Genomic DNA, 72,089 nt, shown 5'->3' with positions numbered 1-72,089 from the left:
TGAAGAGGGAGATTACGCCCACGACTGCACCCAAGTAACTGAGATGTACTCATGTACTAGGAAAGTTGAAGAAAACGCACTAGAGGGAGGTGAGCTTTTGTTTATTGATGGGTCATCAACTATTGATCAAGGAGACGGGATAAGGAGGACTGGGGCAGCAGTAGTACAAATGATGGAAGCGCCAGTGTGTGTGGCTATTAAGTGTGTACAATTACCACAGCATTACTCTGCTCAAGCGGCGGAACTGGTTGCACTCATATTGGCACTAAAGGAAAGTTTTGATAAAAAAGTTACTATATATTCCGACAGTGCATATGTTACATCCACTGTCCACTCAGGGCTATCAAAGTGGAGAAGAAGAGGGTTTAGGAGAGCTGACGGCACTCCAGTACAACATGCCCTCTTGTTGGCTGAACTAATTGAAGTAATAAACGATCCCCAAGAACTAGCCCTAGTAAAATGCACAGCACACACCAATGGAGAAGACTATATATCAAAAGGAAATGCAGCAGCAGACGCACATGCAAAATATGCTGCATATTTTGGTGAGATATGGAACCCCACAGACTCACAGAGAGGGAGAGGGAGGGGAATAGCGAGGGAGATGTTAATAAAAGAAGGGTACACCCATCTCCCAGCCACCCAGATTATGGAGTTACAAGCGGCTGCACCAATGGCCGAAAAAGAAGTATGGGTGAAAAGAGGATGCACAATGTCACCAACCGACGCACTATGGCGCCAGGGTGGCACTGGGAAAGTTGTAATACCATTGGCATTGTTAAATACCGCCTTGAACCAATTACATCACCCTGCCCATACAGGCAAAGAAATAATAGCAGCACGAATTAGAGAAGATTGGTTCTGTCCCGAGTTAACATCCCATGTGTCAAATTTTATCAGCAATTGCCTTACATGTCAACAGTTCACGGCCGGTCATACTTTAAAGGTGATAAGAGGTACCATACCCCGACCAGAAGGACCTTTTCGGCACCTCCACATTGACTATGTTGATATGATCAACATTTGTCAAGGCAATAGATACATGATAGTAGTAGTATGCCCATTTTCTAGGTGGATCGAAGCAGGGCCCTGTTCACACCCTGATGCGTTTAGAGCAGCCAAATTTATAGTAAGGGAGGTATTCCCCAGGTGGGGAGTGTGCGAGGTGTTAAGATCAGACAACGGACCCCATTTCGCAAATGAAATGTTCCAGCATATCACATCCCTACTGAACATTAAACACAAATTTGCATGTGCGTACCACCCACAGGCCAATGGTGTATGTGAACGCCTGAATGGCCTATTGAAGGAGGCAATTGCTAAAATACAGCAAACAACAAAGAAAAGTTGGTTGTATTGCCTTCCGTTAGCACTGTTCGAACTTAGAAACAGGCCAGGGTCCGACCACCACCTCACCCCACACGAGGTGGTTACTGGACGCCAAATGCGCCTTCCCCTAACACCAACGTCAAGGGCATTCACCGACCAAGAAAGTTCTGCGAATGTGTTAGGTGATGAAATGTATCAATATGTGTCTTCTTTGATTACTAGCGTTGTGTTTGTGTCTCAACAGCTCGAGCGCACACGGGGCGGGTCCACCAGCAACCAAGAAATAGACGAAAATACAGAATTGGGAAAGGAGAACTTGTGCCAACTTGCCAAAGGTGACCACGTACTACTTCGAAATTTTAATAGAAGGTGGAACCAGCAGAGGTTCACTGGCCCCCATTTAGTAGAGGACGTATCAACAAGAGCAGTAAAACTAAAGGATAAGCGTGCGTGGAACCACCTGCATGATGTAAAAATCTACAAACTGCAGACCCGCCCCAGCGCCAACGACAGGTCCATTGGAAAAACGCCAACAACATCCCCGGCAGCGGAAGAAAACACAACCACAGACAACGACCCAATTGTTCCCTCGGAGAGAATAACGGACGAAGAAGGGGGTGATCCCCACACTGCCCACCCCATGGTCACACGTTCAAAGAGTAAAACTGCTCCCGCCATCTGAGCAAACCCCCCCCCCATTGACTACTAAATACAATTGTAATAAAAACTAAGGACTTCGCTTGCACCAATACACATGTAAACACGTGAATGTTCTCTTTTCCTCTCGCACATACAGGAGCTGCGTAATATTGTATTGTTAAGAAAAGTTATCTAACAAATTCAGTGTGCAGGCGTAGATGGTGCTGCCAGACGATAGTTACCCAGAAGAATTGTCACACCAATTTGTATACGAAATAAAAAGGCCAACATACTTAAAAAAGAAAAGGGTACGTGTATACTACACGGCCTTCCTCCTGGCCATAGAAAATTACATGCCCCACCTCCGCCCATACTTGCCGGTCTTGAGAGACCGATCACTTAGAGTAGCGTGGGAGCAACTCTTCACCTGGGCACTGAATGACTATTTGATAGGGAGAGCTTAATGAAACAAAACTAACATTTAATAACAAGCACTTTTTGAGAATTTTTAGGCGGGCAACTTTAACGTCGCAAGAATACGCTGCCAGGACTGCAGCAAGGTAAGAGCAAAAATGTCGGTGAGGTTAGCATATGTAATAAAAATAATAGGGATTTTTATGATCACCGGAGTTTTGGCTGCCTCTGTATGGCAGTACAGCTATGCTATGAGTTTTTTTGCTGCACCCAAACCTAATGTACCCCACCTCCCTGCTGCAACAGGTGTTACGTCAGGTGGTAACAGTAACAATGAACAAAAGCGAAATAAAGTTAAACGCAGCACATACTCAGACAATAAAGGTATTGATAATTATGTACAAGATTCAGCACACGTCACAAACAACATATGGTACCAGCACATGACCCGCATTGGTAAGCAGACAACTGAGGATAGCTGTTACGTTTGCTCATTAATACCATACGCCATGAGCGCTTCACGAACATTTGTTGCCACAGAAATAGATGAAAAAACAGCACAGTGCATAATATATTTGGCCCTGTTCCAAACGAAAGGAAGATTCCAAGGAACAGTAGTGCACATGACATGGAAAACACGAGACTCATACCCATATGAAAACAACTTCCTCAAGACCTATCTGAGTTATCACAAGACCAGTTTACATGCTGAAGCATTCAGATACATAACAAGTGGCCCTGAAAAAGGAGAAACAAAGAAGGTAACACTGCAGTATCTACCATGTGATTGGTACGCCACGGAAGTTCCGGGTAAACAAGGATGCTGGGAGAGGCCATTACTGACGATAACAGGAAAGGTGTTCCTGGGTACCAGCTGGGAGATAGGAGTGGTTGGCAGCAACATGGTAACAAAAGAAACTATCTCAACCATCGAGACACACAATCATCGATGTTGGACGACATGGATCAAGTATGTACCAATGCTCACGTGGGTAGAAGAAGATGAAGACCCGATAACTATATTACCATTGACTGCGCCCAAAGTATGTTACCAGCATAAAGGAGAGGTGGACGTGGGATATAACACCAATTGTGCAAGTGTGATGGAGTTACCTGAGGGGGGAGCGGGAACAGCAGTAATAATGGACCATTATTGGGCCTGCGGAGAAAAGGCATATCATACACTGCCTCCCCTGTGGAGTGGTGTGTGCACAATGGTACACGTCAATGTACCATCACTAGTGGTACCTAAGAAGCATGTCGATGTGGCGAAATTTCCGAAAATGGATGAAGGAGACAGGAGAAGAAAGAGATCTGCACCACTCCAGAAGGAGCAAGAAAACAGGACAAACAGCAATGATACTGTCCTAAACAGGAGAAAAAGACAAGGAGAGCCATTAACAGGAAATTATCTGTGGGGAAGGTCGGAAACGGAACTAACATCAATACCGCCAGAACACAGACTATTCAGCAGAGCAGCAATGTTCTTCTCCTCAATAATACATCCGGGACTGCAGGCATACGCAAACGCAAAATGGCTGCAAATAACCAGATGGGAACTAATGATGACCATAAATTCGACAGTAAATGGGTTTAACGCAATTAAAGAGGAGCTGCGAGCTGTAAGGATGGTAGCACTACAGAACAGATATGTATTGGACCTTCTCACAGCAATGGAAGGAGGAGTTTGTGCAAAGATAGGACAATCATGCTGCACGTTCATACCTGCCAACGATGCCGACAATGGTACACTAACAGAAGCAGTTTCACAATTGGCCCAGATGCACTCCAAAATGATGGACGAAAGTAACGGCGTAAACAAGGATAAAAGCTGGTTTTCACTATTATGGTCATGGATGCCATCTTGGCTGTCAGACGGACTGAAAATAATAGTGGGATGTGCTATTTTGGCTGGAGCTGCACTGATAATAATTAGATTTTGGAAAGCCCGGAAGGCGCGCTCAACTGATGAGTTGCTGGAAATGGTGGGAATGCACCCCTTGATGCCAGCGGATGACGGCCAGCACACAGGTGTGATAATACACGAAAGGGAGAAGTTGCGCACCCAAATCATCGCCAATCATCTAGACCCACCATCAGTGAAGATCGAGAACCCAAGGAACCCTAGGAGCTACATAGGAAGATGGGTGTACTGTACTCCTGGAGGAACATGCGAATACATGTATTGGTCATTTGAAGATCACGTAAACCATTATGGACATCTCGGAGGGATAACCAAGATATGGAGAGTAAGAGGAGATAACGAGAAGGATATGTTTGTGGTCGACAAGTCGACCAGAGGGGGGACTGAAGTGGGAGAATGGAAAACCAGACTCCCGTCCTTCACCTCTCGCGCTTGGCCTAGAGGGTCGCGGCCCAGACACCCGCCACGAGAAGAGTTTGCCCGTTTACCAGATGACCAAATACCCTGGTACAGAAACATACGGATGTGTCCATCTGCCTGCCCAACAGCCCGCACTGGCCATGCCGACACCTGCGGCACGGACCAACTAGACTGAAATCTACACATCGTTAGAGATGCCATGACGACCTAGATAACGGGAAGCACCGCTGAACTATTATACACGCTGAACATTTCCACACCAATCTACACGAAGAACATACTCAGTGCTCTGACGTAGGCGACAGGCTTATTCACGGACGTGCATCTTTATTATTTTTACATAGGCTTTCAGAATGCAGAAACGCAAAACGCACCATGAGCTCATTTATAACGCTTGCTCACGCTTCTCTTGAAACCCGTTACCATCATGAGAGATATAATGGAAACACGATACTGGCCATGAAACTGTATGCCACTATAACCTAAAGCATCCATGCACTAAATGGATTACCCGTGCACCAGGCCCAAGTAGGCCTCAAGCAAGAGTTCCCGTGAACATTAACAAAGCAAAAGTCAGGTTGCTGAGCCTGCAGAAAGAACCCAGTGGAGCAACCAGCCAAGGTCGTAATGTTGCAAACCCACAGTCAAGAAACAATCTTCAAAGGCACGATGTTGCAACCTCGCACTCCACGTACCAATGTTAAAATCATATCTGCAAATTAAACCAGACATACAGTGGAAAAAAACAATATTAATTGTGCAGAATTATGCCTCAAACACGGTCCCTCCCCACGTGACCAAGCCGAACCTGACGAGATGCCAAAACCCAGGAGAGAAAAGGCGTCTGGGTACCTCGCTACGAGACTCAGGCCGACACACTTGAAAGGCTCAATGGACACCTGCTACAGTGGGAACGGTCAGTCTCCCACCTATGAATAAATCCTCACATTGCCTGCACGTACCCATATTGAAACACTGTTGCAACCACAGGTGCACCGTGTGCTGGGAACAACGGTGGTCCCAGGCTGGGGAGCTCACGGATGCACCAATCAGAACATGAGGTTCTTATCTCAGACGTCAGTAACGTTAGCCAATCCTCAGGGGTCTTCATGTAACAATTCTTATGTATCTAATTGTAGGGACAACCCAGATATACCACCTGACTACATCTTAACCACTAATATCATTCTCTATAGGCGTACTATACTAACCCCACCACTCGAGCAACCAATCAAGAGTGGCGATAGGTTCTTTTGGTAACTTTTTGGAATGACGCAAGTAGCGCGTCATAATGTAGTAAAAAGGGCCTGCGAGCCCCACTATTGTGTGTGTGTCAGGACGAACGCGTACGCTCCTTGACCCATCCCTGCCGTTTGCATAATAAACGACAGAAGTTGCCTTGCTCCTTGTGTGTGCCTCATACTCTGTCTCGATCCGAGATATACACGGGAGGAGTTGGGGCCTCCCTGCCCGGAGGTCTGCGGACGGCCCGGCCGACCCCGGCAGAATCCCCCCCGACACCGCGTACCTGCCAAACCATCCACCAGTCACACAGACGCAAACGTTCTACCATATGCTCACCTCAATCACACCACATCACAAACAACATCCAAGATAAAGTGCATGTGCGTTAGAAAATGTAAACATATAAGATGCTGGTAAATAAGTACCCAGCTATCTCCACCCTTTTATCCACAGTGCGCCACTTCTCTGTAACACGGGAAATTACATGAAGTTAACACCTACATTCAACGTAATACGACACAACCGATATTTAAAACAATCACAGAAAAATACATCGATTTTAAACTGCCAACTCGAGTTTCGGCCAATGTTGTGGGTAGTTTTCTTTTAAACACCCAAACTCTCTGCAAGCTTGAGCACGGTAAGGATATCTCAATGTAAGCTTCATACCGAGGAATGCAGTCTTATATCGAAAAAATATGATAAGTGGAAGATTTTGAATGAATTAATCTTAACCACTGACAGTACTCGAGACAACCTTACACACCACTGTTTTTAGCCCACCTACACCATTGAAGAAGTAGACAACCATATGCAAATTAGTCTGCCAATGGGTGCAGTCAGCCAGAACTGCCAGGCCATATCCCATCTTCATGGAATCACAAGCAACCTCAGACATGTTGCAGTATTGTTGAAGCTCATCAGTAAGGTCAGGCTTGGTTCCCTATTGCACAGTGTGATGAATTTGATAGTGTCATCACGGTTTTCCCAGCAGTAACATCCTCCCATGTGCCACGGGACAGCAGCCACTCTCTGATCCTGACCCTTGGGGTGGCTATATAAGGGAGGATTACATGGGCGGAGACAGCCTCTTGGGAGATGTCATGGCTTCATCAGGTGAGATATGGTACCCCCCATTTTCTCTTGAAAATAACACTCCCATATCTAATACCCTCATGTCCTATTGTTATACGCCCACACTTCCTCCCATGAAGAATATGGAGATCACCCTCTCCAGTTCCACCTACCATTCATCCAAGAATCATTCACCATTTAAGACTACTGAAACTGTCTATTCAAGTCTTCGAACCAAATCCAAAGCCTGGACTTCATATCCCAGGATGACCAAAGTAATGGGACAAAGAAGAGGAGGAATCGAGCAATGTAGAAGGAGGAAATTCCTAAGCACAGTGAGTATTCTAGTGTTCGCTCATACACACCTGTGCCTGGGAAGTTTAAAAGGCAACTGAAGCAGGACATTAATGCTGCTGTCGGGAGAGAGCTGCGCCTCTCCATGAGGTTGAGAGTACCGAAGGTCGATTTCCGACATGGTGGAGCCAGGTGGCTCGTCAGCAAAGAAAGAGAAGGATGTTGCGTGAGACGGTCACGCTGTAGGAACGCAAGGAGCCGGTGTGGGACTCCTGTGTGTTCATAGGTGACTAGAAGCAGCGCATTACTTACTGGAGCCCAGAGCAAAGCAGATGCTGCGAGTGGAAGCCACAAGACCTGAAGAAACATGGCAGAAGCAGTCACAAGAAGGAAGCGTACAAAGGCGCTTCTCCGGCTGACCGTGGGAGACCACAGGAATGCCAGTGAAAGCAGGTGAGTATTCCAGAGGCAGTGTGGACCTGGGGTATGTCGTCAGTCATGCTGAATGCAAGTGAATGAACATCAAACAAGTGAGAGAGAAATAAAGAAGGAACTTTACATTAAAAGGGAAAATGTATTGCAAATAAAACCCTTACAAACAGATAGATGTAAATTGTGCGAACATAGGAAAAACCAGTACCGGATAATATATCCAGAAGACATATTTGCAATCAAAGTGTGTGTGCGACTATGGAAAAGGGTAGTGAGCCCATGTGAATATAAGAAGCCCTGACAGGAGAGTATACCAGGCAACCATCACAAATATATGAATTTATGAAGACCTTTCAGGGGAGTATACCAGGCAACCGTCATAAGTATATGAGTATAAGAAGCACTGGCAGGAGAGTACACCAGGCAACTGTCAATAATGTTTGAATATACGAAGCCCTGGCAGGAGAGTATACCAGGAATCCAGAACTGTTTTGTTTAATAAAAGTGAAGAATTGTATTGTTCAACCAAGAGGTCCTGAGAAGGAACATCAGGACTGAGTAAAGAATTGTGCCGTTTGACAAAGAGGTCCTAAGAAGGAACGTCAGGACTATGAAAAAAGATTGTATGAACCAGGTGTTCAAGAGAGATACATCTGCAAAGTCAAGACAAGTTTGTACATCAATATTGTTGTGGGCCAAGAAAGGCACAAGGAACTGTTGAATGTGAAACTTCAGAGAACCAAGAGGAATCCAGGGGAAGGGAGCCATCCGTTCGAGCAAGAACTTATAGCCTTGCAGAACTTTTGTGTTGGAGCCATTTATTCTTCTTTTGTGAACACCCCAAACTTCTGAGGTTAAAGACATTTCCCATTTCACCATAGAGTTTAGTATTAGTGTGAGGGTCAGAATAGAACTTTGGACACCAGACGGTTTTCATTTTGGACATTCTGACACCAACAGATCCTTAGTTTTTGGTTCAGGGAGGGAAATTCCTCTTGGAGCAGGGTCCGAGAAGCATTTTCCCAACCCCTTTATTTTCAATAAAAGTCTTTAACCAAAAACATGTCTAACTTGTGTCTGAGTTTCATTCCTGACTCCTCACAACAGCAAGAAAGAGACCATGTCTGGGCATACCCTCTTTCATATAGGAATACACATTGTATTTAAAATGTGATGTGTGGTAGGCTTTGAATGGATCTTAACCAATGGCAGTGCTGTGGGCTTGCATGCCTGGTGACTCAAGCTGCACCTCACTTACAATGGCCAATGAGCTTGAATATGAATGGTGTTACTGGTGGTCACGCGCAGAAGGAATGTTAGCTAGCAGTTCAGGCTGGGTTGCCCCTTTTGGGCTGGGACCAAAACAGAATTTAATATAGTCTTTTGTCTTCTATAAACGCACGGCTAGCTGAGGGTTAGGACGGTTGGCCAGAGCAATGACTGGGGCAATTTTGCTCAAGTCACCCTGAGTGGGGCGGGTATGCCCAGATGTGGGTTGTGAGATTGCCGTGCCTAGAGACCAAAGCACACCTCACTGACAATGGCCAATGATCATGAAAAACGGCTGGTGTAGCTTGTAATTTCGTGGATAAGGGGTTTGTCCTAGCAGTTGGGGCTGGACTCTCCCTTTCAGAGTGGAACCAAACCTGGTTTACATATTGTCTTTCCAATTCTGTGATGGCTTAGCAGGCTGAAATATGATGACCTTGGGGGTAGGCCAGAGCCATTCCAGAGGTCATGATGCTTTGAAAACATTCCAGCCATCACCGTTCTGTTTTGCCTGCAGTAAATTATATAATGGGGACATGTTCTGTATGAGCAGTACCTTCAGAGGTTACTCTGGAAAGAAAGTCCCCGCTCCTCATGCGCTTGAAATTGTGAGGGGTGATACAGAGGTACCTTACAGGGTCCAGTTTAGCTAGAAGCGCAACACAGGAGCAAGCGGTTGACGATGCAATGCCTATTTCCATACCCTGAGTTCGGGCTTAGGCAGTGCCCACTTCAATGATCGCAGGCATTCTTACCCCTGCTCCAAGAAGATGTGGAGAACAGATATGTTGTTCAGATGGTCTTGATTAGCACCCTTCTTTCACTTTTGGTGGCCTTGCTGCAGATGGCTTTGCATTAAAAGGGTGAGGGTCATTAATGAGGCGGTGGGCAAAGCAGATGAGAAACTGGTCGTGTTGATGGGTACAGGTTGGAAGTACCTGGTTCCTGTGTGCCAATCTGCTTTCTTTGGGTTTGGCTGAGGGACTTGGGAATATGCTATCCATGGGGGAGCATCCATGATCTGATAAACTACAGTACTTTAGGTCTAGCTGCTGGTATCGGAGTGCACCCAAGCAGTATTCACAACCCTAATCTCTCCACTGACAGGGACTACTGTCCCCGGGGGCATTCATCCCACAGCACTTTGAGATCATACCAATGGTAAAAAAGGCGCTATAAAAATGCCCAATAACATAACATGTCGGAGAGTGTGATAGGGCTAACGAGGAGACCATAGTCGTGGCTTGATTAGTGTTGATGTGCTAACAACCAGACCTGGGTTGTCCATCCGTCTGGTATTTGTGAGAATAGTGTACCGTGGTAGGAGATCTCAGAGAGGAGGCAACTAGTCAGAGGAAGAGGGCCGTAGCCCTTACAAGGCAAAACAACTACCAACGCTGTACTCCTACCACTGGCCTCTTGCTGACAGGTCCTGTTTCATAATCTCACATTGCCACTGTCAATCCCTAACCCCCCCACTCATATTCATTCTCTCTCTCTCTCTCCCCCTCCTCCCCCCCCTCTTGTTTGCTCTCTCTCTCTCCCCCCTCCCTCTTGCTTTCTCTCTCTCTCTCTCTCCCTTCCCCTCCTTCTTGCTTGCTCTCTCTCCCCCCCTCCCTCTTGCTTGCTCTTTCTCTCTCTCTCTCCCCCTCCCTCTTGCTTGCTCTCTCTCTTCCCCTCCCTCTTGCTTGCTCTCTCTCTCTCTCTTTCTCTCCCCCCCTCCCTCTTGCTTGCTCTCTCTCTCTCATATATAGATACATTGGGCCTCATTATAGGTTTGCCGGTCCATTAGTAACAGCGCCAATCTGACCTGGCGGGCAGAGCAGCACCCACGAGCACAACTCGTCGGATGCACCGGCACCATTCATGAATGGTGCCCAGTCATCCAACCTCCCCATTCCCATTGATCCCTATTGGGCTCAAATGGGAATGGGGAGTAATGAATACCGGCACCCGGCAATGGGGACGAACCGGGTCGGCTGGGGTTGGAATGCCCCTGTACATCCCCATTGCCAGTAATTTCATGAGTTCAGCGGCAGCCATGTCGGTTTTACCGGCAAGGCTACCGCCAAACTCGTAATGAGGCCCATTGTACCCTATGTGCAACAAAAAAAAGCATCTGCGAATTGGCAGATGAGGGAAAGGGCCTGTCTGAAAAGTCCACTCACTACCATAAGCTACATGCTAAGGAGACAAGAGCGTCTGTTCCAGTGAACAGGTTACTTGAAATTTAAGGACCACAGGCTTCCCATTCACCTTCCTTATTATGTTTGTTTGCAGGCTGACAGAAACGCCTCAAACCTCACTCTAATAGGCACAGATGTTGTGCCCAGTGGCCAGCTGGGACTTTTGCCCCTCAGGAGGCAGTGCAAGGCCTTTGTCAGACAGTTCGGGCCGGGGCCACAATTCCATAGAATCTCGTGGAGATCTACCTGCTGCCTCCCACAAACCCTAAACTCTCCTCGGCCAAGGCACACAGTCACAGGCAGAAATGATATCCGGTACCGCACCCCCAATGTACAAGACTTACCAGGTTTTGAGGCTAGACCAGAAGGTCGGCTTCAGAGTGATTTAGCAAACCTGCAGGGGTTTTTTCATTAGGAAACTGGAGCAGAAAAGATGATAGGTGGCATGTGGAGTCCTGTGGGAGCCCCACGAATCTGAGCACACCATCCCTTGGTGGAAGGGAAGTGTGGTGGCTGTAGGAAGGTGAAGAGAAGCATGCAGGCAGGACAGAAAGAGTGCTTGGGTGGGGGGTATATTGGACATGCCCATTAACACTGGGGGATATGATGGGCAGCCCATTAGCACTTTGATCTCGAGTTTGCAGTCCCTCTGACCCCTTGATAGGTAAGGATCTCTGCCCGAGTTCCTTGCAAAGCTGTGTGCAGCAGCTAAATGATTACATCCAGGGAGAAAGCAGGCATGCAGGATTCCTACAAATTCAAGGGCTGCCCTTCCACAGGTATGCCTATGCACACATGACTGAGGAACATGCATTCATTTGCATCCAGACCAGCTGGATGCAATGGTAACTTATTGTAGGCAGCCGTATTTGGCTGGGCCATTGGGGGAGATTCAGTGTAATGGGGATTACCGGATGTTATAGTGGCCTCCGTTCTTTGGACTGTCCCTAAGTCTCTAGCTTTGCAAGTGACCAAGGGAGAAGGAAACGAGGACCTGGTGCCTGACTGTGAGATTGACAGGTCAGGGCTTCGGCTCATAAACATTTCATATTCCCTGACCCTATTCACATCTGCAGCACCATTAGCCTAGAAGGAAATCCACTGGCTCAATCAGCACCGAGATGATCATTATTCTGTGACCTCAGATGACCTCACCGGGAACCACCAATGAAAGGGCGAGTAGTTGCAGAAATGTAATGAGAATTTTAATGTGCGTGAAAATGAACATGATTTAAATTTGAGACTGAGGAGAACATTTCACACCAAAGCATTTTGCATCTCCCGCTCACCTGCAGAGTTGAATGCTTGTTACAGTCCGCGGACCCGCTGCCAGCGTGAAAAAAGACATTACCAATGTGCAGTCAGTGCGTCTGCTGGAATGCAATCTCCACCCCACCCCCATAAGGAAAGTCACTATTACGTCACTATTACTGCAAGGCCACTTGTCTTCCAGCATAATAAGGCTAGCTGGCTGCACCAATCGCAGCATGCGGCTCGACCAACCAGCAAAATCTCCAGATAGGTGGGAAATCCCAGTGCACCAATCGAAACGCCCCCCCCCTGCGGTGACGCACATGAACCTTCCCTCTCGCCGATACCCTTTATATAGTCACCTGGCCCAATATCGTGCCATTTTGAAGCCCATAACATCAGCTTGCGCATTTGTGCAGATGTTGGTAAGTTGCACTTCCGCGTGTGGTCAGGAGGTGAGCTGACCACCCATTGGTTTCGTTCTGCAACAGGTCCACTGCTGGAAGGGCAAAACTGTCTGTGCCTCGATGGGTCAAATCCAGATATTGTGCTTTTTGGAGGTGACAGGCAACAGCTCAGGGCCCTCTTTAACCTGTGATGATAATATCCCTTGATTCACTTCTGCAAACAGCCAGGCAATACACTGATGAGGCCCAACAAGGCTGAAACATGTGTATGGGGTTGCTGGTGGTACTCTTGTTCAGAGAGGAATTGCCATAGCATTTCGGTGCTGGACTAACCCATGTGAGCGGGACAAAGACTGATATGCAAATGGATATTTCCCATCTGTGAAAGGTACAGTGAGCAAAAGCGTGTGCTGGAACCTCTCATCTCAGAAGAGGTTATCATGCCATCACCCTGAGTTACCTGGGGGCAACCAGACGTGGACTCCCTGCTCACTCTGCTCAGAGAGGCACACCTTCACCTCACTGATGAGGCCCAACAAGGCTGAAGACATGTGTATGGGGTTGCTGTTGGTACTCTTGTTCAGAGAGGAATTGCCATAGCATTTCGGTGCTGGACTGCCCATGTGGGCGGGACAAAGACTGATATGCAAATGGTTATTTCCCATCTGTGAAAGGTACAGTGAGCAAAAAGCGTCTGCTGCGAACTCACCTCAGAACAGGTTATCATGCCATGTTCGTTCTGGAGAGGAGCGCCTGCTACCTTTTTTAAAATATGACGCCAATGCTTTGTCCACCTGTTGTCGTCCTTAGTTGCCAGCCAGTAGAGCAGTAGTCTTCAAACTTCTTTATTCTGATCCCCACCTTAAGTAAAAAAAAATATTGTTCCTGCCCCCCCCACAATCCATAATTGCCTATTTCTGCTATTAAATGCTTAACCTTTCCATTAAAAACAGTCACCATAAACCCCACCCGCACCCCTCCCTCGAAACCCTGGCATCCTCCCCCCTCCCCCCTAGGGAGGGCTAGCCCCACAATTTGAAGACCACTGCAGTAGAGGAAAATGGTCTCGAGAGAATCGGGCGGGTGGGGCCCAAAGGCGAAACGGCAACACGTCACAACACTGCCTCAACCACTGACTTCTTGTTCAGTGCACAACAGCTTTCCCACACAGGTGCATGATGTGTGCCCAGAAGGCACTCAAGACATCGCCCCTGATGCTGAGCTGTGGAGTGGGATACAGATGCCGGCCCCCACCAGAGAGAACTACTACAGGCCAAAGTCATGTCCATCATTCCACCGAGCCTCAAGCACCCACTGATGCTCAGACAATTGAAGTTTTCCTGGAGTTCAGGAAGGGCCTCCACATTGATCAGCACACGCCGCCGTGAGAACAGACCCTGCAAACACCATTCCACTGAGAACGGGTGAAACTGGTTGGGTAGGAAAACACTGACATGGTCCGTTGCCCAAGGGCCTGACATGGTTTAAGCAAAGTCTGACAGAGCTACCACACTCCCCTTAGCTCCAACCACTCCCCTTCCCACTCAAACCCCTAAGTTCTCACCCTCTATCCCTCACTGGCCACATCTACTCTGGCACTGGGGGGAGCACAGAAACACACTGGGATATATGTAATCCCTTAGCACAAAAAGGGGACTAATAATCCAAAATCGCACTAAGGTGATTTTTACAAGGCCTCTTACTGCCTGTGTTGCCCTCACAGATAAGGCTAACTATCCCTTATCAGGTGCCTTTACTGAGTCTGCAGTGGTCAGATATGTGCAATCGTATAGCCTAATTAGTGGGTGGTGTAACAGAAGCACATCTGAGACCTCAAAGGGTACAACAATTACATTTAAAAGCCTCTCTTGTGTATTTTTTAAAATTGTATTTTGCATGTATTGAGCACTTTACACCGTTGCTCTGAGGTCTTGACACAGGGGGAGTTCTGTCCCATTTTCTGTTCCCTCTCTGCTGTCAAAAACATATAATTATTTAAAAAGACAAAGACACAAAACAAAAAAGAAGAACTAATGAATATTCAATGAGGTATCCAAATTACTGCTAGCTATCCCCTTACCAATATGGATGACCGGTTTCAGCTGACTAATCAATCTCTTTTCTTGCTGCTTCCTTCAGGACAGTGATGAATCAGTAATGATTCCTCCCAGAAACCTGGCCTGGGACCCTTCTCATGTGGTCCCGGGAAGGGCAGACGCTTCCTGATCCTGACCCTGGGGGTCGTGTTCTGCAGGAGGATCACATAGGGGCGGACAGGCCAGGAAGACTGGGAAACTCCCCTATCTAGCTTTTCCCATAACCCCACACTTTGAATGGCTGTTTGCACAACAGAAGTCAGAAAGTCCGATTTTGTTGTTGGGGACTACAAGTCCCATAATCCCATAAGTACTGGGGCGAGGAAGAGGGCTGAAGAGTCATGCTGTAGTAGAAGTCGGGCAATTAAGCCTGATAGCCCACACCTGAGGGCAGCTGAGAGGCATAAAAGGCCCTCTCAGGTGCAGGCAATAGGGAGGAGTTGAAACTGTGGCTGGAGTGTATGCAGTAGTAGCAGAAGCAAAAGGAAGAAGGTACAGTGTTGGCAATCTAGGCAGAAGTGGGAGAACCAAAGGGACTCTAATGCAGCAGATATCACCTGCTTGTCCTGTGAGAGTCCTGTTCCCCCAAACTCTGAGGTGCAGAGGCTGTGCAGCGGAAGACCTGCAAGGAGGCTGCCTTTCCCCATGTGAGCCTAATTGCAGAGATTGTGCAGCAGAAAGCATGTCAGAGACTGTGGAGAGGAGCTACCTTGAAGCTGTGGGTCTCAAGAGCTAGAGGAGCTCCTTAATTTAGTGCCCACACCGGAAACTCCTTCAGCGAGGAATGGTGTGGGTCCCAAGTAAAGCCAGAAGTTGTAGAAGTTGTACAGCATGCGAGAAAGGAACACCAAAGCAACTGAGTTAAACCAGGCATTCTGATTCCTTGAGTGAGCATTGCCGGCAACAGTATCCAGCTAAATAATCACTCGCATATGAGTAGAAGTGATGTCAAGTTGATTGTTGAGTGTTAAACAAAGAAACACTTGAATTGTAGTGCTCGCATGTGATCAGGCATTCTCTCTTTCACTTGCATGAGAAGCAAGAACTACGAAAAGCCTTTGTTAAACTTAAAACCTTGCAAAGCACGTGAATAAGTGGTTGCATGTGCCTAATTAAGATTCTAGGCAGGAGAGTGACCTATGAAACTTTTTTTAAAGCAGTGAACAATTGCTAACAAAGAGAATGTCAAGTGTTTAAACATTGTTAATTGGAGTTGGAGAGAGCAAGCATTGCCCAAGCCAAAACTGAACAAGGTATTTTCCCAATTGAGACTGAAACTAACCCTTACCAAAGCCAGAGAACAGTCTAAACAGTACTGTGAGCCCAATAGCATCTCAGCATTGCCTAAAATACAAGTGTGCAAGCATTACCAGAAGCCAAGAGAGTGGCAACAAAGCTTTTGGATAATTATTCTGGATAACAGTTGGCAGAGGCATAAAGACAAGATTTGGGAAGGGAAACCTGCCACTTATAAACATTCTTTGAAGTTGATGCAACCTACATTGCCAAAGACCATAGAAGTAAGAGAGAAGTGTGTCCCAAAGGCAATTCTAGGTTTGTGTTGGTTACAGACAGACAAAAAGAGCAAACAGGCTGTCCCTCTGTTTAGAGGAAGAGTGCCTTGTCTTCTTGAAGGTGTTGAAGTACCCGAAAGTGAATATTGTCATAACCAAAACTGGTTTGAAGTCACAAAGTACTGAAGCTGTGGTGGTATTACAAAGTACTGAAGCTGTGTTGGTATATTTGGTTGTTAATAGATTTGAGACTTCAGTAGAACAAATGAATGTTGAATACTATGAGGCAAAGGGAGTAGGCCCTCATGCTAAACTCTTGTTGAAGTGCAAGTAGAAGTGCTGTAAAGTCATCCTAACAAAGATACCCCAGTGGCTCCTAATCTTGTCAAAAGAGACACACTAAGTGTTAACCAAGAACTGTGTTTCATTAACCTTTACAGAAGTTGTATTTCCTATGAACTGTGGTAATTCTACTTGGACAACTGGAAGTTGTGGCAAAGCATCGTGACTGGGAATGACATTGATGCTATTTTGGTGAAGTGGAAAATCTTATTACCAAGAGGAGAAGCTTTTCTATTATTGGAACTTTGGTTAACAAAACTTTACTTTGACATTGAAGACATCAAGAACTGAACCGAGACTGTATTACATGCATGGATGGCCTCGTTTCTTTTTTTGTTGAACATTGGAGCTGAATTGACCTTGAATCCTGGAGAAGGGGAGCTCACCCAAGTTAATAAGAGGTTATCACGAAAAAGTGAATGTCGTTGTTGATGTTATTTGAATTGCCAAATATTTTCTTTGTGTATTTGACGTTTAAGTGTGAAGGCCAGACATCCTGTGCTAGTGTTTTCCTTTAGTTTTGATGGGCAGGGAAATCCTCGTCAGAGTAGGGATAGTGAGGCCTTTAATAACATTTATAATTTAATAAATGGCATATTTTGAACAATCATTCCCTCACAGGACCCACGTATTGATGGATATATGCTACACAGAACTCCTAGTTGCTCCACGGATTCCCAAGGTAATTTCTTCAAAGTGTTTCATGCATACGCTGTTTATTCTCCATATTTTGACCTGCCGCTTATTTACTGCAGAGGGAAACATAATACATTACTTAAATTATAGTGAACCCTGTGAATCACACAATGCAAGGTATGAGTTATTAAAAAGGGTGAATAAACATTACTCACATGGTGGACTTTATATTCCCAACCACTTCAGGCACTGATTGTTGAGATAACTTATGTCAATCACCTGGAGAACAAAAACCACATACATATTGATGGGATCCCAACAGGAGATCTAAATAATACACATACATAACATCATGAGTTACAGTTCATTTATAACCCTATTATAGCAATGCTTACTTCTAAACAATTGTATACCAATTACAGTGTAACTAGGCAGACATAACTTAAAGAGGTAGTTCACTCAGAAATGTTATTGGCCCAATCGATTAGGCATCTATTTTTTGAGCACACATCGATCAATCTTAAAAAATGGTTGAATTCATCTTATCTTAGTTTTTCCCACTGTTACACATGCAAAAACGATGGGTTGGTTGCCGCCATCTTGTGCTAATCTTATCTGTTGACCCATCGCCCCATGTTCATATGCCCTTGCTGCAGTAATTCAGAACACCTGGCCTTAAAGCTGACATCACTAGACGCTCATGCCCCTTTTCACAACGCCAATGCAAGTCTCATGTCAATGTCCTCTGTGCGCAATCTGCCGGAACATCATGCCAGAAGGCTTTCATCTGGTGTCTCAGAGCTACGGGATCAGCATCACAGAAGGTATAAGGGAAAGCAATGTAGAGGGATGTGTGAGGCATCAGAAATGAGAGGTGGACGCAATGTTGTAATATTGGGTTGGATGAAAACCTCTCTGTCCCCATCTTAAAGTGAGTTTCCCAACCTAGCAAACTCAAATTAAAGATCAGTCTGTGTCAAGTCATCAAACTTATAAACAGTCCTTGTGTCCAAAACGGAAATTATCCTCACACTAGAATTAATCAACTAAGAGTGCAAGGAAATGTCTCTGACTTATGTTTGGCAAAAGTGTTCATAATCAAAATAAATAGACAAATCCAAAAGAAACAGTCTTTTCTAACGAGAAATCCTTGGATCCAGATGGTGGCTATCTTCCCCTGGATATTTAGGTAGGATGGCAAAGTGTCTCTTTCAAACAACAGTTTCTTGAGGATGGCAAAAGTGTCTTTTTCAAACAGTTCCTTGAGGATGACCCCAGGTCTGACCTGGAGGGAGGGATGGCACCCGCCCGCAGATTGGTAGTGTGCCGCTCCGGTAACAATGGTGCCGGTAGGCTTACCGGCACCGTTGTTACCGGACCGGCACACTTGTAATGAGGCCCAATGTCTTCTTTTCCCATTTCATTTAAGTGGAAACCTGGTATACTCTCCTGCCAGGAATCCCTTTCTGGGGTCTTGCGGATCCACTGATATACTTCATTGCTAGGTATCTCTCCCCCAAACGTTCACTGCCTGATGTGTTCCTTTCACCAGGACTTCTTGTTCATTTCACTAACATTTAGCACGGTTGTATTGCATTACTGTGTTTCTACTTTTATTTACTTGAGGTATTACTTGTTCCAACTTTCCCCATACTGACATGTCATATAAGGGGACTTGTACACGTTTTGCCGCTGTATTTATTTGCTTAACATTATTTTATTTAGGGTTATACTTGCTCCAACTTTCTCCACACTGATATATCATATATGGGGACTTGTTAAAGTTCTGCCTTTGTGATTTATTTGTTCAGTATTCAAATATTCTTATTTGGTTTATTGGTTTACATGCCTGTTGGTATGCCCTGGGGTCTCCAATGGCGCTGGCTATGTCGTTGCAATGAAGTGTACTCTCTGGGACTGCCTCCTTTGCTCTGCAGATCTTCCTCTGTCTCTCACAGTAGCTCCACGCTCACCCGCCGTCTTCTCTTCATGACCAGGACTGAAAAGTGCTGCTTTTTAATAAACCCCCATCTCCGGTAGCTCTGCTGCTGGTTCCCCGATGGTAAACCACCAGGGTCTGCAGCATCTCTCCTGGTCTTGCTCCATGCCTGTATGTTGCAAGTGCGGGCTACCATCTGGAATTGCCTGCTTTCTCAATCGCCAGCACAGTCCTTTCCTGTACGCTTCATTCTCCGGCTTTGCTCTGTTCCAGTGTGCAGATACCATCTTTAAATGTCCCATGCACTCTTGGATCATTAAATCAATTAGTCTGCATATTCAGTTTTGTGTTTATCTCAATCTGTTTCAACTCCTTATTCCTCTTCCCAGTATTTGAGGCTTTATGGGAGTTGGAGTCCACAGAATCTCTTTTTTATTTCTAAAGTGGTTTTGTTTAGAATTGTTACTTAGGAAAACATTAGAAATAGGAGATGTTCGGTGTGTGCTATGTGTGTGTGTGAGAGGTATGAATGGTATCTTGACTGAAATTATTTTTAGAAAGGGGTTTCTGAGTTTTACAATGAGGGGGATTTACCCAGTGACAACAAGCCATGAAGAACTTAGGAATTATAAGGCCTTCTTCTCCTGAAAGGGAAGTATACCTCGTCTCTCCTGATGGGGTCACCACCTTTCCCCGACAGCCTTCTCCTCCCATGTGATCCTCCCTCATAGTACCACCCGTAGGGTCAGAATCAGGTAGTGGCTGCCATCCTTTGGCCACACAGAAGGAGATTGTTGTCGGGGAATCAGTGAACTCCACAGGATTCATCACAGATGGTGGGAGGGTTTTTCTAGATTTTGGAAATTTCCTCCAGCCCCCTTCCCCTGATTGCAACATTGACCCATTTACACAAAAAGTTTAGGATCCGGGCCTGTTGTAAAACAACCAAACAAAGAAAACCAGAAGCCGCACACAGAGTTCCTCCATTTGAGAAAGGAAGTGGAGGCGCCCAGGGCCCTGTGAATCCATGTGGGGAGAGAATGCAGGGATCCGGGGAGAATCGGTGGTGAGAAAGTGGTTGGTTTTGGAGTGGCTGGTTGTGAATGGAAGATCAGATAGTGGCAAAGGATGAACAGATTTTTTTGCAAAATGTTCCCTGTACTCTCCCTGTGCTCTCAAGATGGAAGTGAGTGAGAGAGGAGCGGTTCATAAAGCCTAGATTCACCTTCGCGTGATACGCTGCAGTAGGATGAGACTGAACCTTATATATTATCAAATGATAAACAGCATTCTGATGCCCCTTCGGCTTGATACACACTTTGGAAAACATCAATTCTAAAATGAATATAAATCAAACACTCATGAAAAGTATGAGTGTTTATTGAATATTTTTTGCAATTACACTAGTGACATAGGAGTGGAAGTGTAAAAATTACATTTCAGATGATAGGCATTTTAACCTCTGTCACTTAAAATGATGCACTGCACCCATTTGGGCTGAGGGCTGCCCCAGCCCTCCACATTAGCCTACCGGCCTATCAGATAGTCAGAAGGAGCCCAGCTATGAGCTTTTCCACACTAACAGCCCTGCCCACTGCAACGTATTTTATTTTATTGTTTAAAGTGCAGATCTAGTTCGAGAGCAGTGGAGAGCTGTACAGACTGTGGGTAGCCAGCATTTGGGCTGACATCTTTTAACAGTAGCACAGTACTGTGAGGTCTCTGCGTCAGTATGTGTCTCTATTGGAATTAGTCCTTGTCAGGTGTTATTGAAAGAGTCATGTTTTGAGAGATTTTTAAAATTGGAAAATTGTATGGGCATTCCGAGCCGACACTGGGATCAAGTTTTAGAGGGTGGGTGCATGACAAGGGGAGGATTGTTTGTGGGTCCTATCTTTACGTACGAGTTGTGATTCAAGCCGGATTATCGTTTTGCTGCACAAGGAGCATGTGCCATCCGAAATGTAAAGCTTAGTCACCAGGTACGCTGGTGTGCTACCTGTGACTGCTTTGTAGATGATACATACAGTCGTGATCAGTATCCCTGTTTGGAGTGGAAGCCAATGTAGTTTGCTTAGGATGGGGGTAATTCGGTCAAATGTCCATGCTCCCGTAATAAGATGTGCTGCAGTGTGGTGGACTGCCTTTAGCGGAGCCAAGTGAGCAGCTGGGAGCCCTGTCAGGAGAGCATTTCCCCCTTCGATGTGCGAGACCGTTAGGGCCTGCACTGCGGTCCAGAATTCCTGCAGCAGGAAGAGTGTTCGATTTTTCAAAGGGAAGAGATTCTGGGCCAGGCTATTTGGGCCTTCTTGTCGATGTGTTTCTGGAAGGACAGATTGCTGTCAATGGTGAAGCCCAAGGATTTTGCTGAGTCTGAGAGTTGTGGATCAAATCCTTCTAGGTGCATATTAATGAGACATTGTTGGACATGTTGTTTAGTGGACAGATCGATTAAGACAAATTCAGTCTTGGATGGGTTTAGTTTGGGGTAGGCAGTCGAAGTCTAGAACTGAATGATGGCTAGTTAATCGCGGAGACGAAGGATGTCCTGCGTGCTATTTACTCTCATGTACAACTGAGTATTGTCTGCGTATTGGTGGATGGCTATAATGGTATCTTTGACGAGAGTACCCAGAGGCTCTATGTAAACATTAAAAGGATTGGTGAGAGGGTGGAACCTTGGAGGACTCTGCAGGAGACCTGTAATCAGAATGCAAAAAGTTCATCTGGACAGCCTGTTGCGTGCCTGAGCAGTAGGCGGTAAACCAATTCAGGACAGTGCCACAAAAGCCCATCCTGTAAGCAAGGAGGGAGGGAAGGATGTGGTGGTCGACGGTGTTGAATGCAGTCGAGAGGTTAAGGAGGACAAGGAGTCATGAGTTGCCCATATCCATGATTTGAGGAGCATCATCCACCACCTGGTTGGTGGCTGTCTCGATGCTACACTTCAAGATTTTGCCAATAAACAGGAGGTTCGTAATGGGCCTGTAGTTGGCCAGGTCATCTGGATCTAGAGTTGTTTTTTTCAAAAGAGGTTATATGAGACAAGTCTTGAGGGTGTCCGGGAATGATCCTTCTGCGAGGGAGGCATTGATGATGCTGAGGGGCGCATTGAGCACCGGACCCGTCAATTGTTTAATGATGGAGGCTGGAATGATATCCTCAGAGTAAGAAGTAGGTTTGAAGTAGGCAATCATTTTTAGGAGATCTGGGGAAAGAGGAGAGAATTTGGTCCAGAGGAGCAGTGTGTGTGTGCTGGGGTGCAGGGGATGCTAATGCTGTGAGAGGTTGATTCGATGGTCTCAGATTGTGTATTTTTCAATAACAAATGTCTTGATTCTGTTGCATTTTTTCTTGAGTTGCTGTCACCGCGGGGTCGGTGAGGGTTTGGTACAATGCTTTACTACTTCAAAGAGGACTTTGATCCTGTTAGAGGAGTGGTCTTCAAACTTTTTTGGTCTGGGCCGCCCTGAGCAAAATTTGGACAGACCGGGCCCCCCAAAAACAGCCAAATAGAGAGTATGTACAAATGGCTATGAAATATTGTGCGCCGTCACTGCACCCTACTCCTAGTATAGTCCCTGGGCTTCCCCACCTGCTCCCGTCACAGTCACTGGACTCCCTCATCCCACTCCTACCCAGTCTCTGGTCTCTCCCCACCCCATCATAGACCCTGGCCTCTCCCCACCCTGCTCCCACCACTATCCCAGTGCTCCCACCACATTGCCTGGGCTCCTCCCACCCCATTCCCAACACAGTCCGAGGGCCAATGGGAGCTGGTGAATTTTTTAAGTGGAGGGGCATAATTATTTCCCACAAAACTGCCACAGCGACCGAGTGCAGCGAGGGAGCCCGAATCAATCAATGGCGGTTCATGGGGGGTTTTCCGCCCATGAATTTCTTTCAATAATGGGTTAAAATGTTGCATTTTAGAGCATACTTTTAAAAAAATGGGTAAAAAGCCAAAACAGTTTGCAATTGGTGCTGGGGGCCAAGTGGGAAAGCATGGTATTTTTCACTGGACATCTATGATAGATATCCAGTAAGAAAAATACCATCCCTGTCACACACATCATTCATACGAGCACCCATTACCATACACTCACTCATAACACAAGCATAAACACATCCATACACATATTTAAATAAAAAAAGAAATTAACATAAACATACTTTCTGTAGGGGCCTGCACGTGGGTGCTGAAATGCCCCGCTCCAGGTTGCTCTGTCCGTATGTGCGAGGAGGCGCAGGAGCTCCCCCTCGTACTTACAAACATGCAGTGCACCAGCCAGCATTTCCAATGAGCTATGCAAGTGTGGTGAAGCAAAACGCACCCAGCGTTGCATGGCTCAGTGAGCATGTGAGGCTGGGGAACTGAACTGTCAAAAGGGAAACTGTGCCCCTCCATAATGGGTGAGTTGCCACTGGATGGATGCCCCCTCGCCCATTATGGATGAGCCGCCAGGCTTGGACTGGCCTATAGGGTAATAGGGCGATGCTTATACCAAAAATGCAAAATGCTAGTGCAGGCCAATCAAAATGGGCCACTTTTTTGGCCAATGTGGGCCAGTTTGATGAGTTACTTCACTATGCGGCTAGTAGTTTTGACCATTGTTGCTGAATAAATATTCTTTAAATAGCACAATTTGTTTAAATTTGAACAAAAACACCCCCTTGGGTACTATTCAAACAGTCTGTGACTAAAGGAATGAATATCCATTTGCAACTGCAGACCACTTTTTCATTGGTGCCTAAGACAGTTTTATGGTCCAGTCAGACCATGTGAGCCGCCCCTGCCCATTTCCTCCAATCTAAAAAAAAAAGATTTTTTGTTTTCACATTTGATGCTGGGCCCTCACACCTCCCCTGGGATGCGGCCCGCCCCCTGGGGGGGGCGCGCCCCACAGTTTGAAGTCCTCTGTGTTAGAGGTTGCCACAATGCTGTTTGAGTAGTAAGCAGCTTTGTCCTTGGTAATCATAATCCTACGGTTTGTGCGCAGAGATTTGAGGTTGGTGACATCTCCAGAGTCATGGTTTTGCGCAACTGTTTCTCTAGGGTTCTGATTCAGCATTTGTTGGAGGCTAGCTTGGGGGTGTACCATGGGGAGGATGGATTGGTCTTTGCCCGGCTGGATTTTAGGGGGGCATGGGTGTCCACCAGTTTCATAGCAGAGTTGCTGAATAATTCCAGGAGGCCAGAGGCATTCTCTGTGGTGGGGATGTCTACAAAGTTAACTTCTAGTTCATTGACCGATAATGTTTTGAATGACCGCCATTGAGTGAGGGGGCATTTAGCCTGACCTTTGTGAGCCGTAGTCCAGGGTGACTGATAATGGGATGGCAACGTGGTTAGAACAGTCAAGTGGGATAGGGTCTGCACAAGTGATGCAGGGGGGTGATGTATTGACTAATTCTAGGGGGTTGCCTTTGTTGTGCATGGGGTAGAGCACAATTTCCTTAAGGTCCATGGAAGCTGTCAGTGCGAAAAGCGTACTTCATGTTTGGTTGTCAGCCTGTGACTCGGGGACAGAGAAATACATTATTTGAATGTGTTAACTTGATAGAGGATAGTAAGTTGGAGATGTCCGCAATGAAAGAGTCACTCCTGGTGGTCTGTAAATGAGGTAGAAGGTGATGGATTCTCTTTGCGATAGAGAACCGGCAGGTGAGTGATTCAAATGAGCTTGTTCTGGGAGAGGGGATGATGGAGCATGGCCAATCGCTCCTGTGGATGATTGCCATTCTGTCTCCTGCCCTTTCTGGCCAGTCGGCATGTTGGATGCAGTAGCCTTGGGGTAAGAGGACATCAAAAACATGATGGGGCAAGGGCACTATTGATGAGGTTTGCTAGGGTAGCTTGCCGGGGCTGCCCAGGGCACTTGGCCATTCGAACCCTAGTGAGAGTGGGGATGGGATGCGGAGGGAGAAGACATGGTGATGTCTTTTGGTGAGTAGCAGTAGTAGCGATTAGTTTGTAGGTGAAATGCAGGATAGCGGGTCAGGCCCAAACAGGCATAAATAGATGCGGTCCTTGTCTTCGCACATCCTTTGCTGAGGACGCCAGTGATGAGGACACCTATGGAAGACTGATTAAATAGGTGACGGGCAGAGCAACTGAGTGGTAGGGCCTGTTCACGTGCCTGGCAGTGGCCCATTGCCTAATAAAAGAAACTGCACAGTTCCTGCTGATCACGGGATGTGATGAGCAGAATTATCATCGCATTTTAGACAGCTAGAATCAATTTTGTATGGGCTGGGGCATGGGCTGTGTTTCCAGTGTTTGAGATTCTTGTTGAGTGAACCCCATTCAAGCCCAGAACTTGTATCCCCAAGACAATTTACATAAACGTATAAGTTTCCCAGTTTCCTCTAAAGGTAACAAAGGTGCCGGTTCGGTTGTAGGTCATTTGGTCAAATCTAAATGGTCGACAGGACAACTGGTCGACACCAAAAGGTCGACAGGTCAAATGGTCCAATTTTTTTTTTTTTTTCAAATTTTTTTTTTTTGGGGGGGTCCTCCCAACCCCCTTTTTTTGCTAAAAACCCCTTTTTTCCCTAAACGAAAACCTAAAAAATATATATAAATAAAATAAAATCGATCATTTGTCCTGTCAACCAAATTGTGTCGACCATTTGTCTGTCACCATTTGTCTGTCGACCATTTGACTAGACACCGCCTGTTCTCAGTCAGAATCATCTGATTAAGGTCATATTTTTCTCTCTATCAATCAGATCATGCCATGGTCTTTGTAAGACCATGGTATGATCTTCTATGCTTATAGCTATGGTCTGCATGATTGTAGCTAAATTAACCGACCGAGCTGCATACTCACAACTATGCCTTTTCTCAGACTCTAACAAGATCCTTGACTACGCCCAATATGGCTTCAGACCCTCACGAGGAACTGAATTCAGCATAGTCTCTATCTGGGATGATCTTAAAAGAAATCCAGACTCAGAAGGTTGCACCGCCCTAATCCTACTCGCCCTCTCGGCAGCATTCGACACCACTGACCACTCCATCCTCACTGACAGACTTTACACGCTCGGCATCAGGGAATTAGCTCTGAATTGGATGTCATCCTTTCTCTCCAACAGATCCCAAATAGTACACATGCTTCCGTTCTCCTTGGCTCCCCATCCAATCACCCATGGAGTGCTGCAGGGTGCCTCACTCTCCCCACTCCTCCTTAATCTCTACCTGAGCACTTCCTGCATGCATTTGTTCCCACGGTCCATAGTGCTATAATTACCCAGGCGACACCCAAATCATCTTCAAAATCCCAAATAGCCCCACTTCTACCTCCCCCAATCTCACAACATGTCTCTCAGAAATCAATCACTGGATGATGGCCAACCACCTCCTACTCAACCCTAGCAATACCAAGATCATGCTTTGTGGGAAGACTGCCCTCTTCCCGCAACCCACCCCTTGGCCGCTCTCACCTCCCACACCCTCCATAACCTCAGCTGCATTATGGATGTGGACCTGACCCTATCACATCAAATCAACTCTGTGACAAAAGGCTGCTACCTACACATGCGTATCCTCTGCTGCCTTTTTCTTTACCTGACCTTCCCACTTATGCCTTATAACTAGGATCTCCCACATCGCAGATAAGAACATTTTAATGTGTAAAAAACACAGCCGCAGGGCTCCTCCTAGCCCAAGGACCCTCCATGTCCTTCACTGCCTTCCTATCGGACGAAGATCCACCAAGTTACTGTGCATAACCCAATCGAGCCCGTAATACCTGCAGCATAAAAGTACATGCTACATGCTTAATAGAAACCTCAGATCAGTCTCATCACTTCTCCTTGTCATTCCAGTAAGGACAAAATCTACCTGTATGGGGGCTCCTCCTTCTCCGTCCAAGCACCCACCATCTGGAACTCCCTCGCATTAACCATCCACTGGATTAATGACCACCTTGCCTTCAGGAAGGCACTCAAAATCTGTCTCTTCCCATCAGCACCCTCACACACTTAGCCTGGATCTCACACCCAACTTGTGTGTGAACTATTGCCAACACCGCACGGGAAAATCGGGCCCAGAAGAGTCTACTAGATGGAACATAGCCCTTCTTAATCAGAAATATATATGACACGCTCTGCATGAGTAAATCTAATTATTCTGCAGTCTTTCTTTACTGTGCCCTAATGCCTTGCATGCCATGGAATACAGTTGTGTACCACAGAGGGCTCATGCCAGAAAGCCACATACATCTGCAATACACATTTTTTTTACTACACCTGCCCTAAACATACATCACCCTCAACCCGAGTGTATAGAATACAGCAGAATCCCATACAAAATTCGGTCAAGCCGTTCATATAGACTGGCCCTTTTGACTCGTCTAACAATCTGAAACAGTACCCGTCCAATCACCTGATAATATGGGCTGATGTTAGGGTCCTAGCCACTCCCTACCTTTGTTCTGGCTAAAAATGCACACATGCATTTTACATCTCTTTTCATCACTTCTCAAACTCTGAGTAATGTCTTCCAAAGGGCGTTCATAATCACAGTACTTTGCCAGCAGGTGCTATACAAATACCTCATAACGTAACATCTTGTTGCATTAGTCTTACAGCCTGTACAACCTCTAGGCCAGCAAGCTGAGAGTAAGTGATGACAGGGGATATTGCAGTGAGGCAGGTGAATGCAATTCTAAAAATAGCCACCCACTAACCTACATTCGGTGCTAGATCGCGTTTAGCAACAGTTCTGACTTATTGTTGCTGTGGGTATTATGAGAGAAATTGACCGTGCTATAATATTGTTGTAGCATTTCCATTAAGTTCTTTTCTCGCAATGAGGCCTGCATGGTTCTGGCTTTGGCAGACAGGTGGGATGCCAAATTGAGCTGCTGGTCATAGGAGTTAATTAGGAATCCGATTCGGTATCTCGTTGGCAGGGTACAGCCATGCAGCAAATCCGCCATGCAGGAAATCCGCATTAGAATCCAACTATCTACCACCTGAAAGTCTCAGTTATGACAGTGACACCTAGTGTGGTAAAATAGGAAGACACACATATGTGCAAACATAGATGTGGCTGTTGAGAACACATGGATTGTGTTTGTTAGCAGCCATGGAGATGATTGCAATCAGAGGGATTTCACATAGTAGCCACCTATTAATATGAAGTATGTCATTGATGCCTTCCCGGGGGTCCGCGACCTTTGGCTCTCTAGATTCTTTGGACTATAACTCTCATCAAGACACGTCAATATTAAGTAATTATGTTAGCCGTCGTCCAACATATTAAGAGAGCCACAGGTTGCAGGCCATGCATGCTTAATAAAAGCTTATTATGTTTCCTTATTTTCATGAATCTATTGTGATACGGGGGAGCCTTATATAAGGAACAATTACGTGAAAAGGCCTGCCTGGGCCTTATAGAATCTTGGAATAGAGAGGCGCACTCAAATGATTTCAGACTGGGCACTAGTGTTCTAATCTGCAGCAGATAGTTGGGCCCTGTGCCATAGACGACTTGAACAAGCATACAAATAGCCATAAGCACAGATTGTTGTGTCAGAGGCAGCCAAAGCAGACACTGGATAGCAAGTGTGACGGGAGTAAGGACGTGTGCAGACTTGAACTGCGCTGGGGCAGGAAGGAAAAAACAGAAGACAGCCCTTCTCTATCTACGCCCCAACACTCGGGAACCTCCTCCCCATCAACATCTTACTCGCCCCCTCACTTTTACAGTTCAGGATTGCACTCAAGACCCACCCCTTCAAGCAATGTCTCATTCCTAACACCTAGGCCCATAGAGCATGCACTCCACACCATATCTGAGACTGGGTGATCTGATCCCCACTGTTTCCTCCCCTGGTTACTTGCAGACCTATTGCTGACCATTGCCCTCCTTTCCCTGTTGTTAGCTCCCCACTGCCTTGTTTCTCTGCTCCCTAACGTTGTTCTTCCCCCTATGCTTGTGAAGCGCTCTGTTTCTTCCGGAAGCTAGGTCGGCACTCAATTAATACCCTAATAATACTAATAAAATGTTCATGGCTGTGCAGATGTGCAGTCCCTGAAACTGAGCAAGCGGTATTTTGGCATACACTACATCTAAATAGCATTAGTGCCCCCACCAAGTTAGCTCTGTGAAGATAGGCCAAAGAGGGGGAAAATATTTGTTAACAATGTTATTTCGCATCCACATCATGTAGATTAATATGGCACTGTTAGGAAAGATTTCATTTATGTTCAATTTTCCCTCCATTTATGGACGCCCCAAACTTTTTGCTTTTCTTTTGCTGTCCTAACCTGACTTTTTCCAGTGGAGCTCAGCCTTCAGCTGAACTTTTGCTCATTTGTTATGGGAAAACTGACATGTCCTTCAGACTGTTTCCCTTAGTCTTTAACTATGTTGCTATTTCTTGGTAACTTATTAACAGTGCACAATGTACCTTCTAGTACCGTCCGCTGGGGTCCCTTTTTGTTTTCTGGCCCTAGAAACACTCGAAGGATTTTTAGGTGATTGTACGAGTGTGCCTGGGACGAATTTGTGACTGCAGTACTTTTCATAATGTTTTACTTCTTTGTACTGAGTTAAACCGCGTTTACCACGTTTGCTTCAAGACTGTGGCCAGGCCGAAAATGGATGAGCCACAAAGTTTTTTTTCTTGTCCCATGGCCATTTTGTCACTTGCCTTCACCTAGGTCAAGTAACCCGGGTTTTCCTTATTTGGGCATGCAGCCTCCCACGAAAACTGATCTTTTTCGCAGGTTTCTGTATGTCACGTATGTGCCCAGGAAGTGGGTTGGGACTGTCTCGTTCCAATCCATACCATTGGTGCCAGGATGTCTGGAGTGCCTGAATGACTGAGACAACTGTGGGCCATGATTGGTCCACAACTGGGATGCCTGCAAGAGAGCAGATCTTCTATTGGAAGTCCTCGATTTGGCCGTGAAGCTAATCTTGGATAAGAGAAGGGCTCTGATGCCCACAGAGTTAGCTGATGGCCCCCCTCTCAAGTTCCCAGTAATGCCTGTCTCAGTAATGCATGTCAATCTGACAATGAATGGTACAGTAGTAAGGATACCTGTGTGTGTACAGAGGCAAGTCCTGGGAAAAGTTCTGCTGGGAAAGGACCTCAGGACTTAGGTCTTGTGGAGGATACAGCAGAGCGACCATGAACAAGGTGACATACAAGAGCTGCCCTGGCCAAGTCAAAGGCTGAGCCAAAGCCAAAGGGGAACCCCGAGGCTAAGAGAGTCAGAAAATCAAAAAGAAGGAAAGAGAATATTCTCCCCAAACTCACCTACCACTGAGGTGGAGGTAGCTGGCGAAGCAACTGAACCTGATGAGGAAGAGGTGCTGCCTGAAATACTCAACCCAAATGACCATCCTGTACTCCAAAGTTTATTGGTTGAAGGTGGTCCTGATAGGGAAGGGTTTAGTAAGGGCCAACATGAGTGCCCATCTTTGGAAGGCTTAAGGAGACAGCCCTTCACCCAGCTTGAGGTTAAACCTCCTGGGATGCATAGGATCTGTTGGGAAGGTGGGCTACTGTATAATGATCCCGCAGAGTGTACTGAAGGAGACATAGGAGGTTGGTGGTTTCTCTTCAAGCCAGTCCCGTCCTCCTGCAACTGACACATGAAGTCCCCCTTGCTGGTCACCTTGGGATTAAGAGAACGAAGCAAAGGTTATCCATGCACTTCTACTGGCCCAAGATGGGGGTGCAAGTAGAATGTCATTGCAGGAGTTATGCCAAATGCCAGATCTCTGGAAAAAGTGGCTCAACAATCCAGGCTCCATTGGTGCCACTCCCCTTTGTGGGAGTGCCATTTGAGAGGGTAGGGATTGACATTTTTGGTCCCCTTCACCCTCAGGCGTGCTCTGGCAATAGGTTTATCTTGGTCCTGGTCGACCATGCCACCAGATATCCTGAAGCCATCCCATTGAAGAAAGTGACTGCCAAGTCAGTTGCTAAAGCTTTACTTGGTGTATTTACTAGGGTTGGCTTCCGTAAAGAAGTTTTGTCTGACAGAGGCAGCAACTTTATGTCGAAGTATATGCAAGCCATGTGGAAAGAGTGTGGGGTCACTTATACGTTTTCCTCAGCTTATCATCCACAAACAAATGGCTTAGTTGAGAGGTTTAATAGAACTCTCAAAAGCATGATTGGGGCTCTGGAAGAACCTCAAAGGAGAACATGGGATCTGCTGTTGCCATGCTTACTCTTTGCCTACAGAGAGGTACCTCAAGAGAGGGTTGGCTTTAGCCCCTTCGAGCTTCTTTTTTGTCACCCTGTCAGGGGACCACTGTACATAGTCAAGAAAGGGCGGGAACTCCCCACTTCTCCTGCCACTACTGATGTGAGGTATGGTGCTCCTGATGGCTCAGGCCAGTTACAAGTTGAAGGCTGGTCAGGCATTGGTCAAACATTGGAATGACCAGAAAGCTTCTCTTGTTCACTTTACCTCAGGTCAAGAAGTCCTGATCATGAATCCCATAAGGCCTAGAGCCCAACATGATAAATGGTCAGGCCCTTACACAGTTGTAGAGCAGCTGGGTGAGGTTTACTAGTTGGTCGACCTTAGGAGGCCTGTACAGGCCCCGAAAGTGTTTCACATAAACAGGCTGAAGGCTTTCATCCCTAGGGTTGAAACAGCTGCACTGGTACTGGCATCAGACATGGAAGAGGAGGAATCAGAACCTCTACCTGACCTGTTCCAGAATGGTCCCTCAGATGGAAACATTGAGGATGTCCATGTGGCTCCTCACCTGAATTCTGACCAACAAGGGGAAGTAAGAACTTTGCTGAGGCAATTACCCTCCTTCTTCTCGCTGACTCCAGGTTTGACACCATGGTGCAAATACGAGATTGACACTTGTGAGGAACTCATGGTGGCAGCAGTAAAGACATACACAAGTTATCACAATTCAAGGGTGTTTATTGAACAATGTTTGCAGGGTGGAAAAACGCCCTAAATGAAACATAAATCTAAGAGGAGAGCAAGCGTCGACCATCAAATGAAAGTAAGGCAGTCCTAGTGGCGTTATGTCAAAATAAAAGGGCCAATCCTAAGACACCTATTGCCAAACCTCACATCTAATACAAAAAGGGGTGTGGGATAGTATACAAGAAAAGAAAGAAGAGTTCTCAAATAATACGTCGGGATGTGGCAGCTTGGGTCTCCTTTCTGGGTCTCTGGAGGATAGCTCAGGGGCAACCTGCTACCTTGAAAGCAAGACGACACAGAGCAACACCGGTTCGATTCCCGGGACCACGCTTAGAAACCTCTGGGTATAAAGTGCGTTATAAATAACCAATCATATCATATCTTTCCCATGTTTCGAGCACGGGGTAAGGTGGTATTTTTGGAGCACAGTACAGTCTCAAGCTTCCCCAACACGAGGTGACAATTCAGCTTTCCACTATAGAGTTTTCAGCTATCTGGGCCATCAATGGCCAAGTCTCGTTTCACTTGAAAGTCTCTTGCCTTCGAGGACCTGACGTGTTCAAATAACAAAACAAAAGTTCCTTTAACAAATGAAAGTTTGGTTCCAATGTTCGCTGGGTGATGGGTTCACCCTTGGGTTCCACTCTTCTCGGCGGTGACTCTTCTCATTACTTTGACTCAAAGTTCTGTTCTCGCAGTAGTGGGGAGGTAATGATTCACCCCCTTGCTCTCCCTCTTCTGGGTGTAGACCCCTTTCGATTCTTAGCCACAGTTCCACAAAATAATTAACAAACACAAAGTTCTGTTCTATATGTCTCTTGGGTAATAGCTTCACCCCTTGGTCCCCCCTCTTCTGGGCACAGACCCCTCTTTGCTTTCAGCCTCCCTCCACCGGTTCACTCTGGCTTTCTCAATTCATTTTACTTTCACTTCAATTCATAGCTACAGTTCATGTAGGGTGATGGCTTCAACCTTGGGTCCCCGTCTTCCGGGCGCTGACCCCTCTTTATTGTTTAGCACAGTTTTCACGTAGGGTGATGGCTTCACCCTTGAGACCCCCCTCTTCCGGGCGCTGACCCGTCTCAATTGTTAGCTACAGTACACGTAGGGTGATGGCTTCACCCTTAAATCTCCCTCAGTCAAGCTCGGACTCTTACCAACTTTACATTCGCTTGTATTTGTGGGTTTCACTTCCCTTGTTTCCTCTCACTGGGGGCTTCACTTCCCTTTCTTTCACTTAGCTTGTAGAACAAAGTCTTTTGATTGTATGGGGATTTTGCCTGGCCCTCAGTATGACCCCTTTGATCTATTCCGCTGCCTCTTCTATGGCCTGCTGGTACCTGTAGTCTCTCAGGTGGGCTCGACCAGAGTCTCTTGAGTTAGCACCCATGTGGTGCTGGTTTTCCCTCTGCAGCTGTTCTCCCCTTAACACTTTTTGCAGTTCTTTACACAGTTCATTAAACTTGGTTCAAACTTGCCACTTTGCGATTCTCTAACTCAACACAGCCTGGTTCTTATCGATTCTCCCCTAGACTCACTCGCTGTGAAAAACCGCTTGGCTTTACTGGTATAGTACTGCGGTCACTCAAGCTTCCCTCGCTCCTTATCGGCGAAGGCATCTACTGCAAGACACTTGTGCTATTGTTCACAGTATTGGGCTTTCGCCCATGAAGGTTCTGTGGGCCTGGGACAAAAAGGGCAACATCACTTTGTTAAGCGACTTCAATTCAGTACTCCAACTAAGTCAGTGCCGCCCAAGGGAAGCCCTTATTTACATATTTTTATGACAAGTTCATATATCTGGATGATAAACACTTGTATAACGCCCCTCTCTTTGAATCCCCCTGACCTCACTGAGCCAAGAAGTAGGTTTGTTTTGCAAATCAAAAGATTTATTGAAAAATTAAACAAGATATATATCACACTTTTATAAATAAATTAATATTTGATAGCACACTTATGAATATGACAGTGATCAACAATGGATAATATTACACTAGCACACTTTTTTAATTACTTAGGAGTGTCACGCTCACCTGATTCCCACGGAGGTGCAGGTCTAGCTTTGAGTGCTGATGCTTCTTCAATGGTGAAGCGCAGGACTCTGATGATGGACAGGAAGGGCCCTTCTACTCTGGCTTTTCTGGCTCGCAGGAATATTCCCCTTAGGGTCTGGAAGGATGAGTTCTCCATCCTGCTTCTGATGCAGGGGCGCGTTGAAACCCAGTTACTTCACTGGATTGAGGTTTGATGGGAGTTCAAAATAAGCTTGACTATTCAGGTGAGGCGCTGTAAGAGTTCTGTTGCAAGTTCAAAAGTTCAAGCTTAATAATAATGTTCATTGTCTTATTGCAGCAAGCGCTAATGCTCATGTCTTTTTCCCCTTAGGGGCCGGGGTTCGGAATGCCGGAGATATGGCGCCGACCCGAAGTGTAAGTTCTGGATGAGCGTTCAGGTAATGTCTTTGCATTCGCTCATTCAATGTCTTTGTCTTTTTTCCCCATAGGGGCCGGGGTCCGGAATGCCAGGAAGCGGCAGGACCCGAAATGAAATGGGAATGACCCAACAAGTAAGTCTTAGAAGGAAACTGAGATTTTCCTATTTCCCTTCCTTCTCTCACCTTGTTTTCTTGTCTTTTCTCTCTAGGCTCTGGGAAGTGGGTGCGGATCCGGATGATCGCTGCTGAAGATGGAGGCGCCCAGGAAAGGTGAGTGAAATGCAGCGCTGCAGCGATCGAAGCGAAATGCTTTTAAAATGATGTCTTCCCTTTCAGGATCGTCGGTGTGATGTCTCTGTGATGCAGCTTTAGCAGGTAAGGTCTTCTTTCTCACCAATTCTCTCTTATCTCCCTTTGCAGGCGACCCAGGATGCCGACAGGCGTGGCTGAAGTCCAGATTCAGGAGCTGACACGGTGAGCGTCCAGCTGCGAGGAGCAGAACAACGCGAAGCGTGAGTTGCTGATCGGGCGTGGTTTAAATAGCTTTGGAAGAAGTTCCAGGCATGTATCCTTCCACCGATCAGGTATGTATCCTTCCCCGACCACACCCAGGTGGAAAGTAGTCCCACAGGTAAAGTAGTTCCATTCAAGCCTCAAGAGGGCCTGGATGTAGCAGCATGGTCTGCATCAGGTAAGTGCACATTAAAACACTTGAACACATGTCTAGCTTTATGAGCCTGGCGCCTAAGGCGCCAGGACAGGGGTCCAACATGAGCCTGGCACCAGGACTGTGTCCAAAGGGCCCCAGCTTGGGCCCGCTGGCACTTCCCTAGGGGGAATGATGCCTGCCTCTGGGGTTGCTGGGTTGGACCTGGCTCCTTGGAGGTAGGCATCATGACGAGGAGTTGGTATAGAGAGGATAAAGTAGCCGAGAATGCTTTTATGGTTTCAAGGAAATGCAATGATGGAAAAGAATGCAGTACAGAAATAAACTGAGATGGTTAACACAAGAGATAATATGATCACTTTTTCTTTTGACAATTCACTCCCCCCCTATGCAATATAAGGAGATGGAACAAGAGCACACAATTTTCAGGAATACAATTGAATGCAATACCAATTCAGTTCCCCCCCTAGCAAGCTTAGAGCAACCGGGATGATTTTAAAACACAGGCAAAAATACTTAAATGTGATTTGCAAAGAAGTGAAAATATGCTAAAAATGATTTTAATTCCCTATAGGAGATTCAGGGTAGGTGATAGCTACTTTGAATTAGTTCAGGCCAATACTAGCAATGATCAGGTTGAAAACAGATTTCAGCAGTTGCAAGCAAAAGACAACGATTTTTAACGTATGGTAAAACTGAGCCAAATTGCAATTTGCGGCACTTTTTCGAGTGCGACGAGCATGATTACAGAGATACTTTTAGGCTTGTTGGAAAGCTGAGGATCCTAGCTTTAAAATGAAAGTTAAATCTCGTTCCTAGCACACGCGGTTCAATAGATACGGACGATTTTGTGGAGGTAGATTTTCAGAAATAAAGTAAGATTCAAATGGCAAATGACACTTTCACAGGTTTGAAATTACAGAATGGACACCCGATTTCTATGATAGTTTTAAATCGGTGGAAATGGTTTGAATTAGATTATTTTAAACTAAGAGATTGGTTTGCACAGTGCTGGCTGAGTACTCACACTATAAATTTGAAATAGGCGGTCAAGGTCTGGTCAGGTTTGGACTTCGCTCGCCACGGACGGTCTCTGGTACTGGTTCTGCTCACAGCGATCTGGTCTGGGTCTGCTATCGGCACTGCACAGCGGTCTGGTCTGTCTCTGGTTCTGGCAAAAGTTCTTGGCACTGCACAGCGGTCTGGTCTGGGTCTCTCTGGATACAACACTGCTTTCTGGGTTCTGGCACAGGGTTCTAGCCAGAATCAAACAGCACAGCCCGGCTGGTGAAGAGTTTAATTAGGTTGCAAAAGATTTTGAGGCCTGATGAAAAGGATTCAGCTTGTGGATCCGGCCTCTCTGCTACAAAGTTCTGGAATCTGGAATCTGGTTTTCTAAGTTCTGGTTCTGGAGTCTTCTGGATATTGTCTGGTCCGGCAAAGTGCTTCGCAAGAAATCAGTTTGAAGTGGAAAGAGAATCTCCCTACCTGGGTTTCAGTGGTCCTTTTTTATGTCTTTTGAAAGTGGGTGGGAAGGCTGACTTTCTATGCCCAACCCTCTGAAGATCCTGATAGTTTAGCAGATTTTCTGTGCTCTCACTGGAGAACAGAGTTGTGAGTCATCCGGTGTCATTTTTATGGCATACAGAAAGAACACTCCCCTTGTCACTTTGCACACAAATCTATTTTTGATCCAAATGCGTATTTATCTATGTACAGTTTTTCCAATATTATATGTCCAGTTAACATATTTTCTGTAGCACCAAACCATCCGATCCCTGTCTTTGTAAAATGTTGTGTCCCCTTCTGACAGAATTCTGCCCTTTTCATCCAGAACAAAACCTCTAAACTTTTCCAGAATGTACACAAATGTGCGCAAGGAATATGGGCATCAGATGATGAAGTGTCAGATTTTTTAACATACAGACACTTGGAGTAACACCCTATTTTCCGCTACTACTCCCCAGAACATACCACAGAGTCCTAACACCTCTTAAAATGTGCACAGAAAAATCACAGAAATAATGATATTATTTACCTAATTTTGGCACTTCCGTACTATGAATTATCCATCTTTTTAAAATTATGCTCTGGCCCAGATGGGTGTGGTTTAGGTTCCAAAGCACATGGGGGAATTTCTGTCTGTCCCCGCCTGCAGCTCAGGTGGCTCCCAGAGGCAGCGCCCCTCCCATTTCCTTCCAAGAGGAAGCCATTTACGACCCCTGATTTAGCATTTGCCTGAGCCAAAGAAAGTTCATTGTTCCGTTTTCCTGCAGCCCCAGGTACCCCTCCCCTAATTCCATCAGAGAGGTGTAATCTCCTTTTGGTGGGGGCAGGAGAAGACAGGCCAGGCCTGGGAACAGTAGGTGTTGAGAATTCTCATTAACCAGCAAGGCTTTGAAGTTTCCAGCAAACTCAGGTTCCTTGTCAGCTCCTGAAAGACAGGCCTCCTGTCAGAGTTTAGACCGCTAGCGCCGGTTAGTGTCGAGCACCTGTACTGCACCCCTTTTTGGGAGCTGTCTTGAATTAATACATTTCAAAAAAGGGATTTTACTTGATAGCATTTACTAACAGTGTATTGCTATAGATTCTGCAGTAGAGTAATTTTGTGGCCATGATTTGAGCAATTTTTGACATCAATTAAAACAGATTTTTAACAGCACCATATTCCTTTGCACTGATTTCGTTCATGGCGCTTCTGGCCCATCACGCTCACACTGGTGGGTGGCAACCATTTTGGTGTGTGCAAAACTGTGCGGTTTTCCTGGATTCTGGCGCAAATGTGGGCTTTTCGGCCATCTTGGATTTTCTAAGCCCACAGCACCAAATGTTGTAGCATAATAATTCAAACGTGGGTCAAGACACCTGACAACTTCTCTCCTCGCCACCCTCTCGATTCCTGCTGCTTTTATCCTTCTCTTGAACTGCTATGCCTGATTAGCCGTCTTGTCGTGCTGTCTGCCGTGCTCGCCTTTCTTGCCTTGCTTGTACTGTGCTCTCTGCCTCCACCTTTTATCCCTGTGGGGAAGGGAAAGCACTGTCAGGTGTGTGTGTGATTCTGATCAATTGCCTGACTTTGCCTGACCCTTGTATTGGGACATGTCAGGTAAACGACTGTGGTGTTAGTCCGGTGTCCTTTGTATCGTGTGAAAGTGTTCATGTCGGAAAAGGAGGGTGTCTTATAGGGCAGGTGGGAGAAAAAGTATTGTCGGATTGTCCTATGGGATATGATGGGTAAGGTTTGCAAAATGGACGAGAATGACTGGGATGGAGAACAGAACATAGGGGATTGTGGCAATCGTAGTGTTCTGTAAATGTAGTATACTGGGTTTTCGGGGAAGAATAATTAGAGGGACGCGAGGAAGAATGGGAAGGGCAATGACCAGAAGTATTCGGGTAGGAAACAAACAGGGATTTTGGGATGGATAATCTTCGGGTGCAAGTGGGTTTGAAGTCTTAGGGGATTGTTTCTGTATGGAGGGATCATTGGATCTAGGTAGAAGAGATTTAATGGGAGCAGGTGAGGCAGATGTGTTATAGCCTATAAAGGCCTCAGAGATATTATTTGCCTCTCCTTCTTCCTCTGCATAGTACTGCGTCTCCTTTTGGGCATTTTCCTGAGAATAACCCCAGGCTCCCCAACCCAGGTGATCTTTCCCTGGTCGTCTGCCTTACAGGTCGGGATAGGAGAGGGTCTGCCCTTTCTTGATCACCTGAATAAGGGACTTTTAAGATTTGCTGGGGAGAATACCCTCAGGTTACTCCCACACTGGACATAGTGTACCAACCAAAAGTAGGGGATACAGAATGTGAGACAATGTTAAGATCCTACATCAAGGCTGAGGTCAACAAGATGTTGGATCTAGGAGTGATTCAGCCTTCCAGTAGTCCCTGGTCCAGCCCTGTGGTCTTAGTGCTAAAGGCTGGTACCCCTGAACGTAGGATCTGTGTGGTTTATAGGGCTCTGAATGATGTCACCGGGACAGATGCTCACCCCCTACCTGGAACTGATGAGCTGGTGGATACCTTGGGTACCTCCAAGTACCTCAGCACATTTGACCTCACTGCTGGCTATTGGCAAATAGCCTCAGCAGAGCATGCCAAGGAGAAGACAGCATGCTCAACTCCAGAAGGCCTTTACCAGTTCGGCGTAATGCCCTTTGAATGAAAAATGCACCTGCCACTTTTCAGAGGCTTGTGAACTATGTTCTAAATGGAATGGATGATTTCTGCTTAGCATATCTGGATGATATAGCAGTCTTCAGTGCCACCTGAGAGGAACATGTGGAACATCTTAGAATTGTGTTACAGGCTCTTCAGAAGGCCCACTTAACTATAAAGGTCAGCAAGTGCCAGACTGGTCAAGGATCAGTGGTCTACCTTGGACATGAAGTAGGTGGAGGGAGGATTCAGCCTCTACCCAGTAACGTACAAGCAGTACAAGACTGGCCTACCCCCACTACACAAACCCAAGTGAGAGCCTTCTTAGGACTCCCTGGGTACTACCAAAATGTCATGGAAGACTATGGCACTATAGCTGTCCCTCTGACTGCTCTCACTAGTCCAAAGAAGGCTAGGTCTCTTGGTCGGAGGAGTGTGAGAAGGCCTTCCAAGGCTTAAAAGACTCCCTGTGCCAGGCCCCTGTTCTCAGGGGCTCAGGGCCCCTGACTACAAACATGCTTTTATTGTGCAGCCAGATGCCTCTGACACTGGGGTGGGTGCTGTACTATCACAGATAGATGAGAAGGGCATGGAACACCCGATTGGATTCATCAGTCGCCAGCTTAAGGACAGAAAGTTCAGGTGGTCCACTGTGGAGAAAGAATGTTTCTCTGTCGTGTGGGCCCTAAGGAAACTGAGGCCCTACCTCTATTGGATAAACTTCATTGTGCAGACTGACCATAAACCCTTAAAGTGGCTGATGAACATGAAGGGAGAGAATCCAAAGTTGCTCAGGTGGTCCATAAACCTGCAAGGGTTTGACTTCACCATTGAGCACAGGCCAGGTGTCCAACATAGCAATGCTGATGGGTAGTCCAGAATGTTGAACTGACCTGAACATGAGGCCTATCCAGAGGTGGATTAGTTACCCCGTCCTTAGTTTGGGAGGGGCGGGTGTTAGCAAAGATTTCATTTATTTGCGATTTTCCCTCCATTTATGGACCCCCCCCAAACCTTTTGCTTCTGTTTGACTATCCTAACCTGAATTTTTCCAGTAGAGCCCAGCCTTGAGCTGAACTCCCCTGGGGTTTTGCTCTCTTGTTATGGGAAAACTGACATGTCCTTCAAACTGTCAGTAGTGGGAAACCATGTTTCCCTTAGTCTTTGACTATGTTGTCATTTCTTGGTAACTTTTTAACAGTGCATAATGTGCCTTCCAGTACCGTGCGCTGGGGTCCCTTTTTGGTTTATGGCCCTAGACACCCACGAAGAATTTTTAGGTGATTGTACGAGTGTCCCTGGGACCAACTGGTGGCAGTAGCCTCGAAAATTGGCCAACCGCAAAGTCTTTTTTTCTGTTCCATGGCCATTTTGTCCCTGGGCTGGGACTGTCTCGTCCCAATCCACACCACTAGTGCCAGGATGTCTGGAGTGCCTCAATGACTGAGACTACTGGGATTGGTCCACGACTGAGATGCCTGCAAGAGAGCAGATCTTCTATTGGAAGTCCTCGATTTGGGCACAAAGCTAATCTTGGATAAGAGAAGGGGCTCTGCAGCCATTCCAGGTCGATCACCTGTGTTCTCCCAAACTACAGAAGTCACCTACACAAAGAAACAGACTTGTGAAACCGCTGGAGACGCTTTGAAAGGTTTTAGCATCCTTAGCCCTCTGCTGTCCCATCGTACCCCAGCTTTCTTCTTCGATCAAGAAGGCCTGCCAAAGTGCTTCACCCCTTTGAATTAGTGAGAGCAACTACTCCTGGCACCCCTTGCTTACACACCGAACAAGCCCCTTTGGAATTGTTCCTGTGCCATTTAGCGAACTGTCCAGCTCTACCTCAGGGTAACCCGCAGCACTGCCGCTGCCTCAAGTGCAGACCCGAGACTTGCAACATCGCTTGCTTGTGGTCCCATGCATTCTCCTGCCAGATTTCGCAGGCCTAGCTCCGCTGGATCCCGAATCAGGAGAGTGCGTAACGCTGCACGCATCCATGATTCCCGCTTCACTACCTGGTGTTGACGGTCATTATAGGTCCCCTGCTATTCTGCTCTCCTGTGCCCTGAAGCCAACTGCACCAGAATTTTCTTCATACCTCCTTTGGAAATTGTGAAAAGGCAACTGTCCCGTCACGGAGCTCGTTTTCCACCGCAGCCACTAAGAGCCGGAGCCCTGAGAAACTGCAGGACTCCAACCTACTAGCGACCTTGACTAAACTGGAAAGGTTTGGTCCGCAATGTGCCGAGGGTCGTTGAGTACATGCATCGCACACGGGGGGGCCCCTGGCGCAACTGATCCCTTTTACGCATGAGTATCACCTGAAGGTATTCAAACTTGGCTGGGTTAGCCTGCACTCCTTAACTATTCTCATAATTTGAACACTGCTTTGCCGCCAAGGGTAGGGCCTACTCGAATAGTGGGAAGCAATTCTTCATCGCATCAAGCTCCTTCCTGACTTGCTACAGCCCTTATAAGAAGACCGGCTTTTTGTTCATCTGCACGATCATGCGTTTTTACGCACAACTGTACTGTTGGACAAAAGGCTCCACTCTTCTTAGGGTTGGACTCGAAAGTTAGGGAATGAACTCTGAAGAATTACCTAATGCCTTTTGTGTGTTAACTCTCTTTGCAGGTTGTGGTTGCATATTGTCACTAAATTGCATTAGGAAATGTAATGTACGTATATTGTATAGTTTAAGGATTTGTGTGATAACTGTTTTCTCATTGCTAAAGTTACTTGTGTCTAATTGGTACAGCCAACAAATGTATAGCTATTTTTCATATACACTTGTCTAAGAGTAATTTGTGGTTCGCTGCTGTGTGTGCCCATTGTGGGCTTCTTGACTGCCTGCCAAGCTACCTAGATTGGTTTGGCACGTCCAGAAGGTACCCCTGTTTCACTAAACCGAGGGCGACGACCTAAACTTCTGTCCACCAGAGTTTAGAAATCCATCTTAACACGCACCAGCTAGCCTTTACAGGGAATCGGAAATAGATGGGCAGTTGTTGTTCTTTGCCATGTTGTGTTACCTTTATTTAATTGAATGTGGTTCTTGATCTGGAATGGTGGCAAGGATTTCTATTTAATTACTTGTGTTGTCAAGTGTCAAGTATGTCACCGTTTGGCCTTTTAGGACCACTGTTTTCAAAAAAGATATAGGACCTCAGGAAATACACTTTAACAGTTCACTTTAGTCATCTTTCATCACAGTAGGCCTCATTATGAGTAAGCCGGTCTGGATTTAACGGTGCCGGTAAAACCATACCGGTACCATTTTCCAGACCGACTAACTCCGAGTTCTGTGGCCGTGTAGGGTCACACCCACCAGGTCTGACCTGGCGGGTTTAACGCCACCAGCCGCAGACGGACTCGGAAACACCAGCACCATTACTGCATGGTGCCAGTGTTTCCGCGATCCCCTTTCCCTTGGAGTCCTATGGGATTGCAAGGGAATGGGGAGTGACGGAATTTACCGGACCACAGGGGCTGTAATGCCCTGGTAATTCTGGCAAGTCCAGCATTGGTAAATCCTCACGGGTCCGGCGGCAGCCTGCTGGTTTTACCAGCACGGCTACCGCCGGACTCGTAATGAGGCCCCTTTCTGTTATCCAGTCAAAGAGGAGCAGAGGTGGCACTAGTCTGCCATTGTCGAAGGGAGATGTTTCATGATCCAGCACTCATTCGGGGGCCCACATGAAGACTTGATTGAATAATACAGTTTTCATTATTCTCCTGAGGATATGTACGCTGGTCAGGGACCTTACTTTTGTTTTTAGTGTGTCACAGAGGTGGGTGGAAGCCCTGTACACAAATAGTTTCTTTGAATTTCTCTTTCACCTAACACCAGACTTGTAGATGGTACCCCTCGGGTAATCGCAAGCTGGCTCATCTTGCCGGCAATCGTCGCTCGAGAGTATGCATAAAACTGGCCCCTTGCATGGTAAGTGGAAATTTGGGCAGAGAGGTGGGAGATACATAGGGGCATGTAGGTAGACCCTTATGCAAGGCTGTATATTGGGGGATCAAGAGGGAAATAAGGGGCTGAGCACTATATAAGGCTGCAGGGAGAGCAACACTGGGCATAGAGGAGGGTTAAGAGGAACCTGCAGTGAGTTGGCACACACCAGGGAGGCAAGATGGAGTGGAGAAGAAGAATGAAGTGGGGGGGGAAGAGAGAGAGAGAGAGAGAGAGAGAGAGAGAGAGAGAGAGAGAGAGAGAGGAAGAGAGGGAGAGAGGGAGAGAGGGAGGGAGAGAGAGAGAGAGAGAGAGAGAGAGAGAGAGAGACTCTCTGCAAAACTATCATGCAAACCTCATTGAAACCTGTCTCTGGGTAGGGAGCCCTTAGGAAGCTCCAGAGGGAGGAATATAGATAAAGCTACAGCCTTTAGGCCATCACTGCAAGACTATGACAGAACTAGACAATAGGGGTACCGTGTCTCCAGTCTTACACCACATCCTGGTGGGGGATAGGGATGCCTGGGCGAGTGAGCCCATGAGAAGGAAAGGGTGAGACTGGAGACCTCATTAGTCTGGCTTGCCTACCGTCATTCAGTCGTCGAGCCTGTGACATTGCTAATAAAATAGCTAAGCTCTACACTGAGTCCCCAAATTATTGAAGCCTTCTGTGATATCCAGAATTGGAGATGGTTCTGTTATGATCTGAGGTCCACAGGGAGATGGTTTCGGCAGATGCTCCTGCATTGTCGAGTGTTTTGTCACACTATTTCACCTTTCGGAAGCTTGCTTCTAGAAGGGTCTTGGAGGTGGATGATTTAAGGCATCTCAATGGGCAGTACTTTTTCACCTTCTGAAAAAGGGAGCCAGAACCAATGTTCCAAAAAGCCTTGTGCATGATGTAGAGTGTTGTGAATTCAATGCAGGCTGCAATGGGGAATGATCGGAGCAGGAGTGATTTTGTCACATGGTTTAAGAAATAGAACTAGAGTGGTAAAGTTGATTTTATTGCCTGGTGTTTGCTTTGTGGGGAACTTATGTCGACATAACTAGGGAATGTTGTAAAAGTCTAATTATCAGATTATTATTACCAAAGTTACTTACACTTTCTGTAATATATTCAGAAGGGGGAGATCACATGGCTCTATTGTGACAAAGTAGTAAGTCCACTGAATACCACTCCCATGTTTTCTGCTGATGCGGAAAGAGGATTGGTGACCACTAGAGATTAAAGCAAGGAGGAAGAGAGTGTGGGAGGGATGGAGGAACCAAAGTAGAAAACCTGTTTTGGATGCATTCAAACAGGCTGTTGACAATCATTCAGTCCTGATTATTTTATTTTTTTTAAATAATTTTATTGGTTTAATTACAAACCTTTAAAATAACATCGCGTTACAAAGATCCCTCTCCCAATCTCCCTATATAGACAATTTTCCCTAGATCTCATAAACCAAAACAGTTGTCTCTAGATTTTACTACAATTTGGAATCGATTCCAACAATTATTGAGCAGACATGAGGAAATGCAGTGTAGGTCTAACAATGAGCCAGTGAGTTTAAAAGTGATCCCAGAGTTGTCCGCATAGGATTTAAATGTGTTGTAAAACAAGAGAAATGATACCTGCTAAGGGTCTGAGTTCAGCATTAAAAATCCAACATTGGGGGTTACAACAGTTACAAACTTTAGGTTTAGAGAGGCAGAATCGATAGCAAACGTAAAGTTCCCTGCCTGCCAGGAAGGAGGGAATTCATTTGAGGGTGACACTGTTGATGCTGAAAGTGTTTTAGGTTTAGATGGTTAAGTAAGGAGGAATGATTAATAGTGCCAACAGCTGCTGAGAGATCTAGGAGGATGAGAATAGCCGAAGTGTTTCTCTGAATGGCCGTCAGGTTTTTCCCCTTTGTGTAGAGAAGATCAGACTGTGTATGTCGTGCTGGTCTGGACCGTGACTGATGATCATGTAGGAGGTTGGTGGATTCAGAGAACTCCAGCAACTGCTGTTTGGCCACTTTTTTTTAGAACCTGCGTTCTAAATGACATTGTGAGTGTTCTCTATTGGGCAGTAGTAAGTTAGGATGTTGAGTCATCGTTTGCTTTTTGAAGTAGAGGAGAGACTGGAGCCTTCTTGAGGAGGGGAGGGAAAGCCCCAGAAGACGAGGATCTTTCCACCAGAGTTGCAAATGCAGGTGACGATCTCTTTGATGGTTTCTGCAGGGCAGGGATAGAACTGTTCTAAGAAGGCATTCATATTTATGACCATGAGGGTGGGTTCAGACTGTAACATGGGTCTGGAGGAAGTGATGATGTTTTCTGTGTACACCGCCTGGCATGCGGGAGCCAGGAGTCTGAACATCAGACCTAAGATAGCTGATTTAATGCCTCAGTCTCATGAAATCAATTTGGCAAGCACCAGCTAACATCTGTGATGGAGCAGATGTTGAGGAACAATGGAGTGGGGATTTGAGTTCCTTGCGATCTTCAGCAGCAGTGGTAGTGGACTGGTTGTGTAGGAATCTTATTTTCTCCAAAGGATAGCATCAAAGTAGCCTTTTACATTTGTAAGAAGGATTTTGTGTCATTGGGGCCTTTGTGTTGTGCCAATTGGGCTCTAGTACTCTCAAAGAAAGAGCCAGTTCGGTATCAAACCAGAAATCGTTTTTTTTAGGGAGGTGTGCATTTTTTTGGAGATGTGTGGTATGTGGAGTGCCAGACTTTTGCTATATTCATCATACAGGCTATGCTATGTTAGGTTCTGTTATGATGTGCTATGTTAACTTCTTTTCTACTGCGCAGAGCACCACCACATTGGTCTTCAAGTGCAGAGCCTTGTGAGTAGAGAGGATAATTGTGACCCTGCGCAGGTCTGTGGGGTGACAATGTAGACAGGGGAAAAGATGAGCAGGGAAGGAAAGAGATAAAACCGATAAATGGAAATCCAAGTACACATGGAACAATGAAATTCACGGATGCATGTGTAATCAATGGTACCTTGAGCAAATGGAAATTTGATGGAGAAAAGGAAAGAGAAAGGTGTACATATTGGCAAGCAACCTTTCATGGGGGCACTTACTAGTGCAACACACTCTGATTATGAATATGTGATGGGCTTCAGATGTGCCTGAGCTTCACTGAAGTGTGGAGGATTTTAATCATACCGAATATCCTGATACTGAAGCCTTCTGTCAGGAGCCAGGGCTCAATCTACCCAGATGTGATCAATGTGAACACGGAGAGAGTTTCATTATGTAGACTTCCCCCACACCTGGGAATGGAAATATGAAAACACTTACATCCCAATGAAGCTGCTAACAAAAGGAATGAGAGGCTCCAGATGGGTGAGATCACCTACGTAACGCAGGCAAAGCTGTAACAAGAAACGATTATTTAGTGAACATCGACAATATGCTGAAAAAGGCTGCTTAGTAAGAAGTCATTAACCCGGTAAGATAGCTCAGTGGGTTGAGTGCTTGCTGCTGCGATCTGAGCGTGATCTGCAGGTCGCAGGTTTGAATCCCGGCAAGGCTAACTCAGCCTTTCATCCTTCCGAGGTCGATAAATGAGTACCAATTTCGGTTGGGTGATATTGTATGTAAATATGTGCTCTGTAAAGCGCTTTGAATTAAGGCACTATATAAATAACACACCATTATCATTTAAGAGAGTGACGAAACAAGATGAACATTACAGCCTTAGTGGGTAGTAAGGACATACAAATAACAGAATTAACAAACAGTGCAAAGTTAGGCGGAACATCCTCAGCTGGCAACCACTTCAGCTCAACATTTCAGGGGGACCCCCGTGCACGGTGTGATTCCAGAACGTGTTAGTAATAAGTTCTGTGGTTACCCATTTCATAGGTCTGGCTTGATGGTACCAAGTTTGGGAATGGTGGGTGAGCTGAAAGATTTCCTACACTTCCTACACTTCACCCCCCTAATCAGGAGTAGGTAATAGACTGACCAGCATGGGAGGGTCCGTAACTGTGACGGTGTGAGAGTGGAATCCATAGTGTTACAACTGATGTGAGTAGCACCCAATGACCACGCCTTCAATCGCAGGCTTTCACAATATTTGAGGAAAGATGTGGTGTCATTAATGTGACAGTCCAACCTTATATTTATATCATCCATGATGAAGGTTGAGGTTAATGCGGTCTGTAGGTTCAAGATGATCCACGCACTATAGACCATAACCACAAAAGTGATCGGTGGAAGGTTTTGAATGAATCTGGACTCCTCTGGGCAACCTTCCACACCATCGTGTTTTAGCCTGTCTGTGCCATTGCAAAAGGGTCCAGCCATATGCTAATCAGTCAGGTACTGCCACAATTGATATTAGACCAGCCTGATCTGCTAGGCCAGGTTCCCTCTGCACAGAAACACAATCAACCCCAGACATGTTTCGTCCTTGTTGGGCCTCATCAGTTAGGTGCAGCTTGGTTCCCTATGGCGCAGCAAGCAAGGAACCCATGTCTGGGCATACCCTCTCTCACATAGTGAGACAAACTATAACAACAAAAGTGATGGTGGAAGGTTTTGAATGAATCTGAACCACTGGCATTGCTCTGGGCAACCTTCCACACCACCGTTTATAGACCACAACAATTGTCAGGCCAGTGTTGGGGTTGAGGGTGCATTTCCAAGTGTTGGTTTTGAAGGAGAGAAATTGCGTAAAAAAAGCCAAGATGCCGAGATTAGGAGGTTCTGATCTGTAAAAAGGAGGAGGGCTGGATAGAATCACCTGCAACAACAGGCCAAAGAATGTCAAGTTGATGTCGGGCTTTGAGATTGGATGTACTGTTTAGCGACTCCTCTCTCGTAGGTACGCGTTTCCCTATTTGTGATTACGCATGACTTACTGCCATCTGCAACCGATTTGGTAGGGCCAACGTGTACCATCATTGCAAATTCCAATTGACCAGTTACCAATGATTTCTACTAGATCCACCCACAGCATGTGGCTTTTTGCACATTGCACTTTATTGTTCAGTGGAAAACACAGTGGAGTTTCTACTGGATTAATAAAAGCCGCATAACCTGGATAAAGGGGTAACTGGAATTTTACTTTGTTTCCATTGCAGTCCATTAGACGTTCCTAAATGTTTGACCACAACTAAATTTAGTAGATAAACCTATTGCAATTTGTCAAGAGGACGTTCGCTCAGTTTCATTGAGTATCTGCACTTTGTAAAATGCATAATTATGATTTGAATATATATTTTTGAAAGAAACACTAAGTAATAAACCGCTGCTCTAACACTGATCAGATCTACGGAGGAAACTCGTCGACCTCGCTAAGCACCCAACAGGGCTCTGCCCGTTTTTGCCTGATATCTGACTGGCCCTGGCCCTGGCCCAGCCGGCTGTTAGAGGCACTTGACTGCTCGGCTATTCGCCAGCTTTCCTCTAAGCCAGTCTATTTCTGACTGCTTCCCTCCTTCGCAGTACACAACTCCAAATGTTCCTGTCCCCAGCCAGCGCCCCTGGCCTGATGACACGTCCTCTGAGAGTGTGCCGATAAAGTAAAGCCCCCCTGCCAACACCTCTCGAAACATAGCGTTCCCACTCTATGTGACAGAGCCCGGCACATTCGGCAGCGTGTCTTTACTCGTTCACCAGGGTATCGGGAGCGGTACGTGACCTCGGAAATGTGTCTGTCCCAAGAATCTCTCCACAGAGGTGCTGGATCCCGAATCCAATTAGTGTGCCTTATCCTTTCTGCCTGCAGGGAGAGAGGCCAGCGGTCATGCCTGCTGGCAGGGATGCCGTCTGCTTCAAGCTGTCACGTCAGCTTTCGCAGGAAAGCCGTCTCCGCACTAGTCAATGTTTCCACTGACAGCCACAACCTCTGCACGACCTGAACAGCGCGCATGCGCAATGCAATCATGTGGCGACTCGCGCGGATGCAGGGGCCTAACATATTCTTCTCGAAAATGGGCGCGCTGTGCACAGTGCATCTCTTGTCACTGAGATACTATACAGGAAAAAATGACGCTCTGCTGAGAAGTGCGTGTTCCCGCTCAGAGCAAAACCCTTCTCGGTTACCAGCTACAAGCAGCTCTGTTTTCTTAACTCCCACGCCCCCTCCCCGTTGTGACATATCACACTGGGGCGGGAGGAAATGCTAAACGCCAGATATCTCCCTTTCCTGAACAACTGGTCATTGTGTAGAAGAACGTCAGCATAGCTCACTGAGTCACAGTCTTTAAATAGGGTGGGTTTTCGTCTTTCTCGCTTTAGTCTCTGCATAACTCCTGGAGCTCCTTCTCGGGGCTTTTCTGATAGTGACATGGATACATTCAGATTCAGGATGTCAGGTGCTTCGGGAGTGGATAATCTTCTCCTGAAATGTCCGCAATACCGTTTCTTCCAATCTTGTCTCTCCAAATTCTGTCGCGTTTCTTCAACATGGCCGTGTCTCTATAAATTATTGATTTGTTCCCAATGCGGCCAGTGTTTGCTTTTGTTCCTTTCATATAGTGCCACCATTTCCATGTACACTCTCTGGCTGCCTTCTAGCGCTTTTATTGATTTTATTTACTTATTTAATGTTTTTATATACAAGAGGAACAAGGCTCCTTTGATCACAAAGGACCATACAATAGATAGGAAATCCGATTTGACATGAAGCAGTGAGCTTCTTACAATGGGGGGAGTTTGAGGGACATTCTGACCAGGTTGTAGAGGGCAGTAAATGAAACAGTCACCTGGGAAAATACATAAGTGGACGGCCGCGGCTGATTAACCTGTCACTGAAATGTTTGCATGGGAAATGTACGCAATACAAAAGGTTTGTACATTGCCCAATGCGAACATCAATTACAAAACAACCCCAAAACCATACAAACACCCCCCCCCACAGACACCCACAACACACCCACACCCCCAACATACCTCCACCACCCTACTTACCTTTCCTTCCAACGCACTGTGTCCCTATGGCGCTGGTTCCCTTTAACTTCCGTGATCGGGAACTGGCGCTGCATGGTCCTTTTCTCTTTTTTGTATTTTTTTTCCGGGCAGCTGCAGGGGTTTCCCCCGCAACCCCTGCTCACTATACTGTGTAGTATAGAGAGCGGGGTGTTGTGGGGGACACCCCTGCAGCGCCAGCTTTTTTTTTCCAGTCGGGTGTGCTGCAAAGGTGTCCCCCACAACCCCTGCTCACTATACTGTATAGTGTAGTGAACCGGGCGTTGCGCGGGACACCCCTGCATCCCCCAGTCTTTTTGTTTCAGTTGGGTGAGCTGCAGGGTGTCACATGTAACCCCCGCTCACTATATATATATATATATATATATATATATATATATATATATATATATATATATATATATATATATATAGTGAGCAGGGTGTTGCGAGGGACACACCAGCAGCCCCTTGCAGCCTTTAAAAAAAAAAAAAATGTTGACCGACCCCACCAAAAGCCCTAAACACATACCACGAAAAGTTTGAACCGTGGACATTTTTAAGTGCAGGCAGGTGGTGCGGCCAGCTGTGCTTGGGATGTGACCATGATGGGTGAAGTGCTAGAGTGCAGGCAAAGGAAGTGAGGGACAGGCAGGTTAGAGGTGAGGGAAGCATGTTAGATAGTAGACAGACAAGAGATAGGTTAAAAGGGTAACTCAGAGGTGAGGAGGTAGGCTTTTTGTTTGGTTTTGAACAAATCCGTGTGGCCTGTTCCTCGGATGTGCGGGTGAAGAGAATTCCATGCAAGTGGTGCAAGAAGAGAGAAACAGTGGAAGCAAGAGGATGCACAGTGAGGATGGGCAGCCATAAGGGTAGTCAAGGGGGCAGAGTGGAGATTACAAGAAGACTTGTAGGTAGAGTTGTAGAGTTGGATAGAGGAGCACGGATACAGTGGTGCTTTACCATGGATAGATTTGTGAACCAGGAGAAGACATTTAAATCTGGTCCTATTTTGCATCGTCAGCTATCCAGCCTGGTGACGGTACAAGGAAGTAAGTTTGAAGTCAGTGAGTTCAAAAAGAGTCCTGATAGCAAAGTTAATGGTCTTATCGCGAGGACAGAAAGCATAGCTGGGGAGACCAAAGAGGATGCTGGCACAGTAGTCCAGTTTAAAGAAGACAAGAGTGGTTTACAGATGCATGGTGGTATTGAAAGGAAGAAGGTGCCTGATTTTACTAATATTTAGCTGTTCCAGTTTTGGAGATGAAAGTAGAGAAGGTGGGGGGAGGAGAGTCATAGATGACACTGAGGTTTCTAGCTGTAGAAGAGTAGAGGAGAGTGTCAGGTGGGAACTGGATAGGCAGAGGACGAGATGAGAGTGAGCCTTTGACAGGGTAGAGTACCTGTTTTGGTAGAGTTTAACATCAGAGAGTGCAAAGCCATCCACTATTTCATGGCAGAGTGTAAGTGACTTCAATCCAGCAATCCAACTAAGTCAATGTTTAGGATGGGATGCCCAATGGAAGCCCTTATTTATATATTTTTATGTCAAAGTTCTTTAAATCTGGATGATGAACCATTATCTAACGCCCCTCTCTTTGGATCCCCCTGACCTCACTGAGCCAAGAAGTAGGTTTGTTTTGCAAATTAAAAGATTTATTTGAAGTATTAAACAATATATATCACACTTTTATGAATAAAATAATATTTGAATAGCACACTTATGAATATGGACGGTAATCAACAATGGGTAATATTACAAAGTTAACAATCTCTTTAATCACTTAGGAGTATGAATATGAAGGATACTGTAGCAGAGAATACTTTATATGATTCAAGGAACTGCAATAATGGGAAAGAATGCAACACAGAAATAGACTTAATATGATTTCAATCAAAAGATAATATGGTCACTTTTTCCCCTGTGACTACCAATCCCCCCTATGCAATATGAAGAGATGGAAATGAGGGCACACAGGTTTCAGGAATACAATCAAGAAGGCAGTTCACTTCCAGTTCCCCCAGAAAGCCTAGAAAAACAGGTATGATTTTAAAACAGGCAAAAATACTTTTGAATATGATTGCAATGAAAGGGAAATATGCTTTTAATTCACTAAAGAAGATTCAGGATAAGTGATAGTTACTTGGAATTGGTTCAGGTCAACACTAGCAATGATTCATGAATGATTATCAAATTGAAAACAAATTTCAGCAATTGAGAACAAGGAGCAGCTATTTTGACAGAAAATGAAATTGAGCCAAATTGCAATTCACAGCAATTATTCCGCATGCGTAAATCGCGTTCACGGAAAAACTAGAAGGACTTGTTTGTTGGAAAGCTTAGGATCTTAGCTTTAAAATGACAGTTAAATATCGCTTCTAGGACGTGCGGTTCAAAAGTTAGAGGTTTTTGTGAAGGTAGAATTTGCAGAAATAAAGTCAAGATTCCAAATGACAGATTGCGCATAAAGGATTACTTTAAACTAAGGGATTAGTTATGGACAGTTCTAGACTAGATACTCACTCCTAGGATTTGGAATGGAATGAGCCTCGTCAAAGATCTGGTCAAGGGGTTTGGCTTCACTCTCGCCACCGGACAGGTCTCAGGCCCTCTGGGTTCTACGTTCAGCACTGCACGGTGGTCTGCGGCCTCTTGAACTGGATCTGATGGGTCTTGGATTACAGCACTGCTTTCTGGGTCTGGACCTCGGTTCTAGCACAGGGTTCTTAGCTAGAATAGAACAGCTCAGCCGGCTGTTGAGTGTGAGAATCAGGTTTGCAAAAGATTCTGAAGCCTGCTGAAAAGGATTCAGCTTTTGGTTTAGGCCTCTCTGCTTCAAGGCTCTAGAGTTTAGGTTCTAGAGTTCTGGTCTCTGGATTTAGGTCTGGAGTCTGGAGTCTCTGTCTGGATCTGGTCTGGCAGAGTGCTTCGCAGGAATCGGTGAGTAGTGGAAAAAGTGTCTTTATCTGTCCTAAGTAGTCTCTTTTTGTGTGTTTCCAAAGTGGGTGGGAAGGCTGATTCTCTATGCCCAACCCTCTAAGGATTTGATAGGTTAGAGAATTTTCTGTCCCCTGACTGGAGAAAGGATCAGCGTGTCATGAGGTGTCATCATGATGCTGCCATTTACAATCTAGGGAAGAAACTCCCCTTTGCTTTTACTTAGAAAATCAATTTTTCATAACAAACATATTTCCAAGGTGCACAACTTTTTCATCATACATATAAAAATCACAAAGTACTTAAGGTACATTCTTGTCCAACTCTGATCTTCCTAAGAGCTTTAGTTCAGAAATGACAACTTATTTGCGCTTTTGGTGGGTTTCGCAATATTGGTTCTGCACCAAATTTTACACATGCATGCAGATCCTCTCTGGGCATATTACTGTAAGTTCTTATGTTCATAGCAACAACACTGCAGCTGCAAAATTTATAATTCCGGGGTTTAGACTCAGACCATCACATGGCATGCAGCTTAGTCTTAACTTGTGAGTGAATTTTTGATTTTAACCGTCTCAACATTTTACATTTTTGCCAGCTTGATACACTTTGTTATAAGCAATTTTATAAAACATAATTTTCTGGGCTACCTGAATCCACAATGGTTTGTCCCCACCCCCAGATATGGCTTGATTCAGAGGTCACATGTCCTGTCTCTCCCAGAGCAGTTGTTGACCAGTCACACCCAAATCAGCATATTCCTATTCATCCCAAAGCCCCCATTGTCTTGACTGAGAGCAGCATGCCAGGGTGCCTTCGCTAGTTTCTGTTCACACCAGTCTGTCAATCTCTTGGCCAAGGGCAGAAGGAAGCTTCTTTGTCTAGGGATAAGGTGTGAAGGGTTCCCATGAACAGAAGGCCTCTTGAAGTTTTAACTAAATCAGATTACCTTCTAGTCAATTTCAACATAGTTCCTTGTAAAAAAAATACATTTATAAACTCACAATAAGCAACATATCTTTAAATCAAGTCTTTTTCAACAATGAAATCACCGTGTGGCACTCTATATGGCATTTTGATGGAATTCTCGTATTTGGCATAGTTTGGGTTCAGTTGTTCAATTTTAAAAAGAATTGGTTTTAGAACGCCGGCTTCTGGTAGTGGTGAGTACCAGTATTGCATCCATTTTGACAGCTTTCTTCCAGCAAGCAATCCTCAAAAGTATACCTTATCCAGATATAGGTACACTTCTGTGGACCTTATATTTATGTAGATTCTTGCGGGAGAATGATGTTGACCACCCAACAAAGAGATTGGATCTTTTTAGGTGGTTTGTGAGCCATGATTTTAGCAATTTTTGACAATCAAGAAAACAGATTTTTTTTTTAACTAGCTCTGTTTCTTTTGCAATCAGCATTGCTATTTCCAAGTGGTTTCAGGCTACTTTGTGGGTAGCCCAATGGTGGTTTTCGGCAGTGGTATCCTGTGCTCACTAAGATAGGCAAAAGCGGATGGCAGCCTATTTTTCAGGTTTTCACTGCGCATTTTCTGGTGATTTCTAGCAAGCCGCATGCTTTCCAGTGGCCATTCTGATGTTTCTGCTGCCAGCAATGCATAGTGATGTTGCAGGGCTTGGATGAGTGGGTTGAGACATCCCACAAGCCCCCTTCTTGCGATGCCCGTTGATCTTTCATTGATGGAACTTCGCAAGACTGGGATGTCCGCATCATCTCTCCGGATTCCACAAATGGCAAAGTTCAGCATCTTTTCCTCCATCAGGGGCGGATCGATCGGTTCTCCTCGCCAGTCCTGATGGGAGTATTGAGCGATACCCCGGGCCCCTCGGATCTTTGCTGCCGGTCCCCGGGTCGTCCTCCTTGGTCAGTCTCCATGGTTTCTCTCTCCTAGGATGACAAAGCAAAAAGGCAACAAAATATTCGTAGACATTTCCCCACCACTATTAATGTAGTGGGGCAGGCATATACATTTTATAAATCAGGAGACATTTTGCATTATTGTATTTTATAGACTATGTGTGGACTGGTTTTAGAGTTGGAATTTATTGATCTGGAGTAGCCCCCTCTGGGGTTCCAGAAGACTGCTCCAGTTGCTGCAGTGTGTGCCTGGGATGGCAACACTTTAGCTGATTAATATGGACCCACTTATCTTCCCCTCTGCCAAACTGCCTTTGGGGATGCAGATCTTGTAGGTGACTGGTGAGATCTTGTCTACAATTTCAAAAGGTCCCTTCCAGGTAGGCAGACATTTTTGCTGTTTGGCCTGGTTCCTTTGGAAATTGTATAGATAGACCCGGTCTCCTACATTGTATTCTTTCCTGGCAGTCTTCAAGTCATAATGATATGATATGGCATTTGTAACGCGCCTATACACAAGTGTTTCAAGGCGCGACAAGGCAGGGAGGGGGGAACAGGGGGAGACAGACAACAATCCTACTAGGCCAGGTGTCATTCATATCGCGCAAGTGCATGGGAAGAGGGGAAGGGAGAAATGCAAGGGGGAAAGGGAGAGGGATAAGTGCAGTACATGGTTAGTAAATACAAGATAAATAATAAGGGCCAGCTGGTGGCAAGTGCAAGATAAGTGCAGACAAGTGCTGGGAAGGGGGGGCTGTAGGGATGCAGAGACAGTCCCGTAGTGCAGGGGTTGCCAGGGGGGCAGTGCTGGGGAGAGCGGCTGGGCCACGGACTGAGCTTGGTGAGTGGCCCAGTTGCAGATTTAGTGATTTAGCAGGGGAGAGGGGGAGAGAAAGCAGAAGCAAAGAGAAAGGTTTTTAGGTGCTTCCGGAACCGGAGATGGTTCTCCTCAAGTTTCAGGGAGGCAGGAAGGCTGTTCCAGAGGGAGGCCCCTGCTGCAGAGAGAGCTCTCCCCCAAACTCGGAGTGGGTCTTCATGCTATCGGCTGATCTTTCATGAGTTGTGGAGGCATTCATCAATGTCTGCTCTTGGGTCCTGTAAAGCAGATGCTGGGGAAGCACCATCCTGCGTCCAGTCATCAACTCAAACAGTGACATTTTAGTTGAGATGAAGGGGTAGATCTGATGGCCATTAGGACAAGCGATAATCAGATATCCCAACTTGGCCCAGAATCTGCCACAAACCTTTTTAAGATGCTCACAATGGTTTTGTTGTAACGTTCTACTGCCCCACTAGAGGCTAGCCGGTAAGCAATATGTAGCTTCCTTTTAACCCCAAGTATCTCCTACATCTTTGTCATTACTTCGCTGGTGAAATGGTTACCTCTGTCTGACTCAATCCTTTGGGGTAATCCAAAATGCGAAAAGATGTGATTGATCATCAGGGCAGCTGCTGTTTCTGCCTTGCAGTTTGGGGCAAGGAGACATTCCACCCGTTTAGTAAATAAGCATGTCACGGTCACCATGTACTTATTCCCCCTAGAGGAGCGAATAACGGGCCGATAAAGTCGACTTGTAAATCTGACCATGGCAGTGTCATCCCCCTCTTTTGGAGAGGCGCACGGTGTGAGGGATGGTGGCTGAAATTGTGCACACACAAGACACCCCTCTCTTAAGATCTCAAGTGTTGTATGAAACCCCCTATGACCGGCTTTGGCTGCATCATGGGCGTGACTTAACATAAGGCTTCGGAATGAGGTAGGAACCACCCACTGATCATGGCCAGCTAGGGATTTCCTTACCAACAAACCATCTTGGATTTGGAACATTTTTTGGGCATTTCATCAACACTCTGAGGTCCTCTTTCCCAATGTAATCGGTATCCGTTAGGGATAAGTTCTCAGGGTCCTCAATGTGTTGATAAAACTTACCAATTATTGGGTCCCCTTTTTGAGCCGTAATCAAATCAGCATCTGGGGTCTCCTTACTCCATTATACAGTTGAAAGATCATTGTGAGCATTTGTCTGGGACCTAGTGATAGCAGTGACCTGGATTTCCCCCAACAGGGACTCAATCTCTATTAGATCCACTTGGATGGCCCCAGTTTTGGCCAGCTGATCAACTAAGTCATTTCCAGTTTTGTCTGGTCCCTCTACTTTAGAATGACCCTTGATCTTTTTCCAGTAGACGGTCAACCCATTCAAGGTGACCAGATCATCAATATTTTGGATCAACTTCCCATGTTTCAAGGGTTTGTTATTAGCACATAACATGGCTCTGGTTTTCCAGTTAACCAGGTGCTCCACGAACCCGTTCCGTACATAATCCGAATCTGTGATTATGACCATTTTGTGGAGTTGATGTTGGACAGCAGTGTGGACGGCTTGATGCACAGCCATCAACTCTGCCACTTGACTACTTCGGGACCAATCTTGTATCCAGCGGAGGGTTCTAGGGACTCATTCACCCATGTATTCCCTACGCCGGCCACCAGTTCTTTTTCCCTGTTGTTGTCAACATGGTAAGAGCATCCATCCACATAGACAGTGGGCATTCCCTCACACTTGTCTTCTTCAAAGACTTTGTGTAGGGAATTGAGGTATGCCTCCATGTTGTCCTTGATTTTTAGACTTTCGTCCTCGAGACAGTTTTCTCTGGCACAATCATGCAAGTCAGCCAAACCTTGCGTGAGGGGACTCTTCTTGTTTTGGCCATATCTGACCTCCACAGGAAAGCCTTGCATTGACAGAATCCAGAAAGTATTTCGGGAATTACTCACATTTCCGGCCCGGATTCTGTCACTTTGGAGATACTGCAGAGGCTGGTGTGGAGTCTCCACTATGATGTGTTCCCCCTGGATAAACGAGCGGTAATTCTTCAATGCCCACACCGTTGCCAGGAGTGCCTTCTCACAATCGTTGAATTTTTCCTCCACAGAGGATAAAGTTTTACTCGCATAGGAGATTACTTGATTGACCTTGTCATGCTTTTGGTATAATACTGCAGTCAAGCATGTATTAGAGAACCCTGTCTCCAAGAAGAACTCCTTGTTTCTGACAGGGTAAGCTAGGCAAGGCGTTTGTGAGAGGCTTCTTTTGAGCTGTCTTACTGCCTTGGATTGTTCTGGACCCCATTCCCACTTGACGCCCCCCTTCAAGAGATGAAGCAGGGGTCTAGTGATCTCTGCGTAGCCCTCAATGAACTTTCTGCTGTAATTAGTCAGTCCAAGGAGGCTCCTTAGTTCCCGCAGAGTTGTGGGGTCCTTCAGTTTCTGGAGTGCTTCCACTTACTTTTCCTGGGGACAGAGACCCCGAGGAGTGATCTCATGCCCCAAGAAATGAACAGGGGTTCTACACCACTGTGCTTTCTGAAAGGAAAGTTTTGCTCTGGCGGCCCTCAACTGTGTCAGAACATAACGGATCTCCGCTATGTGTTCCTCCACAGTTGGGCTTTTGATAAGGGCATCATCCACATAAGCCAGGTTACCCCTTTCACCCAGTTTGGGCATGGCCTTATGTAGGAAAATGTTGAACTCATTGCCGGAGTTGAGGTATCCGAAGGGAGTCCGGGTCCATGTGTACTGCTGGCCCCCAAAGGTAAAAGACAGCTTGTATTGGAACTCCCTACTGACAGGCACAGTCCAGTATCCATTGGTCAGGTCTATTGCAGTGAATACCTGTGACCCCTGGATCTGGGCCAGCCCTTGGTCAATGTAGGGAAGAGGCCATCAGGAGGTATAGACCCGTTTGTTGAGCTCCCTAAGGTCGGCGCAGAATCTCCACTGGCCATTTGGCTTCAATATCCCCAGCACAAGATTATTGAAGGTGCTGTGGACTGGACGGATTATCCCCTGGGACTCAAGGTTCTTAATTATTTCAGTAAGGGACTCCATTGATGCGAGAGGCAAGCGATATTGCTTCACAAACACTGGAGTCATGCCAGGGTCCGTGGGAATTGTTGTTGTGTGGATGTCGGTGCAACCACAGTCATATGAGTCTACCGCAAAGAGATCTTGAAAATCCAAGAAAACTTGTTTCAACTTTTGCTTCTGCTCCAGAGTCACACAGGCATCAGCTAGTTTGACTCTCTCTTCAACCATCTGCCTGAAGCCTGGAAAAACTTCTGGTTTTGCTATCTCAGCAGGCTCCTCCAGCTGGATGGAGAAGTCCCTGGTCAGAGTGCTGATTTGGACTGGTGGCTTCAGGTGGGAAAGGCAGCCCTAATGGACCTGAAAAATCACCTCATTCCTCCTGAAGTCACAAGTTACATCTTCCTTGCCATAAGGGCAGGAAGTGTACCCCAGGAAGTTCCCCCCATGCCGGGTAAAGATCCTGTCTGGTGTTGTGTTGTCATCACTGTCAAAACAGTTCTTGGGGATTGGTCCTAACAGTTCATTTCCTAAATCAATGGAAAAATGTCGGTCATCAACTGCCATTCCAATAATGGTGCCTGCGGCTAGAGTGATACTCTTTAAGTCGCTGTTATACTCCTCTATTGGAATGGTGTCATGTTATATATTGACTAGTGGTGTTGGGTTTACCCCAACCCTTGCTGTTGGAGAGAAGCATTTAGATGAAGATAAGCATCAGGGTTTTTCAATTTCTGTCCTCTTTTAACTTTCACTTCCACGGAGAATTGTCGGGTCCTTTCTGGGATGGTGACTTCCTCTCCAATCTGAATTTCCACTGCATAAGGTAGCAATTGAGCTGACCTAAATGCTTTCTCTTGGTCATCAAAGCCCATGGGATTATCCGCTTACCGGGTCCAAGATTTGAAGTTTATTAGGTCCAAACTAATGGCAAAGCGATTGAGAATGTCACTGCCTAAGTAAAAGGCGGCAGTGATGTCTCACATGACCCAACAATTATGTACTATGCTCTTGTTGGCTATGGAGATTTTGAGCATACACCTGCTTGGCAGGAGATGTTTGAAATTGGGTGCTTCCAAATCCATTTCCCATTTGTCTATCAGTTTGAATGTGGGAATGGCTGGATCATTTGGGAGTTGGTGGAACATGGCTTCGCTGATGAAGCTCTTACCGTTGTTCACACACACTCGGGCGAGAACAGAGTCCTTCCCATCATTTAACTGAACAGGGATGAACAACTGCTCTCCAATTTGCTGAACATCAGCCAGGCTCTGAGCTGATTTCACATCTTTCTGGACTATTGGAGAGGGAATGTCTGATTGTGGATTGGTAAAGAATTTCAGAGTGTTTCCTTCCAATGTGGAATACCACCTTAAACTGGAAGGAAGGTCGATTTTCAGAAATAGAGAGGACCCCCCATCACCAGTCTGTTGTTCTACTGCTATTACGTTCACGTCTGGAATTTGGTTGTTCTGGGATTGAAATTCTACTTGGTCAGATTTTTGTTCAACCATGTGGCATGTGCCGTTTAGACTAACATGGTTGACACTCTGTTTCAATTTTATTGGTCGGCTAGACTGAGTCCAGAGGACCTTATTTGCGCAATCTATTAGGGGTGACAACCTTTTCAGGAGGCCATTCCCTAGTAAACAAGGGGTGCCCTCTGGATTCACAACTATGACCGGGTGTTTCACCTTGTGTTACCCAATTTTAATGTCCAGATCCGCAGTCTCCTCGATGGGAATTTCCTTCCTGTCAAAGTTCTGAAGTTGTCCAGGAAGAGGGGTGAGAGGAATTTGGTAATTCTCCCCCCTTCCTGAATTTAGTTAATCAAAGGCCTTTTTGGACAGAAGGGTAGCTCGGGATCCAGTGTCCACCAGTGTCAAAATTGTACCCTGCCCCTGTACTTGTACCGGGGCATAGTATCTTCCTTCCTTCTCCGCAAGGGGGCACAGATAATGCAAATTTTTGGACAACTGGTGGGCTATTTTTCTGGTTTTGGACATTGAGAGAGAAGAGATGTGGTCACAATTCTGTGGGGAGTCTTGGGAATCTGAAAGAAAAAGTTGGCAACTGGAGATAGGAGAAGTTTTGAGTTCCCCTGGCTCTGGTTCTGAGCCGCCACCCCCCGCCCTTTTTGGAGGCAGTCACCAGGATGGGTTTAACCAGGTGATTTTGATGTTGTTGGTTCTGGGATGGGATGATGGGCGGCGCTAGCTCAGTCCCCACATCTACCCAGTCTGGATGTGAATCCCTTGGGACCCATTTTTCTTTGGGAGGAGTTCCCCCATCTCTGAAGGAGAAGATTCTTTTCCCAGGATCCTCTGAGGATCCCTCTCCTTCAAATTGGAAGATCTGTACCTCCTCCTCAAAGTGGGTCTGTTTGGGTCCTTTGTTTCTCCTGCCTCCTCTCTGTTCCTTAGGTGGCAGACTTTCAGGGGTAGGAGATTTTGTTTCCGGTTCCTGAGTTTCCAGGGGCTGTTTACAAGTGGGGAAGGAAGCTTCCTCCAAGGCTGTACACCCCCCTTCCCCTTGTGCCTCCTCCCTGGGAACCGGTTGGCTGTCGGCGTGCTGCCCCGGTCTTTGTTCTGGAGCACCAGGTCCAGAGTTTGGGGCATTCTGCGCCGGCATGCCCATCTGAGGGTTCTGCTGAGCCCTCAGCATGCAACCCAGATCCTGTGCCATATTTTGGACCTGGTGATCTAACTGTGAAACCAGCTCAGGCTGATACGGGTTCTGTTTTCTCCCCTGGGCTGATCCCGGGAAGGGTAGCTATCCCTTCTCTGGTAGTACCCGGGGTTGGGAAGATTTGGGTACCCCTCCACCCTTGGCCTCCCCTCTCCCGGATTAGGTGGTCTGGGCTCAGGGAAGTGGGGAAAGAAGGATGGATGATTTCGGGTTGGACATTTTGTGGATACCTGGGGAAAAAGTTCTGCCCAGCATTTGGTGAATTTCTGCCCTCCTGGGGGAAGTTAGGAGGGAAGTTCCCTGGGTTAGGTGCTCGGTTGGATTCCCCCCTTGGGCTGGAGGAGTCCACACATAACCCAGGATGGGTCAGTTTCCCTTGTAGCGGGGGACTTACATAGTCAGGTGAGTGAGGGACCCTTTTTGTGGGACTACCTCCTTGACTCCCTGTCTGTGACTGGCCCGAGGGTCTTCTGGGCTTGGAATTATTCGGTGCAGGCAGGTTTTTAGGCCCCCCATCTCCAAATCTAAAATGGGCGCAACCTTTACCTCTGCCACCTTGGCAGCAGCAGGGGTGCTTGTCAGTTTGGGTTTTTTCTGAACATTATTTTTATTTTTTATGGGCTTCTGCACCTCATAGATTCGGGTGGCCTGTTCAATGACCCAGTCTAGTGACCTTTTCTCATGAAAATCTCTCACTAGCTGGGTCATGATGTATTTGGGTAAGGCATGGAAAAACGTATTTACAAATTCTTTACTGTCCTTGCGCACTCTTTTGGTAGTCTGCACAAAGGCACGCTTCAACTCCTGCACAGATTCTTGTGGGGCCTGATCCCCCCCCACATTGCAAATTGTAGGCCGCCTTGCGTGCCTCTTGGGGATTTCTATGAACAGAAAAGTGCTTTAAGATGGCCGCCCTGTATGTGGACCATCTTGAATGGTTTTGGTCCTCCAGCCCCGCAAAGAAACTGGAGTATTCTGGGGAGAATGTCCATTTTACGTACTGAATGCAGCTACTGCTGTCTTTCAAATGGAAAGTCTCCATCATTGTCTCAAAGAGCTCCAAGTGTTCCCAAACAGAATACTTGGAGTTCTTATGATAAGGAGTGATGACGCTCCTCATTGCTTTGATCTGTTTTAAGGGGTCCTTGAACAAGGCCCTTTTTGCCTTATTGGCCTTCTTGGTTCGGGTAACCCTGGTCCATTCATCCTCTGACTCAGAAGCACTGCTCCCAGAGGTGCCTGTCTGATCTTCCAGGTTTTCCCGGATTCTGCGAGCCTGGGAATGGCTGGCAGAATGTGGGGACCTAGTCTCCTGTGTCCTGGGACGCTGAGAGGAGTCTTCTGATTCCTCCTTGCTCCCAGGATTTGATGGGTATGCCCCCACTGACCAAACTGGGCAGAGGTTTTCAGGATGCCCTTAGTGGGCCTACTCTCCTGGGGTTGCCCACTAAACTTCACAGTACTTGGGTATCCATACCCGGATGCCCGCCCATCCATTCCTGGCAGGTACTGGCCTATGAGCCCCATACTTCTGGCTGGATAGTTATCTGCCATCCCTGTGGCCCTGGGCTCATGTGCGCCAGGGGACATGGGGTTGGCAGAGTCCAGGGACTGGGAGAGATGGAGGCCTCTGGTACTAGGGCTCCTGAGGTTATGCTCAGGTATTTCCCTTTCCCAGCAAACCTAATCTCTATCAGCCCCTGCTCCCTGTTGCCATGCAAGAGCCTGTGCTTTCAGTTCCTCAATCAAGACCTTACTAGACTATCAGTTTCTCCTGCATGGCTACCTGTTGCTGGAGCCTATCGTGCTGACAGAGCCTCATTCTCTCTCTGTGCTTCCTGGTTAGTCCTGGAGTACTGGGCCAGTCTTTGCTGCAGGAGGGTTACCTCCTGAGTCCCGTCCCTACTGGCCTGCTCCTTTCTTGCCAGAGCATCTTCCACCCTTCTGGTGTGCTCTAACAAGTTTTGATGCTCTTTTTGGAGATCACCCAGTCCCTGGAGGGCCAGGTGATGTTCCTCCAGCATCCCTTTTAAGTGACAGACTTCCTGGCCTAAGGTATCCCTTTCCTGAGTAAGAGCCTGCCTCTGTGCCACCAGGTCATCCCTCTGCCTTTGAAGGGCACCAGCTTTCTGGCACTCTTCATCAAACTCTGCCTGGGTGTCCAGGTCTTTCAAAATCAGCTTATTGCTCTCTGCCTTGACTCTATCTAGATGGCTTTGCAGGGTGGCTACATGCTCTGTGTATGCCCTATTGAAATTCAGTTGTTGCTCCAGCTTTTTCTGGCTCTGCAGTAGGGAGTCCAAACCTTCTTGGTACTCCTTCTGCAAGGCCAGAATTCTGGTATCCTCGTCTGCCCTTTCCTGTTGCAGGATACCCATGTCCTCTTTGATTTTACTGATGTACTGCCTACTTTCGTTTTCTGACTCCTGGCTCCTCTGCAGCCTCTGCTCAGAAGAGTCCAGGTCAGATTGGGCCTTCTCTAATGCCACCAGTTGCCTACTTGCCAGATCTTGGCCTTCAGCACATTTGTCCTGTATGGCTCCCATATATAAATATAAATATGCCGCTATCCTGACAATCTTGTCATGCTCATCCTTGGCCTTAGGGGCCATATATAGTTCACTCAGGGCCACGTGTAAGGGACCCTGATCTTTCCAGTTATCTAACCCAGTTGCAGTGATCTGTTGTGTGATTGCCTGCAACCACACATTCTGGTCTTGCTCCGTCCACTCACAAATAGCTTAAGTAAGAGGTGCTCTCTAGCTATCTTGATATCTACCAATGTTGCCATTCTGGAAATTGATTTCCTTCCTGATTTACAGAGGTTTATTATTTCATTTTGCAAAACAGACCGTTTCCTGAGAGTGTTCCTTTTTGAGGGGTACTTTTACAGTGTAACACAGCATAGTAACCCCACAGGATTTATGTATCCTGTCAGTTAGCACACTGTATTAAGCTGCACAAGTGGTAGTTCTAATCCAGAAGTCCTGCGACGAGCCCCCAATCTGTAAGTGACTTCAATCCAGCAATCCAACTAAGTCAATGCTTAGGATGGGATGCCCAATGGAAGCCCTTATTTATATATTTTCATGTCAACGTTCTTTAAATCTGGATGATGAACCCTTATATAACGCCCCACTCTTTGGATCCCCCTGACCTCACTGAGCCAAGAAGGTTTGTTTTGCAAATTAAAAGATTTATTTGAAGTATTAAACAATATATATATATATCACTTTTATGAATAAAATAATATTTGAATAGCACACTTATGAATATGGACGGTAATCAACAATGGGTAATATTACAAAGTTAACAATCTCTTTAATCACTTTGGAGTATGAATATGAAGGATACTGTAGCAGAGAATACTTTATATGATTCAAGGAACTGCAATAATGGGAAAGAATGCAACACAGAAATAGACTTAATATGATTTCAATCAAAAGATAATATGGTTACTTTTTCCGCTGTGACTACTCAATCCCCCCCTATGCAATATGAAGAGATGGAAATGAGGGCACACAGGTTTCAGGAATACAATCAAGAAGGCAGTTCACTTCCAGTTCCCCTAGCAAGCCTAGAGAAACAGGTAGGATTTTAAAACGGGTAAAAATACTTTTTAATATGATTGCAATGAAAGGGAAATATGCTAAAATGATTTTAATTCACTAAAGATGATTCAGGATAAGTGATAGTTACTTGGAATTGGTTCAGGGCAACACTAGCAATGATTCATGAATGATTATCAAATTGAAAACGAATTTCAGCAATCGAGAACAAGGATCAGCTATTTTGACAGAAAATGAAATTGAGCCAAATTGCAATTCATGGCAATTTTTCCGCGTGCGTAAATCGTGATTGGGTTTGTTGGAAAGCTTAGGATCTTAGCTTTAAAATGACAGTTAAATTTTGCTTCTTGGACGTGCGGTTCAGAAGTTACACAGGTTTTTGTGAAGGTAGATTTTGCAGAAATAAAGTCAAGATTTCAAATGACAGATTGCACGTTATAGATTTGGAATCAACAGGATGGACACAAGATTCTATAATGCAGTTCTGGACAGGTTGAAATGGATGGAAGAGGATTACTTTAAACTAAGGGATTGGTTATGGACAGTTCTAGACTAGATACTCACTCCTAGGCTTTGGAATGGAATGGGCCTCGTCAAAGATCTGGTCAAGGGGTTTGGCTTCACTCTCGCCACCGGACAGGTCTCAGGCCCTCTGGGTTCTGCGTTCAGCACTGCACGGCGGTCTGTGGCCTCTTGAACTGGATCTGACGGGTCTTGGATTACAGCACTGCTTTCTGGGTCTGGACCTCGGTTCTGGCACAGAGTTCTTAGCTAGAATAGAACAGCTCAGCCCGGCTGTTGAGTGTGAGATACACTTTGTTATAATCAAATTTATAAAACATATATTTTCTGGGCTACCTGAATCCACAATGGTTTGTCCCTGCCCCCAGATCTGGCTTGACTCAGAGGTCACATGTCCTGTCTCTCCCAGAGCAGTTGTTGACCAGTCACACCCAAATCAGCATATTCCTATTCACCCCAAAGCCCCCATTGTCTTGACTGAGAGCAACATGCCAGGGTGCCTTGGCTAGTTCCTGTTCACACCAGTCTGTCAATCTCTTGGCCAAGGGCAGAAGGAAGCTTCTTTGTCTAGGGAAAAGGTGTGAAGGGTTCCAATGAACAGAAGGCCTCTTGAAGTTTTAACTAAATCAGATTACCTTTGAGTCAATTGCAACATAGTTCCTTGTAAAAAAAATACATTTATAAACTCACAATAAGCAACATATCTTTAAATCAAGTCTTTTTCAACAATGAAATCACTGTGTGGCACTCTATATGGCATTTTGATGGAATTCTCTTATTTGGCATAGTTTGGGTTCAGTTGTTCAATTTAACAAAGAATTGGTTTTAAAACGCAGGCTTCTGGTAGTGGTGATAACCGGTATTGCACCCATTTTGACAGCTTTCTTCCAGCAAGCAATCCTCAAAAGTATACTTTATCCAGATATAGATACACTTCTGTGGACCTTCTATTTATGTAGATTCTTGCGGGAGAATGATGTTGACCACCCAACAAGGAGATTGGATCTTTTTAGGTGGTTTGTGAGCCATGGTTTTAGCAATTTTTGACAATCAAGAAAACAGATTTTTTTTTTAAACTTGCTATGTTTCTTTTGTAATCAGCATTGCTATTTCCAAGTGGTTTCAGGCTACTTTGTGGGTAGCCCAATGGTGGTTTTCGGCAGTGGTCTCCTGTGCTCACTAAGATAGGCAAAAGTGGATGGCAGCCTATTTTTCAGGTTTTCACTGCGCATTTTCTGATTTCTAGCGAGCAGCATGCTTTCCTGTGGCCATTCTGATGTTTCTGCTGCCAGATGTTGCAGGGCTTGGATGAGTGGGTTGAGACATCCCACAAGAGACAGTTGGACATTTTGATAGAGAGATCATAGGAGAGTTCAGGAAAAGAGAAGAAGATTTGGGTATTGTCCGGGAAGAGTTGATTCAAGAACCCAAAGGAGGAGATTAGTGCCCCAAGAGCAGAGGTGTAGAGTGTAAAGAGGAGTGGACCCAAGACAGATGCTTGTGGAACACAACAGCTAGAGGGTCAGATTTAGTTTGGACACAAGGTGAGCCTGCTTTAGTCTTAGTTTCATAGGAAGGGACATTCATGATAGGATAGGGAAAATTAGGCCTTTAACCAAACCCCTTTCTGTTAATAAAATGGCTAATGTTGAGAATATTACCACTTTGTGTCCGCCTCTCATTTCTGACACCTCATAGTAGATACACACCTCATGGTACAACATATCAGCCCCCAAGCATTTACATCCATATACACACTCTTAGAAATGTGAGATGCAAAACAGAAAAATACCAAACATTCCTGTAGATGCTGGAAGGATCCAGGAAGTTTTTTTTTTTTTTTTATCACCCGCCACCCAGTTCAACAGAAGGCCCTATGAGGCGAGACCTATCTGAAGCCCTCCTACTAACAGGGCTGAGAAAACACCAACCAATCATTGTGGTGTTCATCCCAGCTCCCCAGTGTTGTGACTCTTGTCAGTTTGTATTCACTTCTCCTAAACCTCCGGCACTAGAGCTGGGTCGATAGGCCCTTCCAAACCATGGACCATGGTTTGACTCTTGATTCATGCAGAAATCGATGAAAACTCAGGAATAGCTCTCATGTGTGACATGAGATTCTATTCTCAGCGGGCAGGCGTCTGCTTTACATGTATGGTGCCAACCTGAACCCCATTGTCAGTTGTCACAGCTGAGAGGCCCTGGCTTGAATGGGCATACATTATGACCTTCCCCACTGCCCTGTTTTGTGTCGCCATTAGGTGTAGGCATGTCCTGATTTTAAATTGTCATTCGGATATACTGGACCTTTTCACCGTTATAGATGAATTTATTAGATCAGCAACTTCATGAAAACGCATGGAAGAATGTCTGTAATAGTTGTCATTTCTATAAATTGTGTTTTACATTCAGAAAACTTTGTTTGTGCTAGTCTCCTGAATGAAATGAAAAGCATCACGCTATGTTCCATCAGGCACCTTACAAAAGAATCCATACTTCAAGGTCATTGCAACTAGTTGTTACAAATTGTGCTAACTTTTGCAGCATTAGGGTTAAGGATATGGTATTTGCAAAATATGCAAAAATATAAAGCTATATTACCACGTTCTGAAAATCAAATGTCGGTACTCATGTCCGTTAATGCTTTAAAGTGAAACGGGGATATGTTTGGAAAGTTTGTCTACTAGAGAGGAAGCGATAATCTGTCTAAACTGGTCTCAGAATCAGAAATTCTCCTGCTAGCACCCGAAAAAATGATGTAAATCGAAAACGCAGTGAAGAAACCTTGTTCGAGGGGCGGAACAGTCTAAATTTGCCAACAGTTTAATTCTTTGGCTTGGGGCAGGCAGAGTTTGTTATGAACCCTCGCTTTGAAATCCCATTTCCTGCGCCTGCGGCGCGTTCTGCCATAATCTGATTATCTGCCCAGAATAAACGGATTGACAAAATACAGAAACCAAAAATAGGGTTTAAAGAGCATGTCATTTCCTATTGACTGTGTCTGCTGTGGTCCTACCTGGGGATTAGAGGCCACACACACACACACACACATAAACCCGAGTTTGTGATTTCTGAGTATCTGTCCTGATTCATGGTGGGGCGGGAGAGGGCAATATCTTAAATGCAAGCTTGGAGGGGTCTAGTCTTTACACCTCTCTGCTATCTGACATGTTTTACATCGCATGTCAGAGCTAGCATTACATGGTTAGTCGCCTTTGCATTTATGATTTAGAGCACTTCACCAAAGCATTTTTAAAGATTACATAATTTGTGTACAATTATAATACATAACATAATAGCAGGAACAACAGATCGGTACCAAAGAGGGTCAAGTCCACATATTCAGTGGCTCGAACCCAAGCATTTACTCCACGATCCCTCCCAGTGTCCCAGTACTTACCTATGATGTACTTAACTCTAGCCCAGGCGCATTTCTCACTCTTTTATTGACCTACCTCTCGTTCTGAGGGTACGCAGTCAATTTACCAAAAATAATTCAGAGTGGAACATTTCACCGAAAAACCATAATACTGAAAATATTAAATAAATATATATAGGGTAGTGGGGTACAGGGTTAAAATGGATCGGGATCGGGATGGGGTTGGGGTAGCCTTATAAGGATAGAAAGTCAGAGGGCTTGGGGGGGGCGGGGCAAATAACCACTCTGAATTTTACCTCTGTAAGATCACATGTATGCTCTGAGCTATGTAATCCGTCTTGTGCTCTGGACAATTCCATGTAGTCACTTATGTTATGTTATGTTGAAGGATATTCTGCGGGACAAGAGAAATAAGGAGCAAACACCGTTGTGGGGGCGTGCGGTACAAGGCCATCAATTTGAGGGAAGCATTGGGTCAAAGTGCACCAAACCAAGTAGTGGAACTATGCTCCCCCTTCCACCACCCACCCAGCACACCTCCCTCAATTCAAAGCCACGACCTGCCGCCCTGTCTCTGTGTGTCAAAGCTCTGCTATCAAAATTGAAAGAAACTCCGTGAAAAAAACACATCTTAAAATCAGCATTTCTTGCAGTCATTGTTCAGCAGGAAGCTTGATGCACACATCTATTTTCTAATCGCCTTTTCATTGGCACCTCTGAAGCGACATGATATGATATGGCATTTATAACGCGCCTATAAGTGTTTCAAGGTGCAACGAGACAAGGGGGCGGGACAAAGGGAGGACAGACAACGATCCTACTAGGCCAGGTGTCAATCAGATCGCGCAAGTGCATGGGAAGGGGGGAAAGGAAAAGTGTGAGGGGGGAAGGGAGAGGGGAAAGTGCAGCACATGGGAAGTGGAATAAATAAGATAAATAAAACACATAAAACAGGCAAGTGCAAGGAAGTGCAGACAACGTGATGGAAAGGGACTGAAGGGATACAGAAAACGGTCCCCAAGTGCAGAGGTTGGCAGGGAGGCAGTGCAGGTGGGCAGTTGACGGGGCCTGGGCCAGAGATCAGAAAGGGTGGCCAGGTAACCAGTGCAATTTCAGTCAGGAATTCAGCAAGGGAGGGAAGGAGAGAAAGCAGAAGCAAAGAGGAAGGCTTTGAGGTGTTTCCGGAACCGGAGGTGGTTCTCCTCGAGTTTCAGGGAGGCAGGAAGGCTGTTCCAGAGAGAGGTCCCTGCCAAAGAGAGTGATCTGCCACCAACTCATTGCTTGGAGAAGCGACTGACCCTGAGGGAGTTGGAGGCAGATGAGCGACAAATGCCATGCCCCACAAACCCCATTATCTCCTTGTCCCTCTTCCTTGTACAGAACCTACATATGAGACACAAGCCTCCATGGCAGGAACCCTTCACCTAGTTCTTTTTTCATGCCTGTCCCCTATAACTGGGAGTAGAATACTCCCCTCACCCAGGTATAGTCAGGTACATTGGTGAGTGGCTGTGCTACTTACCGTTCGTTCCTCTCTATGCTGGGCTTAAAGGGGCACCGTTCCAGGCTCCCCCAAGAAAGGTCAGCAGCTGGACTGGCAGGCTGGATATGGGTTCAAGTGGTTCCTGGGGTCCCTGCTGGGCCAGTGGCTCTGTTTGAGCAGCTCACTCTAGTGTTACCAAGAGACACAAGTCAGGGGCTGTGGACTCTGGTTGCAGTCCTGGTGTTTCTTCAAATGAGTGGAATTAAAACAAGCAGGCTCGATACCACATTGCAGGCACCATTAAAATGATTGCCAAAAGGAAGACAGGTGTAAACATATGGTGTATTCCTCATCTTCCAGCTAAACATCTCCTGAAAACGAATGGTAGAGATTTTCAGGAAAGCTTTGCGAGAAGGAAGTAAAAGGAGGGAGAAGTAAAAATAAAAATGACTCCCGTTCACCCGTTCATCCACATCGTGTTCATCCTCATCTTCTTCTTCCCCTTCAGAGACAGACCCAGAAGAGGAAGATCCTACAGGGAAGTATTTAGATACGGAATCTGTGGCAAGGGGTATGTTGCAGGTGGTAGAATACATAGAATTCCAGGAGCAGGAGCCAGTTGATTGAGGAAGTGACAGGGTAGAACCCCTGCTCTCCAGTTTCAACATACCCTAAAGATTGGACTACCTCTGTTGCAGGAGGTGAAGGAGGAGGATTTAGGGAAATGGAGAGAACCAGAGACATAGCTCTCAACTCACACGCTTTTGGCGGGTGTCACCCGCCTTGTAAACAGGTGACTCACCCGCCAAGCCTCCAGCACGCCCCTTCGTTTCAATGGGCCTCTCACCCGCCAAAAATAAAATCGGGTGTTTTCACCCGCCTTGGTGATACAAATGGTTGAGAGCTATGCCAGAGAAGACCTGCGTCCCTAGGTTCATGGAAAAACCTTACACTCTACGAGGAGAAGAGAAGGCTTTCCCACATGCAGTATCGGTGGATACAATAGTGCCAGGTCTTGTGGGAAGGTCATCTAATTCTATGGAAGAAATAGTTTGAGACAGTGTGGATAAAAAGATTGACTCCAGTCTTAAGAAGATCTATTTGGGCTTCCATCTTGCCTTCCGTGCTACACCCTATGCCTCATCCACAGCAGAGACTGCCTTGGGGTAAGTGAGAACCCTGACACGCACTTTGGAGGAGGGTGTAGATTATGCGCCAGTATTGCAGGACCTGAAGGTGCAAATTCAGCTACTTTTGGATCTAGCCTATGATAAGGTGAAAGCAGCAGCCATTTCCATTGAGCA

This window comes from Ambystoma mexicanum, chromosome 11 (assembly GCF_040938575.1).
Source record: "Ambystoma mexicanum isolate Mex_15411 chromosome 11, UKY_AmexF1_1, whole genome shotgun sequence".
NCBI classification, from domain to species: domain Eukaryota; kingdom Metazoa; phylum Chordata; class Amphibia; order Caudata; family Ambystomatidae; genus Ambystoma; species Ambystoma mexicanum.
This window is presented reverse-complemented; position numbering follows the sequence as displayed.